This window comes from Hibiscus syriacus, unplaced genomic scaffold (genome assembly GCF_006381635.1).
Source record: "Hibiscus syriacus cultivar Baekdansim isolate YM2019G1 unplaced genomic scaffold, ASM638163v2 tig00110551_pilon, whole genome shotgun sequence".
NCBI lineage: Eukaryota > Viridiplantae > Streptophyta > Magnoliopsida > Malvales > Malvaceae > Hibiscus > Hibiscus syriacus.
This window is the reverse complement of record NW_024062778.1, coordinates 1,953,672-2,025,760: the sequence shown is the minus strand read 5'-3', so window position 1 is coordinate 2,025,760 and position 72,089 is coordinate 1,953,672. Positions and strand designations below refer to the sequence as shown.

The window sequence follows — 72,089 nt, the reverse complement described above, 5'->3', positions numbered from 1 at the left end:
CAACGATGATGCGACAGGAGCCAAACGGAAAGTGACTCTCTTAGGAACAAGACCTTGTCTTGTCGTGCTCCCCGACAAGAATAGCACCTTCTCGAACCGAAATACGTTGGAAGAGGCTTTAAGGAGGGAACCCATTTTTCAACTGTGAAAATAAAATAAGGTGAAGTGGGGAAATGAAGCTGATTTTGTTAGGTTAGAAGTAAAATGCTGAAGTTTATTGACTCAACAGAAGCTAGATGGAGAGGGAGGGAGGGTTTAGGGTTTATGATGATAGATGAAATTAGAACTTTATATCGTCGGGGTTACCTGGAGGCAGCGCTCAAATAGATTGAGTGACGCTTAAGAAGAGGTAGTGGTGCGGTGATGGTTGCAATGGAAGCGGCGAGGGAAGAGGGAGGGCAGTGATGATAACACAAAACCAGGTAAACTACAAAAATAGTCGCTTTTTTCAAAGTCGTTCAGTTTTAGTCCTTGAATTTAAAAATGTAAAGTTTTGATTAATGTTATTGATTTATCATGTTCTAGTCATTGAGACGTTAAATGTCATTAGTTTGATGACGTGACATATTAATAAAATAAATCATTTTTAATTTGATCCTTAAATTTAAGATAAAATACTATTTTAACTTTAAAATTACAAATAAAATATCAATTTAACTCTTAAATTTTAGATAAAATATTAATTTCACATGTGATTTTGACCAAAGTCTTCGGTCATCGATTGTCACCCACCATCATCATTGTTCACCACAGACCACTATTGATCGTCTTCCTCGATAATTATTAGATTTCAAAATTTTTAATTCACTTTTTATCATCTCCTAAACATAAATATGATAGTTTGTTTTATAAAAGGGTAGTTCTGTGGTGCGGCGCCTAAAAAACGGTTAATATACGGCGTGACCAGTTAAACAATTGACCGGTTAAAATTTATACCGGTTATGTTATATTATTTAACCGGAAATATTATAAAGTACAATAACATACTAGGTAGCGCTTATATAATGTAATAGGTAGCGCTTATATTTACCTATTTTATAAGTAATCCGGTATATTTATACCGATAGTATTACAAATTTACCTATTACATTATATTATTGAAAGTGTCCATACTTTTTATAAAAGGATCGATACTTCTTTTAAAGTTATGTAATTTATGTTTCAATTTTTTTTAATAGTGTTTCATGTTTTCCACCTACAATATTAATTTAATAATTTCATTTGCACAAAAAATTATTTGATTATTTGATATTTTATAAAATATTATTTAGAATTTTTAATTTAATAATAATATATATCGTAACGTAAAAAATAAATCATTAGACGCCTATAATTACTAAATTAATATCTTAAAACTCACTCAAAAGATAACCTTAAATTAATGTTTTCCACAGTGAAAAAAGTATGGACACTTTTATAAAAAGGATAGACACTTTACAATATAACCACTACCTATTACATTATATAAACGATACCTATTACATTATATAAGCGCTACCTATTACATCATATGTTTACCTATTATATTGAAAGTGTCCATACTTTTTATAAAAAGGATCGATACTTTTTTTAAAAGTTATGTAATTTATGTTTCAATTTTTTTAACAGTGTTTCATATTTTCCACCTACAATATTAATTTAATAATTTCATTTACACAAAAAATTATTTGATTGTTTTGATATTTTATAAAATACTAATACTACTCAATGTCAATTTCATTTTACATACCGAACCGCTCTGTGTGCCATCTCCCTTCATCCTTTTGCATTCGGCCATACTGTTAACATTTAAATTTTGTAATCAATTTAAAGTTTATCGATACTTTAATCCAATTACCATTTCAACAATAATAACAAAAGGACATTGATACTTACTAGAAGTACATATATCCACCCTTTGGTTGCTTTCGAGTCTCGGCCTCAATTTCAAAGTCATCTGCTCCACCAACAATTTTCCAACCCATTGACTCCATTTTTCCTTCATATATCAGTTTACGCAAATCAAATTATTTTGTTACATACACTTTATTCAATATACAAATATAGATAACTACTCTTGTGGTAAAACGGTTTTCTTCAAAAGAATTTGAATGGCCACACCAAAATGTGTCGGCACATTTATACAACCTATAATATCATTTTCTACTATAATATTTAATAAAAGTATCGACATTTATATTTTCCTTGAATATCTATTTCTACCTGCAATCGGTCCCAAATGCTTCCTTACTCCAAAACCCCAAACAACACATAAAAAACCCTATCGCGATTACTGAAATAATAAAAATTAGGGTTTCGATAACATACTTTTCGATTCGACTGCAACAACAAACAAACACAACTTCGCTTTAGAAACGCCTTTGAAATGCAGCACAATTACGCTTCGATTTCAAAAAACTCGTCCGTTCTATCTTTTTTCAGAGGATATTAGCTATGGCCTTTATATTTTCATCGGATATGTTATTATATTTAATCGATACAAATACAAAAGTGTCGATACTTTTATGTCAGGTGTCGATACTTTCGAAATGATAATTACCTATTTCTTTGAAAGTGTCGATAATTTATTACACGTACTTACGAAAGTATCGACACTTTCAATATATCCGGTATCATTTTACCGGTTTTATCATTTTGATACCGGTTTTATCATATTTTTACCTGTTATATCGTTGTGGATCGATATATTTTTTTAAAGTATCGACACATTATAGGCGCTATAACTGCTTCTCTTTTAAATTCACAAAGTGTCGATCCTTATATAAAGTATCGACACTTTTAATATATCCGGTAACGTTTTACCGGTTTTATCATTTTGTTACCGGTTTTATCATATTTTTACCTGGTATATCGTTTTGGATCGATACATTTTTTAAAAGTATCGACACTTTATAGGATTTAAAACTGCTTCTCTTTTAAATTCACGAAGTGTCGATCCTTATATTAAAGTACCGACACTTTAAATGTATCCGATAGCGCTTGACCGGTTTTATCATTTCTATACCGGTTTTGTCATAGTTTTACCTGTTATATCGTTTTGGATCGACACATTTTTAATTTGGATCGACACGAACCGGTAGCACAATTTTTTAATATTTCTTCATGACTTAGACCTACTTTTATAAGTATGGACACTTTTATAAAAATGATATACTTCTTTGAAAGTTATGTAATTTATGTTTCAATTATTTAATAGTGTTCATGTTTTCACCTACAATATTAATTTAATAATTTAATTTACACAAAATATTATTTGATTGTTTTGATATTTTATAAAATATTATTTAGAATTTAAATTTAACAATATAACCAAATATAATAATAATATGTTTTCAACAGTGAAATAAGTATGGACACTTTTATAAAAATGATATATACTTTTTGAAAGTTATGTAATTTATGTTTCAATTTTTTTAATAGTGTTCATGTTTTCCACCTACAATATTAATTAATAATTTCATTTACACAAAAAATTATTGATTGTTTTGATATTTTATAAAATATTATTTAGATTTTAAATTTAACAATATTAACTAAAGATAATAATAAATATATTTTCACAGTGAAATAAGTATGGACACTTTTATAAAAAGGAGATAATTTAATATAACAGGTAAAAATATGACAAAACCAGATTCATTATGACAAAACCGGTAAAATTTACTTGATATGTTAAAAGTATGGACACTTTTATAAAAAGGATAGATACTTACCGATAACTAAAGTTTACCGGTTACCAAATTTTTTAATAGTTTTTCATATTTTCTACCTAAAACATTATTAGGTGTCAACATAATAGGTACCGCTAAACCGAATTTATTAAATACATTTTAATATATCCGGTAATGTTGTATATTAGCCGTATATTAACCCGCCTTTCCTGAGACATTCCCTTTATAAAACCTTAAATTCTACAAATATGATTTAACCCTCTTTAATTATTTAAAAAAAAATTAAATTACAATAATAAATTTATAAAAAAAATTAATAATGACACTATCTCTCTTTTATGTTATTCTCTCATCTCTCTTTGGATAGGGGCTACGTCTATTCCTTCATGTTTTCGTTTTTGTTTTCATTTTATTATTATTTTTAATTATTTTACCTCATTTTTGGACTTTTGTTTCCAAGTTGATTACAAAAATCAAATAAATAAATAATAGAAAAGGGGAAATTATTGCAAATAGGGGAGAGCATTCATTTAAAAAAAATCGTGTTATTCGAGTTTATAAAATTCGAATTGAGTTGAATTGAGTTTTCAAGTTTCTGTTTAAATTTAATTATAAATATTTATAATATTATGATATTATTTGATTCCAATTTAAATAGTCTTTTATAACCTTATACAATAAGTATATTTTTCTTCATATTCTTTAATGTAATATACATATACCATACAAAGTTGAGGGACTCGACTCAAACTTGAAAATCAATCCACTAATTATTAAAAAGTTTGAGTTATTCGAGTTGTATTTTATAAATTGATTTGAAATTGAATTTTTTTGAGTCAAGTTGAGTTTGTGAAATTACAACTCGAAGTCAATTCAAGTCCATTTTTTTTGAAGTCGAGTTGAGTTAAAAAAATCAATATTTTGCATCGAGTCGAATTTTATTCACCCGTAATTACCAAGGAGAGAAAGAGACGACAGGCAGAGGGGCAAACACATGCATACTGAGAGGAGAAAAGAAAAGGGAAGAAAAGCAAAGATAGAGGGAATTAAAAAGTAGAGAATTAAAACACATGGGCTTCTCCAAATTTATTGGAGTGTGCTCTGTTATTGAAGTAGAGTTATGGGGTATATATGTTGGGATTGTTGCGGAATACGGCTATCGAATAGAGCAAAATCGCAACTGATAATTTGAGAAAATAAAAATGAAGATAAAGGAGACCCAAATTTTACGTGGAAAACCACTAAATAATATAGGGTAAAAACCACAGGCAAAAATAGAAGAATTTCACTATGAGAAAATAGGAATTACAACTTCTCTCGATCTAACAAGGAGAAAATAATGACAGTTCCCTATTGATAAAAAGGATAAAATAACTCTCAAGAAAACTCTCTAAATTATCTAGTGTTGGGAGAAAGCTAGAATGATTTGGGATGGTTTTGAAGCTAAATGGGTTAGGGTATTTATAGTTGAAACTTAAAGACTAATCTTGTAAATACCCTAAAGTAAAGGACTAAATGAACAATTTTCCCATTCCACTTTTCAACAAAATTTGTAGCCAACTTTGAACCACTTATCGGCTACCAAAGCCAAATTTGACTTGGACTTTCAACAATCTCCCACTTGAAGATTTGATTGGAACAATCATATCTTCACACCATTCTTTATACCTTGTACCTCTTTGCTGTATTCCAATGCTCTTTGCCTGAATTCGCCATGTACCGATTAACCACTTCCACTGCTTGTGCAATGTCTGGTCTTGTGCATATAATAGTGAACATAAACTTCTCACTGTCGATGCATACGGTACTCGAGACATCTCCATAATCTCTTTTCACTGCTAGGACTCATACTGGAGGATAATTTGAAGTTAATAGGAAAAGGGGTAGAAATTGGCTTACAATCTTGCATGTTGAATCGTGACAAGATATTCTTCAAGTAATTCTTTTGTGAAAGCCAAATCTTCCTATTACTTCTGTCTCGGTGAATTTGTATCCCTAGAATCTTGTTTGCTGATCCCAAGTCCTTCATTTCAATTTTACTAGCCAGTTGTGCCTTCAATTCTTCAATATGATCTTTGTTGGGTCCTGTAATCAACATGTCATCCACATACAACAGTAATATAACAAAATAATTATCACCAAACCTCTTGAAATAAGCACAAGGGTCTGCATTAAGTCTGTTGCACCCAAGACACATAATGAAGGAATCAAATCTCTTATACAAACACCTTGGCGCCTGCTTTAGACCGTACAAAGATTTGTTCAACCTGCAAACCAATTTCTTCTTTTCTTTTTCTTCAAAACCTTCAGGCTGGAGCATATAAATCTCTTCTTCAAGATTTCCATGAAGAAAAGTTGTGTTAACATCTAGCTGCTCTAGATGTAAGTTCAATGTAGCACACATTGCCAAGACTACTCGAACTGTTATTAGTCGAACTATAGGAGAAAATATTTCATTGAAACCAATACCTTCTTTTTGAGCATATCCTTTGACCACCAGTCTTGCATGATACTTCTCAACTTGATCGTTACCATTTCACTTGATTTTGAAGACCCATTTGTTACCAATTGGCTTCCTTCCTTGTGGTAGTGGCACAAGGTCCCATGTATTATTTTTATGAAGGGCTTCAATTTCTTCTTGCATCGCCATCATCCACAATGAAACATCTGAGCTGTTTATTACCTCCTTGTATGTTGATGGCTCACCGTCCTCTGTTAAAAGGCAGTATGCAATATTTCTTCTATAACATAATCTGAGTGCATATTGGGACGTCTTCTCGCACGATCTGATTGACGAGTTGTTGGAGCTTCAAAACTCTCTGGTTCTTGTTCATCATGTGCTGGTTCTGCTTCAGAAGAATATCCTTGTTCAACCTCTTTTTTCACATGTATCTGTGTAGTCTCTGACTTTTCAGCGCTATAATCTTATTCTTTTCTTTGTAGTTTATCTTCTATAAAGATAAAATTCCTACTGATGATCACTTTGTGGGTAGTAGGATCCCACAAGCGATACCCCTTTACACCATCAGCATACGCCAAGAATTTGCATTTCCTGGATTTTGGATCCAACTTTGAAATTTCTTGGGAGTTGTAAATCACGTACACAATACTTCGAAATACATGGAGATTTGAATAATCAACTGGTTTACCAGTCCACATTTCTATTGGTGTCTTCAACTCTATTGCAGTTGGTGGAGCTCGATTCACCAAATAACATGCGGTATTGACTGCTTCTGCACAAAATGATTTTTCTAGGTCTGCAACCCTCAACATTGCTCTTGTTCTTTCTAATAAGGTTCTGTTCATCCGCTCTGCCACTCCATTTTGTTGAGGAGTGTTCGCCACTGTGAACTGTCTTTTGGTGCCTTATTTCCTGCTAAAGTCATCAAATTCTTCACTTGTGTATTCTTCTCCATTGTCTATTCTGAAACACTTGATCTTATTTCCAGAATCAAGTTCCACCCGCACTTTGAAGTTTTTGAAAGTTAAAAACACATCTGACTTCTTCTTAATAGGGTACACCCAACATGTCATAGAGTAATCATCAATAAATGAGACAAAGTATTTTGCTCCGCATAAAGATGTAACTGGTGGTTGCCATATGTTAGAATGAACCAATTCTAGAACACTTTTGCATATAGAATTTGACGTGTTGAATTTTAACCGGTGTCGTTTACTTGTTATACAATGCTCACACAAAGTAAGTGATACATTTGTTAAGCCTGGAAGTAGCTTTTTCTCCACAAGGAATTTCATTCCTTGTTCTGACATGTGTCCAAGTTTCTGATGTCATAGCATTGCAGAATCGAACTACATGAGACAACAGAGGCTTCTGCTTCTAGCAAAGTCCATCTCTTCAGCATGTACAAGTTTGCTGCTATCTTTTCGCCTTTCATCACCACAAGCTCTCCACGGAACACCTTCATGATTCCTTTCCATTTTTCAATATTGCTTGTATTATTATCTAACAATCCGTAGGATAATAAATTTTTCTTCAGGCCTTTCACATGCCACACATCTCAAACAACTTTAATTATTCCATCATACATCTTCAATTTGATGGTTCATGCCAATGATCTCTAAGGCATGATCATTACAACTATACACAGATCCTCTTGAGACTAGTTCATAATGATGGAATCATTCTCTTCTTGAGGCTATGCGATATGTTGCTCCCAAATCAATGAGCCATATATCTGTAAATCTTTTTCCACATTCCATGGTGGTTGACACTTCACAACATAGAGCATCTCCATCATCTGAAGTGTTTGTGATATTGCCTTGTGGATTGGAGTTTTTAATTAGACTCCAGCAATCCTTTTTCAAGTGACCTTTCTTTCCATAGTTGTAGCACTTTAAATTCTTTTTGCTTCTCGACTTTGATCTACCATGTTTGTAACTGTTGCTTTGGTCACATTATGTTGATCTCCCTCTTATCGTTGTCAATGCTTCTTCTTGTTACAGATTTACTTGTCTGTCTTCCTTGCTCTTGCATCGATTTTCTTCTTGTAGAATACAACTGCAACGTCATTTAAGACTAGACTGGTGACATTACTGTTTGTCAAGCTGATGATGAGTTGATCATACGAATCAAGTAGACTTTGAAGTAGAATTTCAACACGTTCTTGTTCTCCTATTGTACATCTTAAGAATGTAAGCTGAGAAAATAAAGTGTTCAGCGTGTTTAAGTGCTCTGTCACTGAAGTAGATTATGGCATTCGGAGAGTGTACAATTTCCTCTTAAGGAAAATTTTATTGTGCAACGATGTGGCCTCGTACAGTTTGGTGAGATGATCACATATCTCCTTAGATGTATTCTTCTATTCGATGCTTAACAATACTTCATCAACTAATGCTAGATGAAAGTTTTCCATAACATTCTCATCCATTTCGATCCATTTGTAGTCATCTGTGAAATCTACCGGCCTTTCACTGATAGCTGCTAGACAATCGTCTTTCCTCAGGATGACCTTCATCTTCAATTTCTACAATGAGAAATTTCTCCCATTGAATTTTTCAATATCAAATTTCGTTGCCATAGCTTCTATTACGGATAGCTCCCACTATTTCACTATCGTGAATAGTTCTCTGGAACCTTCAAAGAATGGGTAATACCTTCTTACTTTCTAATGTTAGAGGATCCACCTTTTGGTGGCAATCACAAAGATAATAAGTAGATATTACAAACTCAAATCTGGCTCTTGATACCAATTGTTGCGTAATATGGCTATCGGATAGAGCAAAATCGCAACTAATAATTTGAAAAAATAAAAATGAAGATAAAGAAGAAACAAATTTTACGTGAAAAACCCCTGAATAATATAGGAAAAACCCACGGGCAAAGATAGAAGAATTTCACTATGAGAAACTGGGAATTACAACTTCTTTCGATCTAACAAGGAGAAAACAATGACAATTCTCTCTTGATAAAAAGGAGAAAATAACTCTCAAGAAAACTCTCTAAATTCTCTAGTATTGAGAGAAAGATAGAATAATTTGGGATGATTTTGAAGCTAAATGGGTTAGGATATTTATAGTTGAAGCTTAAGGACTAATCTTGTAAATATCCTAAAGTATAAGGACTAAATAAGCAATTTTCCTATTCCACTTTTTAACAAAATTTACAGCCAAGTTTGAACCACCTACCGGTTGCCAAAGCCAAATTTAACTTGGACTTTCAACAGGGATGTGTATCGTAAGGTACATGGGTTTTCGTCGTGTTATGGTTGAAACTGATAGTTTGAGGGCCATTCATTTGCTAAAGGGTGGGGAGGTCCAACAATTATGTTGTTTATCCGAGAGCTAAGGAAGGAACAATGGGAGCTGACACATTAGGCGCTCGGGAAATACCGTCGTAGATCATCTTGCCAAACTTGTGTGGTTAAACAATTTGGATATCGTTTAGCCTCCTCAAGGAGTTCACGAGCTGCTGTTGTTGGATGATACGAATGGAGAAATTACTAGTTGAATCCTTGTGGTTCATGGGGTTTAGCTCAACTCTTTAAGCTTTGTTTTAGTCTTATTTTGTTCTTGTTGTCGTTCTATTTTGGCATGTTTGTTTTCATTAGAGAGGTATTATCGTCCTCATCTTTGTAATGCTATCAAATGTATTTTTTCCTCTGACTAGGTTTAGGGGGATTTTTAATGAAACCTTTGGTAGCATCCCCTCTTTTTACCCAAAAAAAACTTTTAATGTAATAATAAATATCATTATATATATATGTGTGTGTGCACGCGCTCTCTCTCTCTCTCGCCCAAAATCAAAAATTATAAGGGTAAAATACATCATACCTCATTGAATTATACTCTATTCTATTTTACTCACTGTACTTTCAATTTTTCTAATTTACTCACTGAACTTTTGAATTACTCATGTTTTGATCATTCTGAATTATTTTATTATTATTTATGTATGATGTGGCATTTTTATTATTATTTAATATAAAATAATTGAAAATATAAAATAAAAATAAAAGGTGGTCGGACGTCACCGTCGACCACCTCGATTACCGTAGACGGTTGCCGTTCAGTCCCAAATTTCATTGGTCGCTTCATCTCGACACACTGAGTCTGAATCGTCCTCCATTTTGTCAGAACTTGCTCTAAAGTCAACGAATTGGTTTTGGGATTCATGGGTTTTGGGATATTTTTCGGTGAAACAATCACCATATTTAGACTCAGGGGGTCGAGACGATCCAACCTATGAAATTTAAGACTAAACGACCACCATTTACGACGGTCGACGGTGGCGTCCAACCACCTTCTATTTTTATTTTATATATATATTTTATTTTATTTTAAATAATAATAAAAGAGGCCACGTCATACATGCATAGTAAAAAATAATTCACAATGATCAAAACAAGATCAATTCAAAAGTTCAGTGAGTAAATTAGAAAAATTAAAAGTATGGTGAGTAAAATAGAAGAGAGAGTATAGTTCAATAAAAAATGATGTATTTTACCCAAATGATAAAAATGGTTACTACAAATTAAAAATAATAGTGAAAAAAAACCTATTTCATAAACTTTTCGTCTTCCTTGTTTTCCTTTATTTTATTGAGAGAATTTAATTTTTTTCCTTTTGTTCTTTTTTTTTTCCTTTTATGATTATAAAATCATTAGATGAGTTTTTGTTATACATATTTCATATTTATGATGATTAATAACCTCCAACATAAGATATTTTCTAGAGATTATTATGTCGATTGTAGTTTTCAGGATTTTATATTTCTGTTAATTACTTTTCCTTGACATGACTTTTAGCATATTTACGTGATCTATAAAAGTTAAATTAATTATTAATTAATCATATACATTCAACATATCTACAACTAATAATCATGACCTTAGACTTGACATTAGTAATAAGTATTTTTATGTAAACCCCTAACACTAGACGACTAGTAATATAATTTTTTTTAAATCAATTTTACATTTAAACTTTTCTTAACCTACTCCGTACATGAATTTAGAATCTTCATATACATTAATTTAAAATTTTAATTTCATTAAAATGTAACCTCCAACTAATTAATTGATGAGATGTGTTTCTTCCTTCAAAAATTACTTCAATTTAAAAAATATATGATATCAATTGATTAATTAAATATGACTTATAAATAAATATAATTAAAATTTTAAATTAACGCGTGTCATGATCATTGAGTTTAAGTAACAAATAGATCATAAAGAAGTTTAAGTATTAAATAGGAATAAAAAATGTAAGTGTTGAAATAATAGGGTCATTACAAGATAGAATTTGTTCATAATCTTTGTTAATCATTTTGTACAAACTCTACGACGTAGTTGCTCGAACCCTGAATCTCTAGGAAAAATAATATTTCCTTTAATTACTGAAACCACTTGATGTATCACAATTCAATTTTAAATGCATTTGATATATATATATATATATCGATTAAAAATAACAAATTAATTAAATTTTAATAAATTCAATTTTAATGTAAGAGAAGAATTAAATATTTAGGTACAAACTAAATATCTAATACAAAATTTAGAAGATAAAATATGTATTAACACTATAGAAATATAATATTTTGTTATATCCATTGAATTCCCTTGTAATTGTATATTTTCCAAACTTTTTCTTTTGCATAATTTCATAATTAGCCCCTAATATTTATTTAAAATAATTATTTTGGCTTCTCTTCTTTTTTTCTTAGCATTTTGTCCCTAACGTTTTATCTTGACACAAAAGCTCTCTTTATATAAAAAATGTTAGTTAACACACGATTAATATCACTGATGAAACAGATGACTCTTCAAGTTACCTCATGAAACCAATCCACGGCAATATTTGGAAGCTTGTATGGGCTTCCAAAGTTGAAGCTTTTGTGAGGAAATTGATCCACGACAGAGTTTTACCAAGTCTGAACTATCTAATAGAGGTGTTTTATGTCAATAACCTTCAATTTGATCATTTTGTTTATTGGTTATGGACCACTTGTTTTGTCATTGTTCAATCTTGATGGTCTATTTTGTGTGATTTATGGGGAATTCATGTTTAGAGATGAACTTATAAAATTTTAGGAGGTAAAGAAATATTATCAATAGAAAATACATAGAACAATTAAAAATATAGAAGAGTTTAAAAATTTTAGGGGATAACTTGTTGAAAATATTTTGATGTTTCGATATAGCAAATTAAGATAAATAAATTTTAAGATTTTATAAAGGATTTTCCAAGTATATTCGATATAATTATTCAATATCAAAATATACTCCAAGTCTTCAAAGTTCAATTTCAATCCTTACTAAAGTGTAAAGTTGTGTTTCATACTTAAAATATTTTTGAAACAATTTTCACAAAGTATTTCAAACAAAAAACGAGCATAAAATCAATTTTTCAGGTAAGTGTACCGATGCATAAATCAATGCATCGATGCACCCTTGTTTTAATGGAACATCGAATAGCTTTTGTGTACCGATGCACATACCATGCATTGATGCACTCCATGTATTATTAAAACATCGAATTGATTTTATGCATTGATGCAAAGACCATGCATCGATGCACTTAGGTTTGTTTGAAACATCGAATGCATTTCATGAATCGATGCACCCTTAGTGCACTGATGCACTAAGTGTTCCAACGGTCGAAATATTTGAATTTTACACTTGATGCATCGATACACCTTGACTATGCATTGATGCATACATGCTCCCAACTGATTTTATTAATTGTTTTCACACTTAAACGGCTCCATTGACTCCACTAATCATCCCTAACATTCAGAATCAATTGAAGGAGTATTTAAACAAGCTTAGAAGCCATTGATCAACAATAAGAAACAACAAGAAACAAGAATCAAGAGAGAATCAAAGAGAAAGCATCAAACCTCAAGTTTGAGCAATTTCAAGCCTATTTTATTCAATATTCATTTTTTATTTCAAGAACACTTATTGTGCTCAATTGTATTATTCTTGAGTGTTCTTTCTTTGTTCTAGAATTGTGCAAAAATCTTGCCTTATGAGGATTTTCTTGTAAGTTTGCAAAATTTTTATTCTTCTCTTTGGGAGAGAGTGTTCTCAAGAATTTGGGGTATAATTCTTGAGGGATTTGTAAGGTTACTCTTTGTTATCAAAAGAAAGACAAATAAGTGAATTTGTGGCAAATCCTTAGTGTGGATAGCTAAGGTAGTGGATGTAGACTTTGGTTGAGAAAGTCGAACCACTCTAAATCGCTGTGCAATTACTTTCAATTTTCTGCAAAAGCTTCCACCAAATTTTTAATTACCAATTCACCCCCTCTTGGCCGATTCCATCGATTGATTAACTCAATAATTGGTATCAGAGCTTGACTCATTTGAAGGTTTAATCACCTCTTGAGTAGATCCGGGAAGAGTTACATCGATAATTAAGTCATCAATGACCTCCACTTCAAACTCTTACTTCGGTCTTGATTCATTGCCCGTCAACAGCCTCCAGATTGTGGAATGAAGGAGATACAAGAATGTTTCAGCTCAACTCCAAAGCCATCTATATTATTTTTTGTGCTCTTAGACCAGATGAATACGAGAGAGTTTCATCTTGTACAACCACCAAGGAGATATGGGACAAACTACAAGTCACTCATGAAGGCACAAATGAGGTAAAAGAATCTAAAATTAGTCTTCTAACTCATAGCTATGAAAATTCCAGGATGAAACCGGATGAAGATATTAAAGCTATGACGGATAGATTCTCCATGATTTTCAATAGTCTCAAATCATATGGAGAAATCATTCCAAATGACAAGCTTGTAAGGAAGTTAGTTTACTCTCTTCCAAAAGCTTCGCAATCAAAGACTACGGCGATCATCGAGGCTAAGAACTTAAAATCCTTAACTCTCGATGAGGTTATTGGCTCTGTTCTCACGCATAAACTGATGCTTAAAGAAGAGGAAGACCTCGAGGAAAGAGATGAGCCAAAAAGGGAGGCGGAGAAGAAGAAGAATGTAGGAGTTGCTCTCAAATCAACAAAGGATGAGAGTGATTTGGATGAAGATGACAATGAAGAGGAAATGGAATTGTTTGCCAAACGGTTCAGAAAATTAATAAGGCCAAACCGAGGAAGAAAATTCAAATGAAATGAAGGCTCCAAGAATGAACCAAAAGAGAAGAACCCAATCATTTGCTATGAATGCAAGAAACCGAGGCATTCAAATATGATTTCCCATAATTGAAGAGAAAGGGTCAATCAAAGAATAAGCACAAGGCTCACGTGGCTACATGGAGTGATGAAGAAGGTTCCCGATGAAGAGGAACAAGAAGTAGCAAACTTGTGCTTGATGGTATTCGGGGAAGATTCTAAGGTAACCTCTAACTTATTCGATTTGGATGAATTATCTTATGATGAGTTATTAGAGGATTATAATGGGTTGGCTTCGGATTATAAGACTTTATTTTCAAAATACAAAAATGATATTTCAAAATTAAAAAGTGAAAATAGTCTTATGTCCAAAACCAACAATGATCTTGAAAGTAAGATCAAAGAATTGCAAATCAAATTAAATGAATTTGAAAAGAAAAATATTGATTTGCATAATCTACTTTCAAGAGTCAATGATGATCATCAAAAGAAAATTACTGATCTTAAAGCTTATTTTGATAAAGTTGGATCAAAACTCTTTGAAAAAAGAGAAAATTCAAAAACCAACTTTGTTAGAAAAAGTTTTAGAAACTACAGTCATAGAGGTTCTCAACGAACCTTAAATGGAAAAATCGTTAGAAGTATATGAGTTCCTAATGAACTCATTACTACTAAAGATAAGAATATCCTACACAAATGGATACCTAAGGGGACTAGGATTTTGGAAACTAATGAATATAGACCCAAAAGAATTTGGGTACCAAAAATAAAAAATTAATCTATGTTTGTAGGAAAAGGAGTATTGTTACAAGGAACGGGAAACAAATTCAAACTCATGGTACCTTGATAGTGGATGCTTAAGACACATGACCGTAGACAAAAGCCGATTCATAGAGCTCAACGCCAAAAATGGAGGAGAAGTGACTTTTGGTGATAATTCAAAAGATCATATTGAAGGTATATGCACTATAGGTATTACCTCTTCTATACAAATTAAGAATGTTTTATATGTGAATGGATTAAAGCATAATCTATTGAGTATTAGTCAATTGTATGATAAGGGATTCAATGTCATATTTGATATTAATGGTTGTAAAGTCATTGACATTGCATCTAATCGGATTATGCTTGTTGGTCATAGAATAGGAAATATTTACATGGTGCATTTAGATTCTATAGATATGACTAATTTATGGCTAGTACCTAAGGATGAGCATGATAGTTGGTTATGGCATAAGAGACTAGGACATGATTGCATGAGTGTTTTACAATGGTTAATTCAAGGAGACTTAGTAAGAGGGATGCCTAAACTGAAATTTGATAATGATAAAATTTGTGATGCTTGTGCTAAAGGAAAACAAAAGCGAGTTTCTTTTAAATCCATTAATGACGTATCCACTAGTAGAGTATTACAATTGATCCATTTAGATCTTTTTGGGCCATCTAGGACTACTAGCTTGGGTGGAAAACAATATGCATTTGTATTGGTAGATGACTATTCTAGATATACTTGGGTTCTATTCTTAAGTACTAAAGATAAAGCATTAGAAAAATTCATCATGTTTTCAAAAGTAATCCAAAACGAAAAAGGTTACTCTATAACTACTGTTAGGAGTGATCATGGAACTGAATTTGAAAATCTTGGATTTACTGAATGTTATAATTCTAATGGTATTAGCCATAATTTTTCAGCACCTATAACCCCTCAACAAAATGGAGTTGTTGAGAGGAAAAATTCGAACTTTAGAAGAAATGGCTAGAACCATGCTTTGTGAAAACAATTTGCCAAAATATTTTTGAGCGGAAGCCACAAATACCGCTTGTTATGTTATTAATCGAGTAATGATTAGACCTATTTTGAAGAAAACTCCATATGAATTTTTAAAAAATAAAAAGCCTAACATTAGCTATTTTCATCTTTTTGGATGTAAATGTTTTGTTTTAAACAACGGTAAAGACAATCTTGGCAAATTTGATGCTAAAAGTGATGAAGGAATTTTTCTGGGTTATTCCTTAAATTCTAAAGCTTATCGAGTATTTAATAAAACAACTTTAGTTATAGAAGAGTCTATACATGTTGTTTTCGATGATAATCCCCATCCTAGGAAGGATTCTTGTGTGAATGATGATGTAGGTATTATAAACATAAATGACGTTGGACATGATGTTGGAGAACCATAATCAAAGGAAGAAACGAAAGATGAGGAAAGTCAAGATCCTCTCAAGAATCCAACCATTTAAGAAAGGGAAGTCTCTTACCCAAGGGAATACAACTATGTCAAAGATGGTGAAATAATAGGTGATCCATCCAAAGGGGTAACAACTCGATCTTCTCTTAGAAATATTTGTAATTATGTTGCATTTATCTAATGCATAGAGCCTAAGAATATTAAAGAAGCATTAAATGATGAACATTGGATTATAGCTATGAAGAAGAGTTAAATTAATTTTAGAGAATTAGAGTATAGACATTAGTTGAAAGGCCTAGTAATAAATCTATTGTAGGTACTAGATGGGTATTTAGGAATAAGCTTGATGAAAGTGGTAATATAGTGAGAAAAAAGGCTAGACTTGTTGCTCAAGGGTATACTCAAGAAGAAGGCATAAACTATGATGAAACATATGCTCCCGTAGCTAGGATGAAAGCAATTAGAATGTTATTAGCATTTGCATGTTTCAATGAATTCAAATTATATCAAATGGATGTTAAAAGTGCATTTTTAAATGGTTTTATAAAAGAAGAAGTGTATGTGGAACAACCTCCCTGGTTTTGAAGATTAAAAATTTCCAGATCATGTTTTTAAATTGACAAAAGCTCTTTATGGTTTAAAACAAGCTCCTAGAGCTTGGTATGAAAGATTGTCAAATTTTTTAATTGAAAAATGTTTTTCAAAAGGGAAGGTTGACACTACATTGTTTTTAAACAATAAAGGTAAATATTTATCAGTAGTTCAAATTTATGTTGATGATATAATATTTGGTTCTACTAATGATGTTCTTTGCCAAGAATTTTCTAAGCTAATGCAAAGTGAATTTGAGATGAGCATGATGGGAGAGCTCTCATTTTTTTTGGGACTCCAAATCAAGCAAAGAAAAGATGGCATCTTCATCAATCAAGCTAAGTATGTCAAAGATATGCTCAAGAAGTTTGGGCTGGAAAACAGGAAGCCTCATGCCACTCTAATGAGCTCATCAATAAAGCTTGACAAAGATAAAGGAGGTAAATGTGTGGATGTTAAATTGTATAGGTCAATGATTGGCTCTTTGCTTTATCTAATCGCAAGTAGACTGGACATTATGTTTAGTGTTTGCTTATGTGCTAGATTTCAATCATGCCCTAAGGAATCACATTTACTAGTTGTTAAGAGAATCTTTAGATACCTTAAGAACACTCCTAGTTTAGGACTTTGGTATCCTAGAGACTCTAGCTTTATCTTGCATACCTTCTATGATGCGGATTATGGAGGATGCAAATTAGATAGGAAAAGCACTTCCGGTACTTGCTAATTCCTTGGAAATATGCTGATTTCTTGGTTTTCAATGAAACAAAATTGTGTTGCATTATCTACCACTGAAGTGGAATACATTTCAGCCGGTAGTTGTTGTACACAAGTTTTATGGATGAAACAACAACGTTTTGATTATGGAATTGAAGTAGGTACCATTCCTATCAAGTGTGACAATACTAGTGCTATTTGTCTCACTAAAAATCCCATCCAACACTCTAGAACTAAGCATATTGAAATTAGACATCACTTCATTAGAGACCATGTCACTAAGGAAGATGTAGTTCTAGAATTTGTTAATACTTTGCACCAATTAGCAGATATATTTACAAAACCTTTAGACAAAGAAAGATTTTGGACACTTAGGAGGGAATTAGGTTTAACTGACATATCTTCACTTAGTGTTTAAAATAATTTTAGCACTTTTAAATTAGATTTGAAAATGCTTATAATAATAATATTGTTTGATTGCATTCTTTGCTATTAGTTAGGGGGGAGTTTATGATCTTTGGTGAAAATTAATTATATGTTCAAATGTAGTTTAAGGATAAAATTATTTGATTGAACATGATTAATTTTCAATATACGAGTTGCTAATACCACTAGAGCTAAATTATTTAGCATTTTAAGTGTTTAAAATGGATTTTTGACATTTTTGTGCATAATGCATCGATACACTATGAAGGTGCATCGATACATCATGAAGATGCACCGATGCACTCCTTGAATGTGCATCGATGTACAATGTCATGCATCGATGCATCCGTCGGGTTTTGGGTTTAAATGCCTAATTTTATTCATTTTCTCAAACCCTTAACCTCTTAAACTCTCTACCGCCGCTCCTCTCCCTCACCTCACTCTCAAAATTGCTCCAAAACCAACATTTTTGATCGAAATTCATTCCCATTTCAACTCCAGTCCTGCTAACATCATTAAATCGTGCAAAACATCATCGTATTCCTCTCAATTCGAGATTTTTCAAGGTATTTTTTTCTAAAACCCCTATTTTATCAAATTTTGATTTTAGAACTAGTTTAGATTAGTTATAGGATGAACATTATATCGACCATTGATTATATTATGATTCTAAACTATATTTTACAATCAATTTAGTAAAAAACAAACAATTTTTCAAAAATGTTCCTTAAATTTTGAAATAAAAAAATTAATTATTAGTTTCAAAAATTATTGATGTTTTTGATTAATTGTGTTGTTTTCATGAAAACTATATGTATTATGATATTATTTTCAAATAGTTTTTCAAAATCTTGCCCATTAGGATTCGGTTTAGAGAACCTTGAAATATTGTGGACTCAATTGAGTTTTGGGATTGATTATATTGCGTACATGTTTTTCAAATTGCAGGATACCTATCCCATTCTATTCCTTAAACCATGTCTAATCCAAAACGACCTAGGTCTTATTCGAGTGTTCTAACCGACCTCCAAATCCTATTCCTCCTCAACCTCCAAATCCAAATGATCCCAATATGACCATTCTAAACTCCTGTTTTAATATGCCTGGTCGTCATAGAGAAGAACTCTACCATAGGTACATGGATTCATTCCGAACATACAAAATCTGGGAAAAACGTATTCCCTCTGTTCAAGCTGTGGTAGATATCAACTTTGAATACCTACCAACTCTTAAGTCTTGGAAGTTTGATAAACTTTTTCACCTTAAACCAATTGTCTATCATCAGTTAGTTCGCATTTTCTACTCTAATGCGGTTTGTGTTCAAAATGCACTTTGTAGTGGTACCATAAGAATTAGATCCTATCTTTTAGGACAATACATTTATATTGATTCTGAAATGATCACTACTCACTTTGGGCTAGATGAAGATGGTTTATATAATGAGAAAGAGACTATGGAATATCCTTATCTTCCCAATTCTAGTGTTAGTACTTTATAGTCTCATCACGATCGATTTCTTCATTTGATGATCTCTTGGTGGTTTAGACCATCCGGAGGTAGGTACTCCACTCTTCGTGTCAGAGATTTATGGTGGATACATTGTATCCAGCATAACGGAAAGATAAATTTGCCATAAATCATTTTTAGTGAACTAGTAGATACCATAAATGTAGTCCCATCCAAACATGTAGAAACTTTAGTTTATAGGTGTACTTAGTAATCTTTTTTATCAAACTCGGTCTTAGAGTTTCTCTCGACAATCTCATTCCTCTTCAAAACCAAATCAATCTCACTTCCTTAAAGAAAGCTGACTGGAAACAGGACGAGGAACTGGTCAATGGTTTTTCGACCCAATAAGCAAACTCCGGGAGCTAGTTCTTAAGAGTTCCTTATGCACCTAGCTCTTCTCCATCTCCTCCGACACCGGCTGCTGACGATGATCCCGAGCTTCAACAGCTAATGCAAGATATTGATGATCACGTACTAGACGATGAGCCTGCTCTAGAACCAGCACAAGAGGAACAAATGCCTCCATATTTTCGTTCATTTATGGAGTCATTTGATCTCAGGTTTGCCTCCATGGAATCTCAACTGACTGAGTTTCAACGGGAGATGTGTGAACGTATGGATGCTCTCACTCTTGAAGTGCGAGCACGAGTCTTTTTGATTTAACAACAAGGGGGAGAAAAGATATATCATAGTAAGGGGGAGTAATTTTCAAATGTGATTTAAAAAAATGTTTTTCTTAAAAATCTTAAAATTATTCAAATGCTTTGTTATATCAAAAAGGGGGAGATTGTTGAAACCATTTTGATGTTTTGATATAACAAATTAAGATAAATAAATTTTAAGATTTTACAAAGGATTTTCCAATTATATTCGATATAATTATTCGAATATCAAAATATTACTCCAAGCCTTTCAAAGTTCAATTTCAATCCTTACTAAAGTGTAAAGATGTGTTTCATAGTTAAAATATTTTTGAAACAATTTTCACAAAGTATTTCGAAAACAAACGAGCCTAAAATCAATTTCAGGTAAGTGTACCGATGCATAAATCAATGAATCGATGCACCCTTATTTTAATTGAACATCGAATAGATTTTGTGTACCGATGCACATACCATGCATCGATGCACTCCATGTATTATTAAAACATCGAATTGATTTTATGCATCGATGCAAAGACCATGCATCGATGCACTTAGGTTTGTTTGAAACATCAAATGCATTTCATGCATTGATGCACCCATAGTGCACCGATGCACTAAGTGTTCCAACGGTCAAAATATTTGAATTTTACACTTGATGCATCGATACACCTTGACTATGCATTGATGCACACACGCTCCCAACTGATTTTATTAATTTTTTCACACTTAAACGGTTCCATTGACTCCACTAATCATCCCCAACGTTCAAAATTAATTGGAGTATTTAAACAAGCTTAGAAGCCATTGATCAACAATAAGAAACAAAAATCAAGAGAGAATCAAAGAGAAAGCATCAAACCTCAAGTTTGAGCAATTTCAAGCCTATTTCATTCAATATTCATATTTTCTTTTAAGAACACTTATTTTGCTCAATTGTATTATTCTTGAGTGTTCTTTCTTTGTTCTAGAATTGTACAAACATCTTGCCTTGTGTGGATTTTCTTGTAAGTTTGCAAAGTTTGTATTCTTCTCTTTGGGAGAGGGTATTCTCAAGAATTTGGGGTATAATTCTTGAGGGATTTGTAAGGTTACTCTTTGTCCTCAAAAGAAAGACAAATGAGTGAATTTGTGGAAAATCCTTAGTATGGATAGCTAAGGTATTGGACGTAGTCTTTGATTGAGAAAGTCAAACCACTCTAAATCGCTGTGCAATTACTTTAATTTTCTTCAAAAGCTTCCACCAAGTTTTTAATTGCCAATTCACCCCCCTCTTGGTCGATTCCATCGATCGATTAACTCAACACAACTACTCCCAACCCGCCCCTCAGTCTATTTATGTTCATGTTATCACTGCAGGTAAGGGTGTTCAAAAACACCTGACCTGATTGACCCAACCTATTAACTCGCCAACCCGAATTAAAAAACCAGTAATTATCTAAAAACGTTTACTCGACCGGGCCAGGTACCCGACCCATGATTTTTCTAGAGTAGTTGGGTAAGGTCTGGGTCAAAATTTTTATATAACCAGGTACTCGATCAAACCCAGTAGATTTAATATATATATATATATATTAGTTTAAATTATATTTTTTTTAGATTACTTAATATTTTTACCTTAAAACTAAATTTAAATCTCTAAATTCTTTCTAGGTTTGTATTATGTACTTTGAAGTTTTATTTTTAAAAAAAACGTTTTTATTAATTTGTCAATACGATATTTGAAGGAAAAAATCACGATAGATATTAATATTTTTAATGTTTCATGTTGGAAATAAACTTTAATATATATATATATATATATATATATATATATATATATATATATATATATATATATATATATATATATATATATTCAAAAACTTATCATTAAAACTAACTTCAAATCACTAATTTTTGTGTATGGATTGTGTGTGTCGCATCCGTCTTTCGGGTTGGGCCCAGAATTGGGCTTCGACTTGAATAAATGGGCTAGAGCCGCCACCGATCATTAAAAAAAATATTTAGGTTTATCGGACACCATCTTACTTGATCTGTGTTTCACTAGAAATATGTCGGATTTGGGGGTCGGTTACATTCAAGGATGGATTAGCACCCTTGTACTACCCTTTCGGTACTAATTTAATTTCCAGTTGTCTTAATTAAGAAAATTGCAAGTTAAATTAAAAAGTAAAAAAAAATGATCCAAATTAGTTACCTTTAATTGATTTAAAGTATCCCTAAAAAGGATCATAAAGAGGTTAGATTATAAAAAAAAAATATGGAGTGATTCAAAAAGAATAATTAACAAAAAAATTCTAATACTTTAAATAAAGAAAGAAAAGAGATACGTAGGTACATACATGCTGAAAAATAAATGGACATAAAATTAACAGAATAAAATGTTAAAAAATAAATAAGACAATTTAATGCCAAATAAAGGAAAGGATTGTATATATTAAAAACAAAAAATGATGAAGAAGATAAAGAAAAAGTTAATTGAATTACAATAAGAATAAAATGTCAATTGCAAAATTAATTACAAACAAAGATGAAAATTAATTAAATTAAAATAAAAAATAAAATGAATAAAAAAATAATAATAAAAATAAAAATAAATAAAAAATATTGGATCAAAAACTCATAAAATATAATAACTTAAAAAAAGATTAAGTGAAAAATGTGAATTGAATTTAAAAAGAATCGAATTTAAAGAAAAATTAAAGTAAGTGGTGAATTTAAAAGAAAAATCGGAACTAAAATAAATTTAAAGGATAAAATGGATTTTAAAAATAATACAGGGACCAGGGCTGCAATTAGCCCTTACCTGATCAAAAACACGCAGATCCTGGGGTGAAAATGGTAGGTTTCAGGTCGGTTATAAAGCCCAAATTCACAAACAATTTTTCATTTTCTCTTTCCCCCTCAAACGAATCAAAACCAAAAATCTCAAATTCTCTCAACTGTTTTTCGTGTTCTTCATGGAACGAAGAACATTCATCGTTCAACCCAGATTCTGGCCGGCCACCGTCTCGTCGGTCACCGTAGAAAATCCATTTTGTTTTCACAAACAAGCCTCGGGGAAGGCTAGATCTGAAAAAGATCTTTCGAAAAAATCTTCCCCTTTCGATCCTTGGCTTCTCTTTTTCAAATCCGAAATAAAACTAGTATGAACTCCAAACACAGACACATGTAAACAGGCCGAGAAGGGTAAAAAATACCTCGTTTATTTATGATTTTCTTTCGAATATTACAAGTGCTCTCTTGCTTCGAATTTACTTCTTTTTTGTTTTATATGTACATGAATTTATAGCTTTGTGAACCCACTATTTTTGGGTTGATTTAGAATTCTATTTCGACTGAAACATTGATTTGTTTTGTTGTTTTTTGCGAAATGATTTGTGTTGTTGTTGCTGCTGGAACGAGGACTCTCCATGAGTCATCGGCTGACCGATGTTTCTCCGTGTGAAATTGAAACCCTAACAATTTGGCCCATGTGAACCGTTAGATCTGGTATTACGGTGTTTTTGCTTGAATTGGAAACCCTAATTCACTAAGTCAGACAAACTTGGGTCGGGTTTGTTTTTTGGGTTCTTAGCCGGGTCGGTTTGTGGATTAGGCTTGCCCGCCAGGTTGGGCCTTTTGGACTGTTGGACTTGGATCCTATTTTCGGACTCCCTATTTGGACCAAATAACAAAACAAAAGAAAGATAATAAGTAAATAAAAATGAAATAATAAATAATATAATATTATAACATATAATATACATGTAAATATTTTTTTAAAACTATATGATATTTTTCAAAATGTTTAAAAAAAACTATATATTATATATATATTTTTAAAATGTTATCAAAAACTATATATTATATATATATTTTCAAAATGTTTTCAAAAACTATATATTATATATATGTTTTCAAAATGTTTTCAAAAACTATATATTATATATATGTTTTCAAAATGTTTTCAAAAACTATATATATATATATTCAAAACATTTTCAAAAACTATATGTTATATATATTTTCAAAAATATTTTCAAAAACTATATATTATATATATGTTTTTAAAATGTTTTCAAAAACTATATATTATATATATTTTCAAAATATTTTTAAAAACTATATATTATATATATGTTTTCAAAATGTTTTTTTTAAAACTATATATTATATCTTTTATATATATATATACTAAATAAAACCCTAGACGAAAATGAGTGACTACAGCTGCCCCTCTTTGCTCATTATCATGTAACGAAAACAGGGCAAAGACAAAAAGACACAAATTTTCATTCATCATATGGGCTTGGAAACAAGCATGTTCATGGGAGTTATCGACTTCTGAGTTTGAAATCCATGTTGCCGTTGAATCTTTATCAACTACCATCTGTTGTGAAGTTGAGACGTGAAGAAAAAAGAAAGCTCCCTATTGTTGAGTCGTATTATGGGTGACCCTTGAGATGTCTTTGAACCTGACATCCTTCATTTTAAAGTTGAAATCGTAGCTCAAAATCGAAAGGTGGCTTGTTGCCAAATCGTAGTCAACCTTAGTATTCTTCTTGGCTTAAAGACATCAATTTGAAATTCCACCGAAAAGTACACCTTGTGGTTGATATGCCCTCGAGCTGAATGGAATCGAACTCGAAAGTTCTTGTTAACATATAGCTCTTCTCGCCTTGAGTTATGTTGTACTAAGTTGGGAGATAACCCCCTATTATTATGGATGACTCATTTGTTGTAACACTAGGTCAATCCATACGATATCTTCTTCGTGAAGTTGAAATCGTGGATGGCTCATTCGTTGTGAAGTTGAGCTTTGAATTGGATGTCCTTCGTTGGGAAATTGAAATTGAATATTGTAAATTGCATTGTCTCAAGTTTAATATCATTCGCTGTGAAGTTGAAATTGACTCTAACAATAATCTGCAAAATTATGCATATATGTGATGTTATGGATGCAATGTTCTTATGTGTGCCTAAAATGCATATGTAAAATATATTATTTTAGGATTTGGAGGGAAATCTTCAATCTCTGGTTATTAGTCATGATGACTCTTGATTATGAAATCTTGAATTTCTGATCTTGATATTTGATTCTTCACTATGTTTAAATCCGATGTATAAAATTTTATTTCTAGTCTTGGTTTGGGCAATATCTTTCAGTTATCCCAAGTATAGTGCATAAGCCATGGTCGACTTCCGAATATCTGTACCTTTCAAGAAAATATTTGTACATTAATACACAATTATCTTTTCAAAAGTGAATAAATCATTAAGTTTAAATTCAACACAAGATTATTAAAAGGAATTGACTTAGAGAAATGACCATATTTATTTATAAGGAAAAAGGAAAGCAAAGAATATGACAAACATTTTGAAAAGTCAAAAATAATTATAAGTAGATGCCATAGATCTCAATAATGTGGGCGCTTTTGAACTGATACACTGTTAGATGACTTTTTAGTACAACCTTTGTCAAGGGGACTTTAAAAATGTGACAATGTTCGAAGTGTCATATTTCCTTGAATCGTTAAGTCTGCAGAAGATTTGGTTGTCGTGACGCAAAACCTTTCCTAAATCCTCATCCAAATTGCCCTTTCGGGTTTTCAATTTGGATCCATCCTTGGTTACAAGATGCTCTTTGCGGGTTTTCATCTTAGACACACCTTTTTTTAATTGAATTTAAGGCGCCATTTCAGGTTTTCACCTTAAACGTTTTTTTTTCAACTTAGGGTGCCCTTTCGGGTTTTCACCCTAAGAAAAATTTTTTTTGACTGCATCTGAATTAATAGGATTTGACAGTTTCAACCCATCCATTTAAGTCAGAATCAGTGCTCTTCTGGAGAAAGCCTTTTTTACGACATAAGGTCCTTCCCAATTTGGCCTCCATTTTCCTCTGAAATCTTTTTAAATTGGCTAAATTCTCTTTAGTACAAGATTTACTTCGTGGAATACTCTTGGGCGCAGCTTTTTATTATGTGCTCGGATCATTCGTTTTTGGTAGAGTTGACCATGCTGAATGACTTTCAACCTCTTTTCCTCTATTAAGTTCAACTGATCATATCGAGTCTGGACCCATTCTGCATAATCTAGTTTAACTTCTGACAAGACCCTGAGTAAGGAAATCTCTACCTCAATAGGCAGTACTACCTCTATCCCTTATGCTAATGAGAACGGGGTTACCCCAGTCGAAGTTTGTACCGAGGTTCGGTAAGCAAACAGAGTAAAAGGTAATTTCTCGTGCCAATATTTGTATGTTTCAATGGTTTTCTCCACTATCTTCTTGATGTTTTTGTTTGCTGCTTTAACTGATCCATTCATCTTTGATCTATAAACAGCAGAGTTGTGATGCTTTATGTTAAATTGTTCACAAGTAGCGTCCATCATCTTATTGTTCAAGTTCATGACATTATCAGTAATGATTCTCTCAGCTAAACTATACCGACATATGATCTCTTTTTTTAAGAACTTACAAATAGTGGACTGAGTGACATTGGCATATGATGCGACCTCTACCTATTTCATGAAATAGTCAATTCCCACAAGAATAAAATGATGACCATTTGAAGCCTTCTGATGAATTTACATGATAACATCCATGCCCTACATAGAGAATGGCCATTGTGCGGTCATTACATGAAGAGGTTGATGTGGAACATTGATTTTATCCCCATAAATTTGACGTTTGTGACATCTTCTAGCATAATTGATACAGTCTCTTTCCAATGTGGACCATAAATATCCGCATCTCATAATTTTCCTTGACATCATATATCCATTCGTATGCGTTCCGCAAACTCCATTATGTAATTCTTCTAATATTATCTTTGCCTCTTCTGCATCTACACATCTTAATAGGATCTGATCATGACTTTTCTTGTACAAGATTTCTCCATCAAGAACATATCCAGCCGTCATCCTTCTAATAGTTCTTTTATCAATTTTCGGTGGCTTCATCTGGATAACTTCGGTTTTTGATGTATTGTAGAAAGTCATGATACCAGGGCTTAATGTCTTTTACTTCATCGATTTGATAATAATAAGTCAGGTACTCATATGATTTCATGTCAATTGGTATCATATTAGATTCCCCACCAACCTTGGATGCGGTTGACAAGGTAGCTAAAGCATCGACCATTTGGTTTTCTTCTCTAGGCATATAATGGAAGGAGACTTCATCAAATTTTTCGAGTAGATTCAATATTAGCTTTCGGTACTCCACCAGCTTTACATCCTTCGTTTCCCATTCTCCGTGGAGCTATTAGATCACTAAAGCCGAATCTCCATAGATCCATAAGTTCTTTATATTTTTCCAATAGCAGCTCGAATCACCAAAACACAAGCCTCATACTATGTCATGTTGTTATTGCAATCAAAATTCAATCTGCTAGTGAATGGGTAATGATTTCCTTCATGGGAGATCAGTATTGGCCCAATGCCATGTCCTAATGCATTTAATGCACCATCAAAATGCATTTTTCAGGAATCGCATGTGGAAGTACTTGCTTCTTCTAAGGATATGGCCATTAAGTATTCGTCTGGGAAGTCAAAGTCCAGCGGCTCGTTATTTTCAGTAGTTTTGCTTGCCAAGGAATCCGATATTGCACTTCTCTTTATAACTTTTTGGCTTACGTACTTGATGTCAAATTCAGATAACAACATCAACCATCGGGCTTACCTTCTAGAGAGCAGACACACCATCATATACTTTAGTGGTCAAACTTGGAAATCAGCCAAGTGGTGTGATACACCATGTATTGTCTGAGTCTATGTGTAGCCCAGACTAAAGCATATCAAACCTTTTCAATGGGAGGATATTTGACCTTATAATTAGTGAACTTCTTACTCAGGTAATAAATGGCCCTTTCATTCCTCCCAATTCATCATGCTGACCCAAAACACACCCCGTTGAATTCTTGAATATGGATAAATACAAGAATAAAGATTTTCCTTGGATGGGGGACATAAAGATAGGAGTGCGAGATAAGTATTCTTTTATTTTTTTGAATGCAGTCTGACACTCCTCATCCCATGTTCCAGAGTTGTTTTTACGAAGAAGGCGAAAAATTGGTCACTTGTCGGTAGTTGAGATATGAACCGCGCTATGTAATTTAACTCGCCCAAAAAAACTCGAACCTTTTTCTGTGTTTGTGGGGGAATAAATTTGGATGACTTTGACTTTATCAGGATCGACTTCGATACCTCTCCTGCTGACTACGAAGCCTAACAGCTTTCTAGTTATTACCCCGAAGGTATATTTGTTGGGGTTCAGTTTCAACTGTAATTTTCTTAGTCTTTGAATGAGCTTTCTCATATTCTCGACATGTTCATTTTCGGTTTGTGCTTTGACAGTCGTGTTATCGACATAAACCTTAATTTCTTTGTGCATCATGTCATGAAACAAGGTCGCCATAGCTCTTTGATATGTTGCCCCAGTATTCTTTAATCTGAAGGGCATCACCTTGTAACAAAAAGTTTCCCACATTGTGAAAAATGTGGTCTTTTCCATGTCCTCAGGATGCATCTTAATCTGGTTATATCCTTAGAATCTGTCAATGAATGAGAAGAAAATGTTCCGGCAGTATTATCCACCAAAGTGTCTATGTGCGGCAGAGGAAAGTTATATTTTGGACTCACCTGTTAAGGTCTCAGTAATCGACACACATACGTACTTTCTCGTCTTTCTTTGGAACCGAAACTATGTTAGCTACCCATTCCGAATACTTGGCCACTTGAAAGAAGCCAGCATCGAACTGTTTCTTGACCTCTTCCTTGATCTTAAGGAGCATTTTTGGTCTCATTCTCCTTAGCTTTTGTTGAACAGGTTTGTATTCTGGTTTGATAGACAGTTTATGGACTACCATGTCTGTATCTAGCCCCAACATGTCTTAATATTACCATGCCAACACATCTTTGTATTCTTGAAGTAACAATATTAAGTTTTTTCTTGCTTCAGTCGAGAGAGTATTGCCAATTTTGGCTTCCTTTCTTTCCTCTTCTGTACCTAGATTCAAGACTTCGATTTTCTCTTCATGTGGCAATATTTTCTTGTCTTCTCTTTCTACCATCCTTAATAATTCGAAAGGTCAACTGCACTCATCTTCATTGTCACATTCATCAACTTTCCTAAGACAAATGAATTGTTCAAAATTCACTTCTGGGTTAGGGTCATCAGCATCTTCATTATCATTATCTTGGGACCTGAATGAGAAATGAAATGTGTATGTGTGAGAGGACAATATCCCACACAAAATGATAGAAAGTTAAATTCTAAAGAGGATAGAACGAAGTAATGAATGAAAGAAAATTGAATTCAAAAGAAAAGTACTGAAAGAAAGAAAATTGAAATCAAAAGAAATGAAATAAGAAAAATGTTTGCCATGAAAGAAACTGCATCTTTTATTGAATTTAAAAAACATTTATTCATCATTACAAAAGATCACCTATTTCCCCGGCTGCAGGTAAATATGGATAGTTTGAGTATTACTCTGAAAGAAATTTGAAAACCACGGGTAATTATTCAACTGTCCAGTTGTTGAGCATCGACCCAGGTGGCAAAGGGTGGATTCCTGACTCGCCCGTATTTTCGGCATTTTTTGTTGTTATAGCGTTAATACTCCAATCTTTCAAAGCATCCTCCAAATCTGTTGAGGTGGTCACAAACTCGTAACCACCATATTTAAATGTTTCATAAAGAGGTGGAAAACCATGGGATCCCATTGAAAATCTTTCCCATTCAATTTGGCCAACCTTCTGCCTAGGCCTTTATGGATTTCCTTCCTCCTCTGTTGTTGACTGGGTTGAAAACCAAGCCCAAACTGCTCTAGCTTTGTTATTGGAAGGGTGAGGCTGGTCTTTCCTTGCAATTGATTCCCAAATCCTCTTCCTATCTTGGCACCTCTTTCCAAGGTCTGTTTGATCTCCATTTTAGTGTATTCGGAGAGCCGTGGTTTGGAAATTCTTCCTCCTTTAGCCCCAAATGTGGCATTCACAAATTCTAAGGTGTAGAACGAACATTCTACCACCTCATTATTTACTTCTATGTATGGGGCGTCTGCAGTCACACTCGCCACGATATATTCTTCAACATTAACAGTTACAAGAGTCCTGTTAATGACAAACTTAACTTTCTGGTGCAGTGTAAATGGTATTGCTCCAACTTGATAGATCCAGGGCCTTCCTAAAAGGCAAATGTAAGAAGGCATGATGTCCATTATAAAAAAATTCAACATTGTAAGTAGAAAGTCCAATGGTTAAAGACACTTCAGTCTTTCAAATTACCTCCTTCTTGGTCCCATTAAATGCTCGGACCATGTTCTCTCATCTTCTCATGTGGGAAGTCTCTATTGGTAGCCTTTTCAATGTAACCAAAGGCATCACATTAAGGAAAGAACCATTATCAATTAGTACACTAGGTAAGGCATGCCCCTTACAATGAGCGGTGATGTGTAATGCATTCGCTCGACTTCTTCCATCAGATGAAATTTCATCATCAGAGAACGAGATGAGATTATTAACTTGAATGTTGTTAACCAGTCGATCCATCTTACTGACTGGTATGTCCTGTGGTATAAACGTTTGATTTAGGACCTTCAAAAGTGCTTCCATGTGTGCCTCTAAACTTAGCATCAGTTTTAACATTGAAACACGTGTCGACAGGCTATGTAATTGGTCTACGACGTTATACTCGCTATGCTTTAAAAATTTTAGGAACTCTATAGCTTCTTACTCCTTTATTGGCTCGTTTATTGTCAACACATCCCTTTTGAAGGGCTCAAGTGGTCTCTGGGGGGACTTAGCCTCTTGAAAGTAGCAATTCCCCATTACATACTCCACTTTGTTGTCATCCTCCTTCAGGGTGCTTACATGGGATTCATACTTCCAAGGTATTTACTTGTTATCCTTGTAGGAAAAAGGTCGGGGTGCTGTGATCACCACCTTTGCTTTTTTTTTCTCAACTCTCACTTTAGGGGTAATTACCAAAGGATGACCCTGCCATATCCGCTTTCGGATGACTCTTCAGTCGCACAAACATCTGTTTCTGGAGAGTCTTGGATTTTGTCATAGAATTCCAACTCATTCTTATCAATCATGAGCTAGATCAAATCTTTAAACTCTGGGCAATATTGTACTTCATGTCATTTTTCATTATGGTAACAACAGTGGTTATCATCTCCACTCCTTTATGTATCAAAATATGGTGCAAGAAACCCTACTTTGGCCATTTGTCTCCATACCCAAGCCAAAGGAGATTTTATTTCATAAACACAAGTCTTAACTTTCCTTCATTATCTGTGGTAACTACATTAATCCCAGTCTCTTGATGGTTAGGCAAAGGATTTTGTGCAACATTTGGTGCTCCTGAGTCGAAATGGATCCAATTCTTGTTACGCATTCTTTGCACGATCTTCTTGAATGCAAGGCAATTCTCAATAGTATTCCTCAACATACCACCATGATATTCGCAGTGAGCGTTCTCATCATACCATCTAGGGTATGGGGGATTCATAGGTTCCACCGGTATGGTGACACTATATGAGTGTCAAAGAGTTATTGATAGAATTCCTTGTACGTCATGGGAATATGATTGGAATACTCATTTTCTCTTTCTTTCCTAGGTTCCCTTGGATTTTAACTAGTAGTACATGATGGTACAACTGTACTTATTTTTGAGTTGGAGATTGTAACACCTTTATTGGCGTTGTAGGTGTTGATGTTATTAATCTATCCCTCGTTCTTCTTGATAAGGGGTATCTTGCTTGATTCCCCTCCCTCGATCTTGCCTTATTTTATGGCCATTTCAATCATTTCCACGGCTATAACTAAGTCAGAAAAATTCTCTGATGTGATTGCAACCAGATGCCCGAAGTAAGAAACCTTCAGGGTTTGCACGAAGAGATTCCTGGTTTCTTTCTCATCCAAGGGTGGATGAACTTGCACTGCTAAATCCTTCTATCTCTGTGCATATTTTCTGAAACTCTCGTTATGCTTCTTCTCCATACTTTGTAGCATGAATCGATCTGGTCTCATATCTTTTACATACTTGTATTGTTCCAAGAATGACTTGGCTAAATCTTTTCAGGTCATGATATAAGATCGATTCAGCTGATTGTACCACTGGATGGCTGAACCAGACAGACTTTCATGGAAACAATGAATCAGGAGCTAATCATTTCCTACATATCCTGTCATTTTCTGATAGAACATGGTAATGTGAGCTGAAGGGCAACTGTCCCATCAAATTTCTTAAACTCGGGGACTTTGAATTTTGGTGGGAGCACTAAATCCAGGACTATGCTCAACTCTAGTGAATCGACTCCATAATAATCATGGTCCTCCTTAACCACATTCATCTGGTCTTCCAACAATTTGATATTTTCTTCCATTTGCATTGTCTTATCTTCTTCATCAATATCCTAATAATTTGATAATCATTCAGATTATTCTCAGGGTTAGATACAAAAGTCTGTACCTTTACAGCAGGCGAGGCTTTCGCTTTTGTAGCAGATGAGTCCCCTTGTAATCCTGGTAAGATTCCAGGTGAAATAACCACTTGCAAGGTATGTAGCATAGCTACAACTTCAGATAACCCTGCCCCAGGCTCGCTTGCCTAATTAAAGCCAGATAGCCTGTCAACAATTTGATCAACCAAAGACTCTTGGCTTTTAGTGATCTTTTCCAGAGTACTTTGGTTATTATGGCTTATATTTTCTTCTAACTCCCTCTGCAACCTCAACATGTTCTCTTCGAGTTCAGTAATTTTGGCTTCCATTTGTATTTTCATTGTACGGGTGTTGTAAGGATGATGTGTGCCCAATGCTTGTGAAGGTATATTCGGTGTTTGTTCCCTCTTCTAATGAGACATTTTTCTGTTAGTTAATGTGAATGTAAAAACATTGAAAATGAAAAAAATAAAATGCAAGGTATGAAATAATGCATGATGCATGGGAATTAGAAGCATAGCTCTAGAAACGTGTATGTTATTATAAATAATCTTTATTGAGACAAAAGTGTTTTATTTTTTAGGGGATAAAAATATCTTACAGGTACATTCTAACTAGGTCCTCTAAACCCCGAATAACCTCTAACAGGTTGACAAGTTTTCTTCTTTCATCTGCCACTGGTTGAATACCTTTTTAGACCACTCCGCTTCTCTTGCTAAACATGCAAGTGACGAGTTGCTTTTTGTACTAGTTCCAGGAAATCTCGGATAACTACATCTCTAGCTTTCACCCTTTGCCGGGCTTGTTCCCAACGAAAACACCACTAAAATCCCCCATCAAAGGGAACTATCTGAAGCTCACTTGCTTGTTTCTTGAACCCATCCACAATGACCTCCAACTCAGCTATGGTTTTGCCATCCAGCTCTTGTTGCTTCTGAAGAGATTTCTCTAAGTCAGTTACCTGGATCCTTAGACACTTATTCTGGTGTTGGCTATCTAACAAACGTCTCTGAGGAGTCTTTAGCTGTTCTTTCAAGGTTTTTTTTTTCATTCTACCCTTCAAGCTTCCTTTTCAGGCTGTTAGCTTCACTTTTCTAGTACTCAGAAGATCTTTTCAGATTAGAATTTCTGTGGACTTGTTCTTGATATCCTTTTTCTCAAATCTTCAAGTTCAAAACAAATATTCTTCTGTTCTCTCTCTAACTTGTCTGCCCAATCCTTCTGGGCATCGACATCCAACTTCCACTTGAATATTTCAGCCTCAAGATCCCTTAGACTTTGTTTCAGCTCCTACTTTTCTGCTTCAAATTCTTTCCTTGATATCTCTAGCTCGGAGGGAACATGCTTAAGATGTTCTTCCATGGTTCGAGTGTCTTCATGGTCTGGCACTAGGATGGTGTCATTTTTCCTTAATCTCCTTCATTCCAAATAGTATGGAATAAGCATGTCTTTAGTGGCCACAACATCCATACGAAACATTTTCTTCCATGATTCAACTACTTCTTTGACCTTGTTCTTGTAGTTATCCCCATGATATGCAAATTTCGATCCAGATATTCCATGTGTTGTTGGGAAAAACTGGCATACTGTCGAAGTGCCAAAAGTGGAGAGTATGCAACCCTCCCCATAATCCAAATAATGTCATAGTTTCTGAGTCTCCATATAGGAAAAAAAATGTCATTATGGGTCAACCAGGGGACTCTCCAAACAATATCCCTATCCTGAATATGTGTGAATACCTTCATCCATTTTTCTTTTGGGATGCCTTCTTGCCATTTTAGGTTGAGGAATTCCCCCAAAGGAGAATAAATGGTATTGAATTGATGGTAAGAAATTCTGTTAGTCTTCTAGAAGTGACTATGGATCCAAACTTGGAGAAGCTGTGCACACCCTCAAAATCTTCATCCGTTAGTCTTTATGCAATGGTTGAGGGAGCGAAAAGTTTCAGCTAAAATTGTCGGTGCTAGATTTACTCATTTTAGGAGCTATTCGAACAGTTCCACCACAGCTGCCTCAATATATCCCAAAGTCTTTGGGAAGATAATCAAACAATAAATGCCCATCGTAAAAAAATACATTGCCTTCCATTCATCGGGGTGATTCTTCATTAGTTATTTGATATGAGTCCAAGAAATTCCTTCCCCTCTACCTTTATGTTGAATCCGATCAGTTACCCATTTCTCATCTACCCCCGCCACTTTTGCCAACCCGTTCTTGAAAGGCTGACTCTTGATGTGCTTGATGTAAACCCGATCCATTCTTATTCCTTACAATGCAGCAAAGCAGTATATTCTTCGATTGTGGGTACCATGTCTTCTTGGTTAAATATGAAGCAGTTGTACCCAAGATTCCAAAATTGTACTAGGGATTGAATTAGGGGCTCATCTATCTTGACATAGAGTAAAAGTGCAATATTGCCATACCGCTGACAGGGCCTCCTTTTCTGGTCATTTTTCCAGCTATCGTAAATACTCCACAATTCTTGAACATCATTATGCTTTAGATTGACAGAAGCATAGCCAACCAGATCTGACACATAGTTTCCTTACAAACTATCTCCATTTTCTTTCTAAGTCTTTTCAGACCATTGTCGTACCTCAACGTTTTTCACCTATTGCATTACAACCCCTTTGTCCATTAATGCATATTATTCGTGTGTAATAAACACTTTTTGTGGATCAATTACCTCTTTTTATGATGCAAATGATAAAAAAATAAATATGAAAGAAAAATTAATTAGTAAGATAGAAATAATATAATAGAAAAAGTAAAGAAAATGATAAACTGGATGTTTTGAACAGGAAGTAAAACATCCTAGGTTTTGAAATAGAGTTTCGGGGTGGGCTATAATTCTCTGTAGTCTCCTGGTTTAGGTTCTAAAGAAGGTACCCGAGTTCTCCTTGCTGGTGCCCCCTTAGGCTTACCAGACCCTCAATCCTTAGCCTATTACAATCCTATGTGGACCAAGTTAAACTCGAGAAGATACATTCCCTTATGTCTATACAGAGAATGAATTCACACAAAAACATAAGGTATATGAATCCTGAAGTTTACTTGCTAGGCCTATACGGAGAATAAATTCCCACGAAGGCGTCGCTTTCACCTCTACTTAAGAAAAGGTTTGGAGCTCGGGTATAGAGCCTGAGATGAATTTTTTTAATAATTTGAAACCATTAAAAAACTTCAGTACAACTATTTATTTGAAAAATAATCAAAGGGAAGTAATAAGGATCGAAGAATTAACTTAAAATTTTCACCTAAGAAGACAACTAGAAATTAGCCTTAGCCTGACTCATTTACCAGTCCCCAGCAGAGTTGCCAAACTGTCGTAGTCGTCTTTTAAGTTGGGCTCGGAATTGGGCTTCGACTTGAATAAATGGGTTAGAGCCGCCACTGATCATTTAAAAAAATATTTAGGTTGATCAGACACCATCTTACCTGATCTGTGTTTCACCAGAAATATGTCGGATTGGGGAGTCAGTTACATTCAAGGAAGGATTAGCACCCTTGTACTGCCCTTTCGGTACTAATTTAATTTCCAGTTATCTTAATTAAAAAATTGCAAGTTAAATTAAAAAATAAAAAATTCGATCCAAATTACTTACCTTTAATTGATTTAAAGTACCCCTAAAAAGGATCATAAAGAGGTTAAATTATAAAAATAAATTTTGGAGTGATTCAAAAGGAATAATTAACAAAAATTAAATTCGAATACTTTAAATAAAGAAAGGAAAAGAGATACGTAGGTACATACATGCTAAAAAATAAATGGACATAAAATTAACAAAATAAAATGTTAAAAAATAAATAGGACACTTTAATGCCAAATAAAGGGAAGGATTGTATATATTAAAAACACAAAATGATGAAGAAGATAAAGAAAAAGTTAATTGAATTACAATAAGAATAAAATGTCAATTGAAAAATTAATTACAAACAAATATGAAAATTAATTAAATAAAAATAAAAAAATGAATAAAAATAATAATAATAATAAAAATAAAAGAAAATAAAAGAAATAAATAAAAAATATTGGATCAAAAACTCATAAAACATAATAACTTAAAAAAAGATTAAGTGAAAATTGTGAATTGAATTTTAAAAAAATCGAATTTAAAAATAATAGAGGGACCAGGGCTACAATTAGCCCTTACCCGATAAAAAACACGTGGATCCTGGGGTGAAAACGGTCGGGTTACGGGTCGACTATAAAGTCCAAATTCAACAATTTTTCATTTTCTCCTTCCCCTCAAATGAATCAAAACCAAAAATCTCAAATTCTCTAAATTGTTCTTCGTGTTTTTCATGGCACGAAGAACATTCATCCTTCAACCTAGATTCTGGCCGGCCACGCCTCCCTGGCCGCATTAGATCGACGCCGACCGTCATTTATCGGCGGTGAAACCAAAAAAACCCTTTTTTTGAAAGCTTTCTATCTTCTTTCTTAGAAAATCCATTTTATTTTCACAAACAAGCCTCGCGGAAGGCTAGATCTAAAAAAGATCTTTCGAAAAAATCTTCCCCTTTCGATCTTTGGCTTCTTTATTTCAAATCTGAAATAAAAATAGTATTAACCCCAAACACAAACACATGTAAACCAACCGAGAAGGATAAAAAATACCTTGTTTTTTTATTCTTTTCTTTCGAATATTACAAGTGCTCTCTTGCTTCGATCTTACTTCTTTTTTGTTTTACATGTAAATGAATTTATAGCTTTGTGAACCCACTATTTTTGGGTTGATTTAGAATTCTATTTCGACTGAAACATTGATTTGTTTTGTTGTTTTTTGCCGAATAATTTATGTTGTTGTTGCTCGAACGAGGACTCTCCAAGAGTCCTCGAAATGACCGATGTTTCTCCGTGCGACGCTGAAACCCTAACATTTGGCCCATGTGAACCGTTGGATCTGGTGCTATGACGCTTTTGCTTGAATTGTGAACCTTAATTCACTGGGTCAGGAAAACTTGGGTCGGATTGGTTTGTTGGGCTCTTGACCGGGTCGGTTTGTTGGATCAGGCTTGCCCGCCCAATTAGGTTCCCTGCTGGGCCTTTTGGACTGTTGGACTTGGATCCTGTTTTCGGACTCCCTATTTGGACCAAATAACAAAACAAAAGAAAGAAAATAAGTAAATAAAAAATGAAATAAAAATAATAAAATATAATAAATAATATATAATATAATATTATAATATATATCATATACATGTAAATATTTTTTTAAAACTATATGATATATTTTCAAAATGTTTTTAAAAAAACTATATATTATATATATATATTTAAAATATTTTCAAAAACTATATATTATATATATTTTCAAAATATTTTCAAAAATTATATATTATATATATGTTTTGCAAAATGTTTTCAAAAACTATATATATATATATATATATATATATATATATATTCAAAACATTTCAAAAACTATATGTTATATATATTTTCAAAAACTATATATTATATATTTTTTAAAAACTATATTATATATATATATATGTTTTCAAAACAATTGTTTTCAAAAAAACCAAATACATTATATCTTAATTATATATACTAAATAAAACCCCATACAAAAATGAGTGACTACAGTGTTTTATGAACTTTTAAAATTTATGCATTTTCTATGTGATTTAAAAAAGTTAAATAAAAAATAAAAAATGAACCAGTTATCCATGATCTAAAAATGTGCATACCCAATTACTAAATACTTGAACTTGACGGGTCGAGTCACGAGTCAACAAATATACCCGGAACTTTGGGTACCAAAAAATACGGGTACCGGATTTGACACCCTAATTGCATGTAATCTTATTATTTTGTTATATATGGGGGAAGATTGGGTGAAGTGAAAGGTCATTTGTATGATCTCTATGGCTTTTCATGATTAAAATTGTATTCAAAGGAAAGTTACTTGACGCAAGTCAAATGTTCGATTTATCTATCCTTAGAATCAGTTGTTGGTGCAAAGCTAAATGATGATGACATGTCATTTCCTCTATTAATGATTTTATCCCTAAACCTTCAACTATGGGTAAGAGGAACAATGGAAGCTCTCCTAGTCCTTAAATTCAATGCGGACGAAGCTTCAGGGGACCGACCAATGTCGGTGGCTTCTGGGTCCGGCTTGTAAAGATGCGTTATGAGATATATTCTTTCCTGGAATGCCAAAGATCACATTTATGAACAGGGTGCCATTTTAGTCCCCTAAAAATATCTGCATATCACACTAATAGCCAGCAAGCAATTTCCCATTTTACCTCCATTTCTACCGTCATCTTGGCTTTTATTCCCCAATCTTCGTACCTTCAAGAAGCCATGGAAGTGGTGGTGCCAGTGCCTGCAGCGGCTGTGGAATTCAACTTCGACAACTCATGTTTGTCTCCATACATGACTGCTCCTTCGAGTCCTCAAAGCTTCGGCAGTAGCTTCTTCTTCAGTGCTCCCTCCCATCCCACTCGTGCTTCTTCGTTTGCAGCGGTTCCTTTCGAATGGGAGGAAAAGCCTGGTGTCCCTAAAAGAAAAAGTTTTCATGGAAGAATACACAAAAAAGATAAGACAAACAATGATGATAATGGTGGCGGTGCCGTCGTGGTGATCGGTGTGAAGATTTCAATTTCGAGTTCGAGTTTAGTGGAAAGTTTTGAGAGAACTCCTTTGTCAGCTGAGAAGCTCTTCCATGGCGGAAAGATTCGGCCATTGAAACCGCCGCCTGGGTCTTCGGAGTTCTCAAGCACCGTTTCTTCTCCGAAAGCGAGAGCTTTTCGAAAGAATGACGTCGATCCATTCCAAACAGCCATCGAGAAGTCTCGTAAAGGATCGGTATTAATTGAGCCAAAAAACACACAACCAGAATCGATCCTCCGCTCGTTCTTCATCATCATCTTCAACCTCCAACAACAAGTACAACTACGTTCATAAGAAGAGCAGATCACTGTCTCCTTTCAGAGTATCTAAGGACACCACATTCGAGCAAGAGACGAGCAATCCCAAATCCTATGTTTCTTCAATCCTGTCGTTCTCGAAAGTTAACAGAAAATGGAAGTTGAAAGATCTTTTGTTGTTCAGGAGTGCAACGAGTAATGATTCTTTCAGAAAATATGCTGTTTTGTACTTTTGTCTAAGAAAGACGCCGAGGATCTTAATAATTTAAGCTTCCAGTCTACTGAGAGTGTCGGGTAGAGTTCGTGGCGAGTATGGGCTCAGGAGTTGCATTACACGGCGAACCGGGCTATGTCGGAGGTAGCTTTGTAAATGAGATGAGTCACATTGTGAGTTACTTGAGATCTATTCGATCAAAGCTCGATAAATATTTGATTTGGATGGACTCCACTCGAACTTGACTCGAGTTCTTCACGGACCATAACAAGCTACTTCATAATCGACTTGAAAAGTTCACGAGATACTCGGAAAAATAATGAAGAAAGTTACCATACCCTTTGTTAGGTTGAGCTATTATAAAAACTCTTAATTATTTCATAGCTCAGTTTGAGCGGTTTATGTTGAGATAGACCTGATGAAATAACCTACGTAAGTGAGAAGGATTAGCCACCTTCTATGAAAAAAGTTTGGCCGTTTTTCTAGTACACTTATTAGAATCCCGAGAAAAGAGGGATAAACATATATACACTTTTGTATATAATCTTTGTAGACACATCGAGGACTCAAGTGGATGAAGGGATTAGTTGTGTGTTATGAGTTTACCCTCATCTTAGAAAGTTCAAGACTAGTTTCACTTATCTAAGACAAGGATTGCTCATCATCACTATGTACTAGTTCCAGATACGTTCACAAGTGCTTAAGCAACTAATCTCGATATTGTTCTTCTCGTGTTTTAACTTCATTGCTCTCATCTTGACGAAAGAATTCTTTCGCATTAGTGGGGGAATGTTGATAATGCTCAAATTAGGTTATCCCACTAGTATTAGAAATATGCTAAATTAGGTTATCCCACTAGTATTGCAAATATGCTCAAAATTATTGTTGGTAAAATTGACTGCTGCAAAACGAGGCGTTAGAACTGAGTGGAAAATATTAAATAAAATAATCAATCAGAATGATAACCGTGTCGTGGTAATCCACTGCCTTAGAAGCAAATTCGCCCCGATGTGTGTAATCGCTACAATGGATAAACAACCCCTAAGGTTAACACAGCTCTCCAAGAATTCGTACACCCGAAAACTGGAGTGAACTTGGTGGTATTACTCTTCTCTTAACTCAAACAACACTCAAAAGAGAGGAGTGTTTCAAAGCAAATGTTTGCTTGGGATATCTCAAAATGAATGAAATTCATCACTATTTATAGGCTAAAATAGTGAGGGCAAAATCGTCATTTCCAATACTAGTGGGATAACCTAATTTTGAGCATATTTGCAATACTAGTGGGATAACCTAATTTAGCATATTTCTAATACTAGTGGGATAACCTAATTTGAGCATTATCAACATTCCCCCACTAATGCGAAAGAATTCTTTCGTAAAGATGAGAGCAATGAAGTTAAAACATGAGAAGAGCAATAGCGAGATTAGTTGCTTAAGCACTAGTGAACGTATCTGGAACTAGTACAAGTGATGATGAGCAATCCTTCTCTTAGATAAGTGAAACTAGTCTTGAACTTTCTAAGATGGGGTTAAACTCATAACACACAACTAACCCCTTCATCCACTAAAGTCCTCGATGTGTCTACAAAGAATATATACAAAAGCGTATATATGTTCAACCCTCTTTCCTCAGGATTCTAATAAGTGTACTAGAAAACGACCCAACATTTTTCATAGAAGGTGGCTAATCCTTCTCACTTACGTAGGTTATTTCATCAAGTTTATCTCGACATAAACCACCCTTAACAGGGATATGAAATAATTAAGAGCTTTTATAATAGCTCAACCTCACAAAGGGTATGGTGACTTTCTTCAAGTTCATTATTAATGAACCACCCAAACTCTGAGATAAGAAATCATTAAGAATAAATATTCAGCCTCATAATTCGGTGAATTCAATATGTCCTTCTCACTAGGAACTCACATTCAATATGTCCTTTTCACTAGGAACTCCCAAACTCTTGGGTTTGAATTCATTAAGAGTTTAATAAAACTCATCCTCTCAAGTGATAAGTTCATTTAGTCCTTCGCGATTAGAACTACCCACTCAACTCTGGGTTATGAACTTATTAAGAATAGATATTCAGCCAAAATCGGTAAATTCATCAAGTCTTTCTCACTAAGACCACCCAAATCCTGGGCTATGAATTTATTAAGAGCAATTAAGCTCATCCTGGGCATGCACATTATTCATCATAGGGATAGGCAGTAGGAATGTGCATTATGAGTCTTTCCATGGTTTCATTTTTTCACATGGAACTTAGATAACTACGTTGGGTATCCACCATGAATTCCTCAACCAATGGGCTTTAGACCATTCCCCTCGACGAATCTAGGACCAGTTTCCTAGTTAACCCTTTCGTAACTGGATCTGCCAGGTTCCTTTCCAACTTCACATACTCTAAAGAGAACACTGCATTCTTTATTAAGTGTCTAACTGATTCATGTCTTATGCGAATGTGTCTTTCTTACCATTGTAAGCTTGGTTCTTAGCCACACATATTGGAGCTTGTGAATCACACAATAAGGAAACTGGAGAAGTCAATCTTCCCTACAACTGAATATCTGCTAACAAGCTTATGAGCCACTCGGTTTCTTGCCCAACTAGGTAAAGAGCTATAAACTCTGACTCTATGGTAGAACGAGCAATACAAGTCTGCTTTGATGATTTCCACGAGATTGCTGCTCCATCTAAAGTAAAACATACCCGCTCGTAGAGCTTAGCTTAGCTCATCATTATTAGAAACCCAATTGACATCACAATATCCTTCCAGTACCATAGGATAGCCAACAAACTCAAGTTTTCAATCCAAAGTACCCTTAAGATACTTCAGTAAGCGTCTAAGAGCAATCCAGTGTTCACCACTCGGATTATGAGTATATATACTTAGTCTACTCACAACATAAACAATATCAAGATGAGTATAGTTCATTAAGAACATTAATATTTTGATTAATTTAGCATATTCTGTTTGGGAAACACTACTTCCTTTATTCTTAAAGAGATATATGCTAGGGTTACAAGGGTTTGAACAGGGACGACATCAAAACTGTCAAATTTCTTTAACACTTTCTCAAGATAGTGTGCTTGACTTAAAGAAAAAACCCTTTTCAGTTTTTGTAATTTTGACTCCTAAGATTACATTAACTTCTCCCAGATCCATCATCTCAAATTTAGTGGACAAGAAAATATTTGTTTTGTTAATGGACTCAATGTTAGAACTAAAAATCAACATGTCATCAACATACAAAACTTATGATGACTCAATCAGTACCAAACATCCTCGAATACAAGAAAGCAAAAAAACTAAAACTAAGTATAGTTTTATGAAATTTCTTGTACCATTGTTCCCATATAGATCTCTTCATCTAGATCTCCATTCACAAATGCAGTCTTAACATCCATTTGATGTACTCACAACTTATGAATGGAGGCTAGTGCAAATAATACACGGATCGTTGAGGTGTTCATAATGGGAGAGTAAGAATCAAAGTAGTCTAAAACAAACTTATGAGTGAACTCATTGACAACTAGCCTTGCCATGTACCACTGGATCAAACCATCTGGTCTCATTTTCTTCTGGAAGATTCATTTTCTACAGATTGGTTTAAATCCTTTAGGCAAGTCAACTAATTCCCAAGTATGATTAGACATTACCGATTCTAGTTCATCATTAATAGCATTTTTCTAGAACTAGTATCGATAGATCTTATAGCCTTTTTAGGATCCTCATATGATATTTAAGCTATATGATCAGAAAGAGAGACTAAATCATTTATCTTAGAAATAAAGGAAGTGATAAAATTTGGTCAAAATAGTCTTTTACTTCTTCTAGGCTCGAAATCAATTTCTTAAGAAGACCTAGCAGGAATACTAGAAAAAGTGGATAGAATATTTTCTATTTGAGTTTATGCATTTAATCTACATTTTAAGACCCCCACATTTCTAACATTTTAGGATATCCATAAGTGTCTTGTAAAACGTGTAAACAAATACTCAATCATACTAGAGTAAAGTTTGTTATGAGTTTTAGCCATAAAACTATATTTTAACAAACTCAATTTTTGTTTACACATAATTATATTCTCAAAGTTTTGAGAAGTTACAAATCATTAAGATTAAAATGTGTAAACCATTATGAAATTCTTTATGACTCTTTCTCATTCAAAATGAATTTCGATTTTTTCCTAATATCAAAAACATGATCTCAAGTTTAAAACAAGATATTTTAACACAAATTCTGAAATAGATAATCTCTTTTCTTTCCTCTACTTAGGAAATTCACTTAAAGAGATTTAATAGCTACAACACTCTTAGTAGCAATAGTGTCTATCATATTTTCATTCATGATATTCAACATATTAGCCTTAAAGAGATCATCACATATTTTATTTACTATGACTAAGTTTGGTATTCCACTCAACCAAATTAATCTCTACTCTTTTAACTTCTGCACTAAGTTTTAAGATATTTTTATCTTGTCATAGTATTTTATAAATTTGAATAGTGAGCATAGTAATGAACAATACACCAGGTAGGTTTCTATGAAAGAGAGGTGGTGCACTAGGCACGCTTAAGTACCAAGTCTTCACAGAACCAATCCTAGACATGCACTTTCATACTCATCACACTACTTTCCAATAAATTATTTATAGATTTTCTCTTTCTTACGGCTTCTTAAAGAAATACGCGTGATACTTTTAACCACATTAGTATCTTATTAAGCATATATATTTTAGGCTTGCACTACTTCCTTATCCTTAGTAGTACTACCTTAGTCTTTACTAGTGGTTTTATCTCATTTCATAGTACCACTAAGTTTTAAAGACTAGTTTAAAGGCTCACACAATCTAATTCATGTAATTAAAAGATATGAATTAACAGGAAACAAGTCTAAATAATCTGACCCGCAGGTATAATCAAAATTGCAATTAGACTTATTCATTCTCATCATGCATGCAACTTCATTCTTTGCAACATCATTTTGAAGAATCTTCTCGTTCAACATCATCATCTTCATGATTCTTCAAAATTGCAACTGTATTTTTATCTTTATAAATTTCTCAAAAGAAATTATTAGTATGACAAGAGAGTTGACATTTATTTTCAACTTACTATTTTTATTTTCAACTTACTATTCAGAACTGAATAATCTTACCCCCTTTAAGCAATCATATCAATGCTTATAAAACATTAAAGTTCTTAGTGCTCTAAAAAGTGTTACAATAATGCTTGTAACACAAAATTAAAGCTAACATATAATAATAAAACTTCAATTCACCAATGACAATACTATTTTAAATAGCAATTAGGTGTTCAAAAAACAACAATGAAGATGTATTATTATACATTAAAATCTTAATTACTCGTACTAGAAATCCCATGCATTATTATACATTAATCTCTTGCATTAAAAGCTCACAAACCTCTTTAAAGGATTTTCATTAAACTTTCAACAAAAAAACATATTATTTGTTTCAAAATATGCTTTACTAAATCATACGTTTATTACTATCATCATATCAACTATCATTATTCACAAACAAATATGATGAATACGTCTTACCAGATCTAATGGCCATGCCTCACTCGGGTTAGATATCATATTCTTGAGTTTCATCATATTTTAGCAACAATATAGAAATTTGCTTCTAAATTATTGGTAAAATTGACTGCTGCGAAACGAGGCGTTAGCACTAACTAGAAAATATTAAATAAAATAATCAATCAGAATGATAACCGTGTCATGGTAATCCAATGCCTTAGAAGCAAATTCGCCCCGATGTATGTAATTGCTAAAATGGATAAACAACCCCCTGAGGTTAACACGGCTCTCCAAGAATTCGTACACCCAAAAACTAGAGTGAACTTGGTGGTATTGCTCTTCTCTCAACTCAAACAAAACTCAAAAGAGAGGAGTGTTTCAAAGCAAATGTTTGCTTGGGATATCTCAAAATGAATGAAATTGCTGACTATTTATAGGCTAAAATAGTGAGGGCAAAATCGTCATTTCCAATACTAGTGGGATAACCTAATTTTGAGTAAATTTGCAATACTAGTGGGATAACCTAATTTAGCATATTTATAATACTAGTGGGATAACCTAATTTGAGCACTTTTTTCTAAGAAAGATGCCTAGGATCATAACAATTTAAGCTTCCAGTCTACTGAGAGTGTCGGGTCGAGTTCGAGGCGAGTATGGGTTCACGAGTTGCATTACACGGCGAACCGGGCTATGTCGGAGGTAGGATTGTAAATGAGAAGAGCCACATTGTGAGTTACTCGAGATCGATTCGATCAAAGCTCGATAAATATTTGATTTGGACGGACTCCACTCGAACTTGACTCGAGTTCTTAACGAGCCGTAACAAGCTACTTCATACTTGACTTGAAAAGCTAAAGAGATACTCAAAAAAATAATATATTAAAATTTTATTTTTAAAAAATTAAATTATTAATAATATTAATTTTTATGTGTTGATTTAAAAAAATACAGTATAAATGTATTTAAAATTTAGGTTTAAGTTTAAATTTGAGTTTTAACTTAGTTAAGTTTAAAATTTTCTTTTTTCTTTTTTAACTTTTTCGAGCTTCAATTCATGATTTCGAGTTCGAGTTGAGCTTGAAAATTCTGGGCTCGCGAGTTTTCTAGCTGAGTCAAACTCTATTTCAGAGTTTTTGAATTGAGTCGAGCTCAACAATACTCGAACTCGACTTGACTCGTTTACGGTCCTAGTAGGAGGAGATGAGGAGGAAGACATTTTTACCATACAAGCACGGTCTTCTTGGATGTTTGGGTTTCAACCCTGGAATGCATGAGCTCTCCAGGAGTATTGCGTCTTTGACACATGGACGATCAACATTTCTTGTTTTAGTGCTTCTTTTTAATGTTACTCGAATTTAAATATATATATTTGTAATATAATGACAAATGATATCATTTTAATCTTAATCACTATTAAATTTTATGTTTAATTTGGAATATTTCCTTTAAATATATTTTTACTCAAGGTACACATAGGATTTTGATTTTTCATTTCCCTTGTGTTCTAAATAAATTGATATGGTTATGGATCAAAATATATATGCTTTTTTATTGTGTTTTTGTCTATGAAATTACATGTCTTTGTCACCACAAAAGCATGGATTAAAGGAATAACATAATCTAATGTACTAAATTTCTTAAACAAAGTCAAAGATTCAAAACTTGGCGTCTGCGAATAGAGTAAACTGTGTGAGGAGGGTTGCCCTTGCCTCTGTAACATCTGATATAGATTAGTGAACAATAAATCAAATATCAGATATTAATTAAAAAAATAACATAAAGATAACACATGGAGTGAAAAGCTATATAATCATGTTGTTGTGGAATAATGTGGCTACCTCGTCTGGGCTATGGGAAAAATGATTTTCCCATATAAGACATCCACCATATTATTTTCTGAACTAGGGTCATTTTTACAGTGTCAATGGAAATACACTAGAATAATCATACGGTTTCAATTTTTCCAGAGAAATACGCATGGATTACTATATGTCTTTAGTTTTGTAGAGTTAAAAAATATACTGAAGACGCACTGCATTCCTAAGGTCTTTTGAAGTCATGTGGAACATCAGATGTCTTCACCTAATTACTGTATATCTTAAGAAATAATTCTGATTTTGAATTTTTTTGGGAATTATTTTTCTCAAAAGGACTATCTCTGCCATTTTACCGGAGTAATGTTGCCTAAAGTGGTGCACTGTTTCAACCTCCCAAAAAAGGGTGGCAATGCCTTCAAAATTCAACTAATCACCTACGTGTTGCACTAAGAAAAAGTTTAACAAATTAATTAATTACCGTCGTTTTGTTATCAAAATAATCTAGGCTTCTTAAAAAATAGAAAGGAAAAGTAGTATAGAGAAGCAAGGCCGATCTACAAGGACTGTGGTTTTCTAATTTAAAAACTCTCTCTTGATTTAGAAGAAAATAGAATTCCATATAAGGTTGACAAGATATAATAAAATAAAATAAATAATTATAATTTAAAAAGGAAAAAATAATAAAATAATAATAGTAATAAAGATAAAAGGGTTTTTTTAAAAATTATTTAAAGAGATAAAAAGATAAAGACCATCTTCAACAAAATCCATTTATTCCTTATCTTTTTTTCATTAGATTTCCATTTATTCCCATTTTATATCATCTTTTACTAATCCATTTTCTTTCTTTATTTTATTGCAGACATACTTGAAAAATCTGGAGCAACATTTACTATCATTTCCTAGATCAGGACAACAATAAGGCTGTCTATAAACTTCATCACTGAAGGGCGTAAATAGCCTTACATCAACAATGTCAACATTAATGCCTTTCAATGTGTTAGATGGAATTTCAAAGATGCTTTACGTAGATCGAGTAATGTCAAGAGATAGTCTACCTACTAAGGAGATAAGCGGGACATCTACCTACTAAGGTCACAAGTTGGACTCAAGAAGATTTGATGCTGAAGCCAATAGTTAAAGGCCATGAACCAGCTCGATAAATTTCTGAAAGTAGGAGACGAAGTAGAAGCTTTGAATATTTTCAATATGCCTAAATCTGATGAAAGATAATGCAATACCCAAATGCTCGCAGGAGTTGGACAACTTGAAGATGGACCATATTTTCACTTCCTTAGTGTATCGAGACATTGTTGGTTTCTCAATAATTGTTCAAGGAGCAGTTACTTTTGGGAGCATTTTCTTTGTTGCATTTGCATCACGCATTTTGTATTCCCATTTCAGTACTTTTGCATTCGTATATGCATCTTTGCATATTTACATTAGCATCTATACATTGTACATTGCATGATATACATTACATCTCAATGTGTATTAATCATGAATCCTGGGAGTAACTTGCAGAGAATCTTATGATAGAAGTTTTTGAGGTAAATTGAAGTCACCCCATTCATACATAGAAAAACTATTGAGAGTTATGGACGTGATGTTAGCACCATCTGAAGTTCGAGGAACATCATTGATATCTGTGGGGAACTGAATAGCAAGGTACAAAATTTGATTAATCGAGGGATATTAACCTTTAATGCGTAATGATACATTTTGATACGAATTAAAAAGACATTCTTCCATCCACCATGAATCCTTATTGTAATGGCTTTGTCCTGTTTGAACGTGTTTTGTTCTTTCTTTGTATACTCAATAAAAAAATTTGATGATTGAACTTATGTCATTTTCTAAGGTTATGAGCAATAAATCAAATTTTAATCTTGTATTTTTTTTATATTAAATGAATTAAAGGTTCATTTACTGCTTCATTAATTATATACTTTTGACAAGTGGCATAATTAGACCTTTCATACCTCATCCAAAGCCGAAAGAACCATTAATTGGTTCCTTACCCGAAATAACATATGTTTACTACCAAAAGATCGAACCTTGACATCATTTCCCACTATAAAATCATGCCCTTATGCTCCCCGAGGCACCAAAACATTTACTTTTACCTTCCTAGACAGAAATAACCTTTCCATAACATTACCTTTTTCAAAATTATGACTTTAAAGTCACATATTTCCCTTCCTAGACATAGAACTAGCATTCATTTCCCAACCTCAATAAAACCTGGAGGCGTAAAGTACAAGATGCCCATGTGTACAAGAACCATTCCTGTAAGAAAGACAAGATGAAGTGTTACAGATGAAGTTTTTGCAAGAGAATTTGAATAATTGGGGTATACCAAGAGCGAATGAAAGAAGAAGGAATAAAGGAAATAATTGAAATAATTCTACCATGTATTAATTATATTGTTTTATGTAAATAAGGTTAATCCTGAATATTCATCCCCATGGGGATACCTCTTTTACAAGGACTTTCGTACCGATTCCCCCCTAAACAGTTTTGCTCCGAGAATTCCAGTATGCTCGGAGGGAACCGATCCCCCCCAAGGGGGTACCGATTCCCCCCTTGTACAACGGTCGAAATATTTGAATTTTACACTTATGAACCGATTCCCTTCAAGGGGGAACCGATTCCCCCCACGCTCCAAGCTGTTTTATTAAATATTTTCACACAAAAACGGCTATAATATCTTCTCTAATCATCCCCAACGTTCAGAAGTGATCCAAGGTGTATTTAAGCAAGCTTAGAAGCCATTGATCAAAAACAAGAAACATCAAGCAACTAGAATCAAGAGAGAATCAAAGAGAAAGCATCAAACCTCAAGTTTGAGCATTTCAAACCTATTTTCATTCAATATTCATTTTGCTTTCAAGAACACTTTTTGTGCTCAATTGTATTCATCTTTGAGTATTCTTTTCTTTGTTCTAGAATTGTGCAAACATCTTACCTTGTGAGGTTTTCTTGTAAGTTTGCAAATTTGTAATCTTCTCTTTGGGAAAAAGAGTGTTCTCAAGAGTTGGGGTATACTCTTGAGGGAATTGTAAGGTTATCTCTTTGGCCTCAAAAGAAAGAACAAATTAGTGAATTTGTTGGAAAATCCTTAGTGTGGATAGCTAAGGTAGTGGACGTAGACTTTATTTGAGAAAGTCGAACCACTGTAAATCGCTGTGCAATTACTTTCAATTTTCTGCAAAAGCTTCCACAAAAATTTTAATTGCCAATTCATCCCCCTCTTGGCCGATTCCGTCAATCGATTAACTCAACATAAAGTACTTGCTGACTCAAAAAAAGCTAAATTTGAGACAGAGAAGATCGATTGAGCTTTTAAAAGATTATGATTTGAGTATTGATTATCATCTAGGAAAGGCTAATGTGGTAGCAGATGCGCTTAGTAGAAAGACTTTTGCAGTATTACGGGCTTTGGATGCGCATATGTCTTTAAAGGAAGATGGTGCCTTGATTGCTGAACTTAAGTTAAAACCGATGCTTTTGAATCGGGTAAAAGAGATGCAAGGTCGAGATGATAAATGCTTAGTGAGAATGACGCAAGTCGAAAAACAAGAGACCAAAGACTTTGAAATGAGAGTTGATGGATGTTTATATTATCGTGGAAGACTTTGTATTCCCGATAATGATGAATTGAAGAAATATATTCTTACAAAGACACATTGTATCCCTTTGATGAAACATCCAGGTGGGAATAAGATGTACCAGAATTTGAGGAGTCGTTATTGGTGGCAGGGTATGAAAAGAGTTGTATCGGAGTTTGTTGTGAAATGTTTGACATGTTAGCAAGTGAAAGCTGAACATCAAGTGCCTTTCAGATTTCTACAAACGATATCCATTCCTGAATGGAAGTAGGAGCGGGGTACAATGGATTTTGTTTCGGGGCTACCTTTGGCATCAAGTAAAAAAGGACTTGATATGGGTAATTGTAGACAGATTGACCAAGACGGCTCATTTCATTACAGTTCGAGTAGATTATCGATGGATAAGTATACGGATTTGTATATAAAAGAGATAGTCATACTGCATATAGTGCCTATATCAATAGTGTCAGATTGAGACCCAAGGTTTACTTCAAGATTCTGGAAGTTGTTATATGAGGTATTGGGTACTCGATTGAACTTCAACATAGCTTTTCATTCCTAGACAGATGGGCAGTCCAAACGAACTATACAAATATTGGAGGATATGCTAAGGGCATGTGTGATTGAGTTTAAAGGATCATGGGAAATGTATTTGCCTTTGGCTGAATTTGCTTATAACAACAGTTACCAATCGAGTATTAAGATGTCCCTGTATGAAGATTTGTATGGGAGGAAATTTTGAACACCATTAAATTGGTTCGAACTTAAAGATCGAAATCTAATTGGCCCGTATTTGATGAAAGAAATAGAGGAGAAAGTAAAAATTATCCAAGATAATTCAAAGATAGCCTCTAATCGACAAAAATCTTAAACTGATTTGAAACGAAAGGAAATCAATTTTCAAGTGGAAGACAAAGTATTTCTAAAGGTATCACCTTGGAAAAAGGTATTGTGATTTGGGCGAAAAGGAAAGCTGAGTCTGAGATTCATTGGACCTTATAAGATCTTGAAAAGGGTCCGTCCTGTAGCTTATCAATTAGCGTTACCTCCGGATATGGACAAGATCTACAATGTTTTCCACGTATCAATGCTTAGAAGGTATAAATCAGATACATCCCATATCATCGCGCCTGAAGAGATAGAGATTCGATTATATTTAACTTATTAGGAAGAACCGGTACGGATCTTGGCAAATGAAAACAAGGAATTTCGTAAAAAAAGAATTTTGTTAGTTAAAGGGCTTTGGCAGAATCATAAGGTAGAATAAGCTACTTGGGAAATATAGGAGAACATGAGGAAGTGATTTCCATACCTCTTCGTTCCAGGTACTTTATTAAATTCGAGAATGAATTTTCTTAAGGGGGAGAATTGAAATACCCAAAATGTTAGGCCAATGACTTTTTTGAAAAGATTTAAATTTTGAGGATTTAATTAATAAATGATAAAGTATAAGAAAATAAATTAGAAAGTATTTGGTTAAGACTAATTTTTAAGAATGAAAGAATAAAAGGGGTATTTTGGTCCTTTAAGGGGAAATGAATTATGGTATTAAAGTAAAGTAAAGGGGAAAAGGGAACGTGTTAATACCTTGGTTATCTTTCTTCTTCTTTCCCATTTTTCATGTGGCCTTCTCCATAGATAAGGTAAGCTTCATTAAACTAGTTTTTCCTTTAGATTCTAGTTTGTTCTTGTAACCTTAAGTGATATGTAAGCTTAAGGAACGGTTAATTAAGATTAAAACTAGGAGATGGACGAAATATTTGAGATTTAAGGGAATGGGTTTTTGTTGATATGTTAGAACATGAGTTTTTATTGATGTTTATTAGTATATTTGAGTTTTCAAAGAAGTAACTAAAATATTAGAAGCATTGGATGGGATTAAAAACATGTTAGAAAAAGTGGTATGATTCTTAGATGGAAATGTTCTTGGGAGATTTTAGATGTTTTATGAAGCTAAATAAAGGAAAGTTAGTAGGGATAAGTAAAGAAGAGTTTAATAGTATTGTTGGGGGTAAACATAAGGAAATTTGACCAAATTTAGGTAAGAATTGGGCTGAAAAATGGAAAATCTAGGTAAGGGTATCGGTACTGATAGAACAGTACCGATACTATAGGTTTAAATGGATAAAAATATGAAGAACAATATCGGTACTAATACAATTAGTATCTATATTGATGGGGTATCGATACTAAAAGGAAAGTATCGATACCATAGATTCCAGAATGCCAAAATGGTATCAATACTGAAAGGGAGTATTGGTGCCATAGTATAGAAGTATCGATACAATGGTATGGGTACCGATACTATTGAGTCAGGAATTATAATATAGGCTAAAATTGTTAGAGAAATTGAAAATAATAGTACTTTTGAGTATTATTAAAGTATAAATATTAGATAATATACTAACATCGGTATGGTATGTGTACTAAATGCGTGTTTGTGTAGATTATAATCAAGCTCCCGAGTCAAACAAGAAAAAGGGCAAGGAAAAAGTTGGCAAGTAGTTGGACATCACTATAGAATATCAGGTGAGTGCATATAATGTAATTATATGGGCTGAGGGAGACTCACAACAAGTCCACCTCAAACGTTTAAATTAATGTATGTTTTACTTGATATTATATATGTTTATAATGTGCGTGGAACTGATATTATGAATGATTTTTAGAGTAAGAAATGTTTTAAATAAAATATTAATTGTCTAGTTGTGCATTTGACAGAAAGGTGTCAATTATGTCATTAGATGAAAAGTTAAATGCCTTTGAGTAAAAGATTAGTTGCCTAGCTGTGCATTTGACATAAAGGTGTCAATTATGCTAGTTAGATGAAAGGTTAAATGCCTTTGAGTAAAAAATTAATTGCCTAGTTGTGCATTTGATGAAAATGTGTCAATTATACCAGTTAGATGAAAGGTTAAATGCCTTTGAGTAAAAGATTAATTGCCTTGTTGTGTATTTGATAGAAAGGTGTCAATTATAACAGATAGATGAAAGGCTAAATGCCTTTAAGTAAAAGATTAATTGCCTAGCTGTGCATTTGAAAGAAAGGTGTAAATTATGCCAGCTAGATGAAATGTTAAATGCCTTTGAGTAAAAGATTAATTACCTAGTCGTGCATTTGATAGAAAGGTGTCAATTATGCCAGTTAGATGAACAATTAACTGCCTTTGAGTAAAAGATTAATTGCCTAGCTGTGTATTTGGCATAAAGGTGTCAATCATGTCAGTTAGATAAAAGGCTAAATGCCTTTGAGTTAAAGATTAAATGCCTTTGGGTAAAAGACTAAATTTTTAAAAGTGCGTTTTGACATAAACGTTGTCATTTATTGATTTGAGTAAAAGGATTGTAAAGAAATCTCATAAAGTAGTCAATTGATCATGTTCTTGATAGTTAGGACATACTTATAATAAATTATAATTCTTTTACAAGGTTATGCATCATTAAGTAAATACTTAATTTGTGTTGATTTCACGCGTAGGTAACCTTCAATGATTTGCCGAGTAAGAAGTGCAGCAACAACAACTTTCATCAATTAAAGTTTGACTCGTCAGTAACATTGGGACAATCTTATTCATTTGAAAACTTAGCTGGCATGTAATTGAATTTAAAAAAAATATTTTGTAATGTATTTAAAGTGATAGTTCTAGTAATATGCTTCTATGAATGTTATACTATTGCATGATTTTTAAAATTTGAAAAAAAATTACGGGTTTTTAAATGACAATGTTTTAAAAAGTGATGTGACATATGTATCTCGTGTACGGAAATGTATACGAGAGATAGGTGTTACAGGCCAAAGACCATAATATTAATAATGTAATTTGGTGAGGATGTTATAAATGGTTAAAAAAAGTTGTTTACACCATGATGGTGGGATATGGAGTAATCACCCCAAATAAATGGTGATCTACAAATGGGAACTAGATAACCACATAGGTGTAGCAAGAAATTGATGGTCCTCCGGTGGCAGTAATCCCTCATAGGGTGATTGTGAGATATATTACGTTTTAGATTATTATTATTTAAATATTAATGTTTTATCTTATCACTAACTCATGTAGCCTACTTTGTAGATAAAGATAAATTTTAACTTATCTAGGACTCTTGATCATCACTTGTATAAAACAAAGCCTCTATTGTATATTTTCCCCATTAACGTGAATACAAGTTTATTTTCAGAAAAATCTATTTCTACATGGTATCAGTTTAGGTTTGACCCTACCTTGTCCTCACCCGACCATGATAGTCATTCCCACCTCTTTCGAGGTTCTACATGAGGCTCATCAGCTGGAGGAACTCGAGAAAGTTTTTAGTTAATTTTAGTCTTCTTACGAGCCAAACATGTCTGTGTTGTGCGTAAAGGTAGCCCCAATTTTGCTCTGTTATCTTCTTCGTCTGGTTTTGTTTCTTGGATTGTTGATTCAGGGGCTAGTGATCATATGACCAGCGATTTCACCCTCTTTGAGAATTTTAAAAAAGCAGTTTACTCTTGTAGTGTTCAATAGACTGATGATTCATTTTCGACTATTGCGGGCAGTGGCTCTATTCGAATAAATCAACATATTATTTTATCCTATGTTCTTTACATTCCGAATTTGGCTTGCAATCTTCTTTCGATTAGAAAATTATCTGCGAATTTGTGTTGCACTTCCCGTTTTAACTCTAATCTTTTTGAATTTCAAGATTTGAGCTCGGGATGGTGATTGGTAGTGCTAAGCGTCGTGGTGGGCTTTATATCCTTGAAGCCCTTCATCCGATTCCAATCCAAGCAAACTATAGTATTGTGTCATCTTTTGTTTCGATATCTCCATCTCCTAATAATGTGTATGCTAAGATTATTTTATGGCATTTTAGGTTAGGTCATACTAGTTTTGTTTATCTTGCAAAGTTGTTTCCTAAACTCTTCATTAATAAAAATCCTGTATCTTTTTCTTGTAATATTTGTCATCTTGCCAAATATATTCATAATACATATCCTCATTCTCCATATCGCTCTTCCTAGCCTTTTTAAATTATACATAGTGATATTTGAGGTCTCTCTCGTGTCAAAAGTTAAATGGAGTTTATTGGTTTGTTTATTTTATTGATGATCATTCTCGTACTAAATGGAATTTTCTCATTAAGGATAAATATGAGTCTGGTAACATTTTTAAGTGCTTCCATAAAATGATTGAGAAACCATTTCAGAGTTCTATTGACATTTTTAAGTCTGATAATGGTAGTGAATACTTTTCACACTCGTTGTGATCTTTCTTTTAGGAAAAAGGTATTGTGCATCTCACTTCATGTGTTGATGCACCTCAACAGAATGGGGTTTTTGAACGTAAAAATTGACATCTTCTTGAGGTAACTCGAGCATTTCTCTTTTTGACTCATGTTACTAAGTATCTTTGAGGCGATGCTTTCTTAACTACTACTTATCTCATTAATTGCATGCCTATTAAAGTTCTTGGCTTCAAATGTCCACAAGATGTTCTTTCTCAATTTTTCCTCATTTTAAACCATTCACTACTAGTGTTCATCTTCGTGTCTTTGGTTGTACTACTTTTTCTCATGATCATAACCACACTAAGTCTAAACTTGTTCCTCGAATAATTTGGTGTGTCTTCTTTGGGTACTCTTCTCTTCAAAAGGGTTATCAGTGTTACTTCCCTTCTTCTAAGAAACTGTTTACTTCTATAGATGTTACATTCCTTGGACATAAACTTTTTTTTCTCTAAGTTAGAAATCCAAGGGGAGAGTAAGTGTGAATTTCAACTTTTTTCGATTAATACTGACTACCCATCACCCTATCTCCTACTGAACCTACCAAAACTCAACCACTACTTGACACCACTGAAACGTCTACTCAACCACCACTTGACACCATGGAAACACCTACTCAAATACCACTTAACACCATCGTCATACCTGATACTGAATACCTACACCAAACTATTAACCCAATGTGTTCTCCTCGAACACCAAGTCCATCTATGTCATTGTTTATTGTTGAAAACATTTTGATGTTTCGATATAACAAATTAATTTAAAAGAATTTTAATTTTGAAAAAAGGTTTTTCTAAGCATATTCGATATATTAAATTGAATATCAAAATATTACTCAAATTATTTCAAAGTTCATTTTAAATCCTTACTCAAGTGTAAAATTAAGTTTTAATATTAAAATAATTTCAAAATAATTTTAAAAAGTATTTCGAACTGTTTCAAAGCCAAAAATTACAGTTTGTCCAGAGGGAATCGATTCCCCCCCAAGGGGGTACCGATTCCCCCCTGAATGGTTTGGCTCCGAGAATTCTAGTATGCTCGGAGGGAACCGATTCCCCCCCCCAAGGGGTACCAATTCCCCCTACTGTTCAACGGTCGAAATATTTAAATTTTACACTTAGGGAACCGATTCCCCGTGAGGGGTACTGATTCCCCCCACGCTCCAAGCTATTTTATTAAATGATTTCACACTTAAACGGCTCTATTATCTCCACTAATCATCCCCAACGTTCAGAAGTGATTCAAGGTGTATTTAAACAAGTTCTGAAGCCTTTGATCAATGAGAAATCATAGAGAAACAAGAGAGAAAGCATCAAACACCAAGTTTGTGCAAATCAAGCCAATTTTCCTTTCAATATTCATTTTGCTTTCAATACCACCATTTGTGCTCATTTGTAATTATTTGTAAGTGTTCTTTTCTTGTTCTAGAATTGTGCAAACATCTTACCTTGTGAGGTTTTCCTTGTAAGTTTGCAAATTTGTGTATTTCTCTATGAAAAAGAGTGTGCTCAAGAATTTGGGGTATAATTCTTGAGGGAGTTGTAAGGTTACTCTTTGTCCTCAAAAGAAAGAACAAATTAGTGAATTTGTTGGAAAATCCTTAGTGTGGATAGCTAAGGTAGTGGACGTAGACTTTGGTTGAGAAAGTTGAACCACTCTAAATCGTTGTACAAATATTTTCAATTTTCATCAAAAGCTTCCACCAAAATTTTAATTGCCAATTCACTCCCCTCTTGGCCATTTCCATCAATTGATTAACTCAATAATTGGAATTAGAGCCTCACTCATTTGAAGGTTTAATCGCCTCTTGAGTCGATTCAGGAAGATTTAAATCGTTAAAGATGGCGTCTACTTCCGGTTCATTCTCCATGGAAGAATCCAGACCTATTGACGTGCCTCCACACTTCAATGGAACAAATTATCGTCATTGGAAGAGGTGTATGATGATATTCATCAAAGCATTTGATATGGAAGCTTGGATGATAATCAAGAAAGGATATTCCTCACCTACTAAGAAGGAAAAGAAGTGGACTGTTCAAGAACGGAAGGAAGCTCAACAAAACTCAAAGGCTATGCACATGTTGTGTTGTGCAATTGATCCTAATGTATATAAAGGAATTTCTTCTTGTTCAAGTGCCAAGGAAATGTGGGATAAGCTTGAGGAGATCTATAGAGACAAGAAAGAAGAAGAACCAATAAAAGTGATGTCTCTATTAACTCTCACAGAGCCAAAGGTATCTTCTAACTCAAATATATCAAATTCAAAATCTTTTAATGAGTTACAAGATGCTTATGATAAATTATTTTCAGAGTTTGAGACCATAAACTCCAAATACAATAAATTGATTTCTAAATTTATTGCTAAAAATGATCTTCTTTTGAAAGCTAAAACAGACTTGGAAAATCAAAATGAAATGTTGAGAAAGGAGTTAGAGCTTTCAAAAATAAAATCTAAAAACTTTGAAAAAGAAATTTTCAAATTAAACAAACTTCTTCTAGAAATGAAAATGGATTTTGAAAATCAAAATGAAATCTTGAAGAAGGATTTAGAACTCTCAAAAATGAAATTTGAAAGTATCGAAAAAGAAAATTTCAATTTGAAAGATAAGCTTGAATGTTTAACAAGAGAAAAAGAGATCATTCTAAATAATTCATCTAGTTCAATAATGACAACATGTTCACATTGTCATTATCATGGTCATAAGGAACATACTTGTCCTTTAAAGAAAGGAAAAAATATTTAAAATTAGACAAGTATGAGTTCCAAAAGGAACAAGAGGCATTGAAACTAATGTTCAAGGATCCAAAGCAATTTGGATACCAAAATCTACTTAAATGTCTCTTGTAGGTGTGTGAGAGCAATGGTGATAAAGATGATGATATTCAAGATGCTCTAGCCACACATGAAAAAGGAATGGGTAACCTCTAAACTTAATATTTTTTTTATTTTATTTGGTTGCTCATTTAGTTTATGCATGCATGAGATTTTAAATGTTAAATAATTCTAAATGATTATGTTTTGTCTCATGTATGTTGAAAAATATTGTATTATGAACATAATAATTTTTGGTAATGTTTTATAAACTCTAGTTCATCATATTAATTTTTGGTCAAAATTGTTTTTAAAATGTAATTGATATCTCTTTAACAATTGATATCGATTTTTCAAGTACTTTGGTTTTGCAAAATTTTGACCTTAAATTTTTCTTAATGATTATGCATAGATTTTTTTATAAAGTTTTAATGCATAACATTTTCAAAAACTTTATGCATGTGCTCTTAATCTTGATTATCAACATTGCATAATGTTTGTATGTGAATGGATTAAAGCATAATATGATTAGATGAATTTGACAAATGATACAATGTCTTATTTTTAAATTAAGTGTTTGCAAAATTGATTGACATTGCATCTACTTTGATTATGCTTGTTGGTCATAGAATAGGAAACATTTACATGGTGCATTTAGATTCTATCAATATGACTAATTTATGCCTAGTTGCTAAGGATGAGCATGATAGTTGGTTATGGCATAGGAGACTAGGACATGCTAGCATGAGTATTTTGCAACGGTTAGTTCAAGGAGAATTGGTTCAAGGGCTGCCTAAACTTAAATTTGATAATGATAAAATCTGTGATGCTTGTGCTAAAGGAAAACAAAAGAGAATTTCTTTTAAATCCATTAATGATGTGTCAACTAGTAGAGTATTACAATTGATCCATATAGATCTTTTTGGCCCACCTAGGACTACTAGCTTGGGTGGAAAACAATATGCATTTGTCTTGGTAGATGACTACTCTAGATATACTTGGGTTCTATTCTTAAGTACAAAAGATGAAGCATTAGAAAATTTCATCACATTTTCAAAAGTAATCCAAAACGAAAAAGGTTACTCTATCACTAGTGTTAGAAGTGATCATGGCACTGAATTTAAAAATCTTGGATTTAATGAGTTTTGTAATTCTAATGGTATTAGCCATAATTTTTTAGCACCTAGAACCCCTCAACAAATGGAGTTGTTGAGAGGAAAAATCGAACTTTAGAAGAAATGGCTAGAACCATGCTTTGTGAAAATAATTTGCCAAAATATTTTTGGGCGGAAGCCATCAGACCGATTCCCTAAATGCCTTTCTGGATATTCCTCAATGTCCCGGCTATTCACGGAACGTGAGAAGCGTATGAATAATTATCTGCTTCCGGAAGAAATCGAAGAATTTCTTGGGAATCCTACAAGATCCATTCGTTCTTTTTTCTTTGATAGATGGTCAGAACTTCATCTGGGTTCGAATCCTACTGAGAGGTCCACTAGAGATAAGAAATTGTTGAAGAAAGAACAAGATGTTTCTTTTGTCCCTTCCAGGCGATCGAAAAATAAAGAAATAGTTAATATATTCAAGATAATTACGTATTTACAAAATACCGTCTCAATTCATCCTATTTCATCAGATCCGGGATATGATATGGTTCCGAAGGATGAACTTGGCAGTTCCAATAAGATTTCATTCTTGAACAAAAATCCATTTTTTGATTTATTTCATCTATTCCATGACCCGAACAGGGGGGATACACGTTACACCACGATGAAGAGAGATTTCAAGAAATGGCAGATCTATTCATTCTATCAATAACCGAGCCGGATCTGGTGTATCATAAGGGATTTGCCTTTTCTATTGATTCCTACGGATTGGATCAAAAATAATTCTTGAATGAGGTATTCAACTCCAGGGATGAATCGAAAAAGAAATCTTTATCGGTTCTACCTCCTATTTTTTTATGAAGAAAATGAATCTTTTTATCGAAGGATAAGAAAAAAATGGGTCTGGATCTCTGATTTGGAAGATCCAAAACTAAAAATAGTGTTATTTTCTAGCAACAACATAATGGAGGCAGTCAATCAAGATAGATTGATCTGAAATCTGATTCAAATCCAATATAGCACCTATTGGTACATAAGAAATGTATTGAATCGATTCTTTTTAATGAATCGATCCGATCGCAACTTCGAATATGGAATTCAAAGGGATCAAATAGGAAATGATACTCTGAATCATAGAACTATAATGAAATATACGATCAACCAACATTTATCAAATTTGAAAAAGAGTCAGAAGAAATGGTTCGATCCTCTTATTTTGATTTCTCGGACCGAGAGATCCATGAATCGGGATCCTAATGCATATAGATACAAATGGTCCAATGGGAGCAAGAATTTCCAGGAGCATTTCGAACATTTCGTTTCTGAGCAGAAGAGCCGTTTTCAAGTAGTGTTCAATCGATTACGTATTAATCAATATTCGATTGATTGGTCCGAGGTTATCGACAAAAAAGATTTGTCTAAGCCACTTCATTTCTTTTTGTCCAAGTTACTTCTCTTTTTGTCCAAGTTGCTTCTCTTTTTGTCTAACTCACATCTTTTTTTCTTTGTGAGTTTCAAGAATATCCCCATTCATAGGTCTGAGATCCACATCTATGAATTGAAAGGTCCGAATGATCAACTTTGCAATCAGTTGTTAGAATCAATAGGTCTTCAAATCGTTCATTTGAAAAAATTGAAACCTTTCTTATTGGATGATCATAATACTTCTCAAAATCCAAAATTCTTGATCAATGGAGGAACAATATCACCAATTTTGGTCAATAAGATACCAAAGTGGATGATTAACTCATTCCATACTCGAAATAATCGCAGGAAATCTTTTGATAACACAGATTCCTATTTCTCAATGATATTATGTTGTAAATCGAGTAATGATCAGGCCAATTTTAAAGAAAACTCCATATGAAATTTTCAAAAATAAAAAGCCTAACATTAGCTATTTTCATCCTTTTGGATGTAAATGTTTTGTTTTAAACAACACTAAAGAAAACCTTGGCAAATTTGATGCTAAAAGTGATGAAAGAATTTTTCTGGGTTATTCCTTAAATTCTAAAGCTTATCGAGTATTTAATAAAAGAACTTTGGTTGTAGAAGAGTTTATACATATTATTTTCGATGATAATCTCTTTCCGAGGAAGGATTCTTGTTTGAATGATGATGTAGGTATTATTAATACAAATGACGTTAGACATGACGTTGGAGAATCATCATCAAAGGAAGAAACGAAAGATGAGGAAACTCATGATCCTCTTGAGAATCCAACCATTGAAGAAAGGGAAGTATCTTATCCAAGAGAGTACAACTATGTCAAGGATGGCGAGATTATAGGTGATCCATCCAAAGGGGTAACAACTCGATCTTCTCTTAGAAATATTTGTAATTATGTTGCATTTATTTCATGCATAGAGCCTAAGAATATTAAAGAAGAATTAAATGATGAACATTGGATTATGGCTATGCAAGAAAAATTAAATCAATTTGAGAGAAGTAAAGTATGGACATTAGTTGAAAGGACTAGTAATAAATCTACTGTAGGTACTATATGGGTATTTAGGAATAAGCTTGATGAGAGTGGTAATATAGTGAGAAACAAGGCTAGACTTTTTGCTCAAGGGTATACTCAAGAAGAGGGCATAGACTATGATGAAACATACGCTCCCGTAGCTAGGATGGAAGTAATTAGAATGTTATTAGCATTTGCATGTTTTCATGAATTTAAACTATATCAAATGGATGTTAAAAGTGCATTTTTAAATAGTTTTATGAAAGAAGAAGTGTATGTGGAACAACCTCCAGGTTTTGAAGATTCAAAATTTCCGGATCATGTTCATAAATTAACAAAAGCACTTTATGGTTTAAAACAAGCTCCTAGAGCTTGGTATGAAAGATTGTCAAATTTTTTAATTGAAAAAGGTTTTTCAAAAGGGAAGGTTGACACTACATTGTTTTTAAAGCATAAAGGTAAAGATTTATTAGTATTTCAAATTTATGTTGATGATATAATATTTGGTTCTACTAATGATGTTCTTTGCCAAGAATTTTCTAAGCTAATGTAAAGCGAATTCAAAATGAGCATGATGGGGGAGCTCTCATTTTTCTTGGGACTCCAAATCATGCAAAGAAAAGATGGCATCTTCATCAATCAAGCTAAGTACGTCAAAGATATGCTCAAGAAGTTTGGACTGGAAAATAGGAAACCTCATGACACTCCAATGAGCTCTTCTACAAAGTTTGACTTGGATGAAGGAGGTAAATGTGTGGATGTTAAATTATATAGGTCAATGATTGGTTCTTTGCTCTATCTAACTGCAAGTAGACCAGACATTATGTTTAGTGTTTCCTTATGTGCTAGATTTCAATCATGTCCTAAGGAATCACATTTACTAGCTGTTAAGAGAATCTTTAGATACCTTAAGGACACTCCTAGTTTAGGACTTTGGTATCCTATAGACTCTAGATTTAGCTTGCATGCCTTTTCTGATGCGGATTATGGAGGATGCAAATTAGATAGGAAAATCACCTCCGGTACTTGCCAATTCCTTGGAAATATGCTGCTTTCTTGGTTTTCAAAGAAACAAAATTGTGTTGCATTATCTACCATTGAAGCCGAATACATTTCAGTCGGTAGTTTTTGTGCACAAGTTTTATGGATGAAACAACAACTTTTTGATTATGGAATTGAAGTAGGTACCATTCCTATCAAGTGTGATCATACTAGTGCTATTTGTCTCACTAAAAATCCCATCCAACACTCTAGAACTAAGAACATTGAAATAAGACATCACTTCATTAGAGACCATGTCACTAAGGAAGATGTAGTTCTAGAATTTGTTGATACTTTGCATCAATTAGAGGATATCTTTACAAAACCTTTAGACAAGGAACGTTTTTGGACACTTATGAGAGAATTAGGTTTAACTGACCTATCTTCACTTAGTGTTTAAAATAATTTTAGCACTTTTAAGACTAAATGAAAAATGCTTATAATAGTAATTTCTGATTACATTCATTGCTATTAGTTAGGGGAGTTTATGATTCTTGATGAAAAATTAACTTTATGTTCAAATGTAGTTTAAGGATTAATTTGATTGATTGAACATAATTAATTTTTGATATATGAGTTGCCAATACCACTAGAAAAGATTAATTTAGCATTTTGAGTGTTTAAAATATAGATTTTTGAATTATAGGGCAGAGGGAATCGATACCCCCTTGAAGGGGAACCGATTCCCCCTTTGCAGGGGAACCGATTCCCTAGGGGAATCGGTACCCCCATGGGGTTCTGGTTTTTACGGGCAGAACACCCTATTTTTCTCAAACCTCTCTTCTTTCTTAAATGTCGTTCATCCTCTCTTTCTCTCTAAATCTCCATTTTTGCCAAAATCATCAAATGCAAGTTGAAATTAGATCGTTCTTCAACTTCTAATCCTTGCAAACAACATCACATTCTCATAAAATCCAAATTTTAAGGGTAATATTTCAAAATCCTCAATTTCATTGATTTTTGAACTTAGGACTAGTTTTGATTAGTTCTAAGATGAACATTACATCGGGCATTGGTTATATGATGATTTTACAACCAATTTCGTCAAAAACACTCAATTTTTCAAAACTATCTTTAAATTTCGAAATAAAAAAAATCGAAAACTGTTGTTTTAATCGATTCAATTATGTTTTCAAAAAAACTATACGTATTATGATTTTCAAACATTATTTTCCAAATAGTTTTTCAAAACATTGCCCTTTAGGATTCGGTTTGGAGAACCTTGAAATATTGAGGACTCATTTGAGTTTTGGGTTTGATTATATTCCATACATGTGTTTAAATTTGCAGGTTACATATTCTATTTTGATTCTTAAACCATGTCAAATCCTAAACGACCTAGGATAATGTCTAGTAGCTCAAGTAAAAATCGACCTCTTATTCCTCCACATCCAAATAACCCAAATATGACCATTATGAACTCTTGTTTCAATGTACCTGGTTGTGGACAAGATCTATACCATATGTACCATACTTGTTTTGAGTCATACAAAATATGGGAAGAGCGTATTCCTTCGGTCCAAGCTATAGAAGATAAGGACTTCCAATATCTTCCTACTCTTAAATCCTAGAAGTTTGATAAACTCTTTAAACTCAAACCTTTGGTTTATCATCAATTAGTCTGCATTCTTCTATTCCAATGTGGTATGTGTCCAAAACGAGCGCCGATCTGAAACTATAGGAATTCGATCCTATCTTTTAGGACAATTCATTTTTATTAACCCCGGCATAATCGCTACCCATTTTGGACTAGATAACTCAGGTTTAATGAAAAAGAGACTGTGGATTCACCCTATAAGTCTAAGGATGGTGAGCCCTAAGAACTCATCGTGATAGATTCCTTCATTATTTGATCTCTTGGTGGTTTAGACCATCTGGAGGTAGGTACTTCTTCCTTAGGAACATAGATATATGGTGGATATATTGTATCCAAAATAAAAAGAAGATTAATCTTCCACGGATCATCTTTAGTGAGTTTCCATAAACATTGTTCCTTTCAAGAATATAGAAACCTTGGTTTATGGTTGTCTCCTTAGTAATTTGTTTATCAAACTCGGTCTTTGGGTCAATGGGTTTATCGTCCCGAACTCAGAACTTTTAATTGTGAAACATTTTGATGTTCATGGATTGTTTTATTTTGGGTGTTTGAATTTGTTGGATAATTTGATATTTGAACTTACATGCTTATATATTTGGTTTGATTTTCACCTTCATTTTGAGCTTAATGTTTATTTTTGCATCTTTAGACATATATGACCAATTATCCATTACATGTTTATGAATATTGATTATGAAACTAATGGCTAACCTCTCTTTTGATTGTGTTCTTAGCAGCGTATTTTTACAAGTCTTTTTTATTTAACAAAAAGGGGAAGAAATGTTTAAAAGCTTTTTTGAAGAGGAGTAGTGTTAAAGTAAGGGGGAGTAGTATTTTTCAAAATCAAAATTCATTTTGAAATTAGAAAATCTTAAAATGTTTTGTTATATCAAAAAGGGGTTGATTGTTGAAAACATTTTGATGTTTCGATATAACAAATTAATTTAAAAGAATTTTAATTTTGAAAAAGGTTTTTCTAAGCATATTCGATATATTAAATTAAATATCAAAATATTACTCAAAGTATTTCAAATTTCATTTTAAATCCTTACTCAAGTGTAAAATTAAATTTTAATATTAAAATAATTTCAAAACAATTTTACAAAGTATTTCGTACCGTTTCAAAGCCAAAAATTACAGTTTGTCTAGAGGGAACTGATTCCCCCCCAAGGGGGTACCGATTCCCCCCTGAATGGTTTGGCTCCGAGAATTCCAGTATGCTCGGAGGGAAACGATTCCCCCCCCAAGGGGTACCGATTCCCCCCACTGTTCAACGGTCGAAATATTTGAATTTTACACTTAGGGAACCGATTCCCCATGAGAGGTACTGATTCCCCCCACGCTCCAAGCTGTTTTATTAAATGATTTCACACTTAAACGACTCTATTATCTCCACTAATCATCCCCAACGTTCAGAAGTGATTCAAGGTGTATTTAAACAAGTTTTGAAGCCTTTGATTGATACATGCATCATCCTATATTAAGTTATATTACAAATAATCAATAAAAATATTGAAAATTCGTAATATTTATAAAATCCCGTCTAGGATTTTCTGCATGCACCGTCTTCAGTAAAATAACCATATCTTGAGTTCCTGATATCGGATTGATGCGATTCAAGAACCTTTGAAAAGATAAGAGACATACGGTCGTATCTTCAGAAGACATCTTGACTAAATAAGATCAGGATCCCATTCAAAAAGTCATCGTAAGTATGCTTCTGTTCTGATATTCTTTTCCAATGCTTGGACGAGTGGATCATTTGGAAGAGTTATTAGTTCTTCCTTTGATGTGAGCCTTGTGATGCATGTATCATCCTACCTTTCTTCAAAAATATTCAACCTCGAATCTGAAACATTAAAGGGAGCAACATTAGAATCGTTTAATGATTCATTCACATTATACTTACCGAATAGATGTGCTTTGAATCTTTGAGACTTTGTTCTTCTAATAGGTTCGAGTAGAAACATTTTTCCAAAGAAGCATGTATTTTGGACTCTGGTGCATGTATCATTGATCAATGATAAATCATAGAGAAACAATAGAGAAAGCATCAAACATCAAGTTTGTGCAAATCAAGGCAATTTTCCTTTCAATATTCATTTTGCTTTCAAGAACACCATTTGTGCTCATTTATAATTATTTGTGAGTGTTCTTTTCTTGTTCTAGAATTGTGCAAACATCTTACCTTGTGAGGTTTTCCTTGTAAGTTTGCAAATTTGTGTATTTCTCTTTGAAAAAGTGTGCTCAAGAATTTGGGGTATAATTCTTGAGGGAGTTGTAAGGTTACTCTTTGTCCTTAAAAGAAAGAACAAATTAGTGAATTTGTTGGAAAATCCTTAGTGTGGATAGCTAAGGTAGTGGACGTAGACTTTGGTTGAGAAAGTCGAACCACTCTAAATCGTTGTGCAAATATTTTCAATTTTCTGCAAAAGCTTCCACCAAAATTTTAATTGCCACTTCACCCCCCTCTTGGCCATTTCCATCAATCGATTAACTCAACATTTATTTTCTAAACCGATCTTCTTACATACAAACTACGATCCAAACACATCTCACCAGTCCCCACACGACTTGTGCATTGCCAATAACCATAACCAAGTTTAAATTTCTTGAAAAGTGAAGAAGGTGATCAGAGTAAGTTAGATGTTTTGGTTGATACTAATGAATTATTGATTGCTCAAAGAAATGGAGTACGACTATGTACAACTCATCCTATTAAAAAATTTATTGCTTATGGTTAACTAATGCATGATTTTAAGAAATTTAAAGCTAAATTTGACAGCATTTGTATTCCAAAGACCGTATAAGAAGCATTAAAAAGTCATGAGTGAAAGAATGAGGTAGAAGAACTTTCGGCCCTTGAAAGAAACAAAACCTGATTTATTATTGACATTCCTAAAGACAAGAAACTTGTTGGTTGAAAGTGAGTTTTTACCGTGGAATACAAGGTCGGTGGCAGTGTTGAGCAGTATAAGGCTAGACTTGTGGCAAAGTGGTTCACTCAGACTTATGGAGTACACTATCAAGAGACTTTTGCTCCAGTTGCGGAATTGAATACTATAAGATTACTATTATCCTTAGATGTAAATAAGGATTGGATACTTCACCAGCTAGATGTCAAGAATGCATTCCTCAATTACAATATTGAAGAAGAGGTTTATATGTGAGATCCACCGTGAGTACAGATGAAATATGGAAATAATTAAGCATGCAAGTTGTTGAAGTCTTTATATGGTCTAAAAAAGTCTCCTCGGGCTTGGTTCGATAAGTTCACGAAGGTACTTTTACAAGACAACTATAAGCAATGTCAATTTGATTACACTATATTTGTAAAGACTGCTCCAAACAAGAAAAAGGAAATCTTAATTGTCTATGTTGATGACATCATCATCATAGGTGATTAATTAGTATAAATTGAGAAATTCAAGGCATTATTCGAAAGAGAATTTGAAACCATGGACTTAGGGACCTTAAGGTATTTTTTTGGGCATGGAAGGGGCAAGATCAAGAGCGAGGATTGTCATAAATCAAAGGAAGTACATTCTGGACTTACTTTTTGAGACTATGATGACTAGTTGCAAGCCTTCGAAAACTCATATGGAAGAAAATATGAAGTTACAGAAAGATGAGAGTTTAATAAATAAGGAACAATATCAAAGGTCAGTAGGTAAACTCGTTTATCTGTCACTAACTAGGTCAGATATAGCCTTCTCTGTCAGTATTATGAGCCAATACATGAATGATCCTAAAGAAGAACATTTGGAGGCGGTAAATTGAGGCTTGGGGTATTTAAAAATGACACTAGGACATAGATTAATTTTTAGAAAATATTAAGATAAAAAAATAAAGATTTTCTCATATTCGAGTTGGGCTGGAGAATTAACAGATAGGAGGTCAACTATGGGTTATTATTCGTTTGTTTAGGGAAACTTGGTGAGTTGGAGAAGCAAAAAACAAGACATAGTTTCAAGAAGTAGTGCTGAAGCAGAGTATCGAGCAAAAACAATCGGGATCTGTGAAAGTGTTTGGTTACAAAGGGTTTTAACTGAGTTAGAGGTGTGTGATGGAAACTACTTTCAGCTTTAGAGTGACAGTAAGTCAGCTATTAGCATTGTTGAGAATCCAGTACATTATGACAAAACAAAAAATATAGAGATTAATATACATATTATTGCTGAGAAGATGAATGGTAGAATAGTAAGACTAAACTACGTCTCTTCAAAAAAATCAGCTAGTTGATGTCTTGACCAAACCGCTTCCAAAGGTTACTTTCGACATGTAACATCCCAAAAATAGGGCTAGTGACCAAAGTGTAAGATTTTAAAATTTTGTGGTCAATTTAGATAAGTTGGAAAGTTCAGGGATTTGTTTGGAATATTTTTATATATGATTGTTTTGCAAAGATTAAAAGAGGAATGGTATTTTGATAATTAATGAATTAAAAAGTTATGAGGAGTGTATTATAAACATGTGGAAGAGGGAAGATGAGTAATAATGAAGTCTATAATTCTCTATCTTCTCCATCTTTCTTTCTCCTCTCCACCGTGAGTTCTTACCTAAAGTGAGTGTGTTTCATGTTGATTGTTCCATTCATTTTTTAAGTTGGTTTTGATTCTGGGAGTGTTAGGAAAGCTTAAGGAAGCTTAAAGAGAAGTAGAAACTAAAATATTTACAAGTTACGGGAGATTAAGTAAAAAGGGTTTTTAAGTGAATAATCAGAAAGAGTTAGTAAAGGAATTTTGAAGTTAAAATTTACTTGTCATAGGCAGGAATAAGAAATCTAAAGTGTTAGAAATGGATTTGGGCTATGTTGATTATTTGGTGTGATTTTGGTTCCAAGTGTTCTATGAGGATTTTGGATATTTAAGTGTGTTTTAGTGATATAAGTTGGTTTTAAAATGTGTAGTTAAGTTTAAAAGTTTTAAAAGAGGTTAAAGAGGAAGATTTAAGTAAGTTTAGTTAATTTTCGGGTTAAAATAAGTAAGTTTTGGGCAAGGGGTATCATTACTAGATGAATAGTACCGATACTTCAGAGTAAAAATAGGTGATATTTGGGTTTGAGTATCGATACTGGAAGAACAGTGTCGATACCATAAGGTAAATTGTATAAAATCCTTTAATCAGTATCGATATCGAATGGGTAGTATCGATACCAAGGGGTATCAATACCAGTGAACAAGTATCGATACCATTTTGAGAGATGAACTTCCAGAATCAAAATTGGGTATCGATACTGAAGTATAGTATCAATGCCATAGTGTAAAAGTATCGGTACTGTACTTTAGGTATCGATACTATCCAAAGTAAAATAGTGAATTAAGTGCTTCATTTATATCAAGTTATTGGTGATTGATTTATAGTATTATGAATTCTGATATTTATTTAGATCGTCTATTTGTGTAATTATTGATCGAAAGCAAGATTCGAAAGATTCAAAGTTGTAAGATCAATCTAAGATGCTAAGTTCTTAGCTTTGACTAAGTGAGGCTAAGGTGAGTGCATACTAATATGAAATATGATCATATGGAAAGAAGACTTGCGAGGAGCCTATTTCCAAGGTTTAATGGCATGATTTCATGAATACAAGTATATCATGATTATGGTTTCTATGTGTATATGATGTACAATTATATGTTTATATGTTACATGCACTGTTATAAATGAGCTATGTGTTATATGTTATTTTATGTGTTTCATGATCTACGTGAATATATGATAATGTGATATAAGCTATGTGATATAGTCTATATGACTATGTTAACATGTGATATAATCTATGTGATACTGAACTATATGAATAATTGAAAATATGAAATATGTCAACAGTAAAGCCCATAAGTACGTGATATGAGATATAATGGTATAATTGGCATGTCAAGAGTCGAGGGTTCTACGCGGTCCTTCGGGACAATACTACGTTGTTCTTCGGGACATTTCTACGTGGTCCTTCGGGACATTTCTACGTGGTCCTTCGGGACATTTCTACGTGGTCCTTCGAGACAAATCTATGTGGTCCTTCAGGACGTTCTATGTGGCACTTCGGTGCAATTTATTCGAGATGTGGTGACATCGTTTGTGCACAACCTCAATGCACTCACATACCTTAAGTTCTCAGAAGTGTACTATGGGCTATTAAAAGAGATAATATAAATAAATTGTATGTGATGTTATGTGTTTTGCTTTATGAAATGTATGATATGATAATATATGATATGATGTTTTACAAATGTTAAGTACAAGGTTATATGTTTTAAATGGTTTAATGGTTGGAACTGTGATTATGATAATGATGTTAATAATAATATTGATGATGATATATATATATATATATATATATATATATATATATGCACTTATGCTTTTGTTACATGATGTGTTTTATAGTTGCTTTAAATGATTATATGAAATGTTTAGAATATGATTAAGTGATGAGAGGTTTTATTATACATTTTATATGCCTCACTAAGTCAACGACTTAGCGTGTGAGTGATTTGTCACACGTAGGTTCAAAGAAGTCGGAAGATCAAGATTAGTGCGAGTCAAGGCAACATAGCTTTGCAGAAGATCAGATCAGAATTGATTTAAGTTGTATGTTATCTTGTATATGTTATTTTGTTGGTATGTAATGAAGGTTTAAATCGAAAATGCTCTAATCGAATTTTGTAAACATACTTGATTATATTAATTTAAATTATTAAGTTTTATGTTTAATTTGAGTATGGATTTCTCCACCGTTTTGATATGATATATTTTACAAATGTTTAAGAGTAAATATTTTGAAAAGTCAATGTTACACCTCGAATTTGTATCCGGGTTGGATACGAGTTGGGGTTGTTAAACGACGAGATTACATCCAATCTGGATCTTTACAATTTTTACTCCCCAGCTAGATTACTTATCTAGGACTCTTGATCATCACTTGTATAAATAAACCTCTGTTGTATCTTTTTTCCAT

General features: G+C 33.3%; 1 protein-coding gene and 1 pseudogene across 1 annotated transcript in view; one reads left to right on the top strand and one right to left on the bottom strand.

The window, feature by feature from the left end:
• LOC120131298 (4-hydroxy-tetrahydrodipicolinate reductase 2, chloroplastic-like) overlaps positions 1-400 on the bottom strand; it is a 3,609-nt gene extending 3,209 nt beyond the window's left edge. The window contains exons 1-2 of the mRNA XM_039148307.1: positions 307-400; positions 1-142 (exon numbers count right to left, since the gene is read on the bottom strand). The exon at positions 1-142 is cut by the window's left edge and continues 69 nt beyond it. Coding sequence (XP_039004238.1) covers positions 1-135 — 135 coding nt within the window. The 5' untranslated portion in view covers positions 136-142; positions 307-400. The remainder of the gene's footprint in view (positions 143-306) is intronic.
• Positions 401-39,086: 38,686 nt separating this feature from the next.
• On the top strand, positions 39,087-46,783 carry LOC120131270 (annotated as a pseudogene).
• Positions 46,784-72,089: the final 25,306 nt, after the last annotated feature.